This window comes from Rhinoderma darwinii, chromosome 6, assembly GCF_050947455.1.
Source record: "Rhinoderma darwinii isolate aRhiDar2 chromosome 6, aRhiDar2.hap1, whole genome shotgun sequence".
Classification (NCBI taxonomy): domain Eukaryota; kingdom Metazoa; phylum Chordata; class Amphibia; order Anura; family Rhinodermatidae; genus Rhinoderma; species Rhinoderma darwinii.
This window is the reverse complement of record NC_134692.1, coordinates 50,093,636-50,154,583: the sequence shown is the minus strand read 5'-3', so window position 1 is coordinate 50,154,583 and position 60,948 is coordinate 50,093,636. Positions and strand designations below refer to the sequence as shown.

The window sequence follows — 60,948 nt, the reverse complement described above, 5'->3', positions numbered from 1 at the left end:
TCCCTGTATATAACCACCCATCATCCCTGTATATAACCGCCCGTCATCTCTGTATATAACCCCCATCATCCGTGTATATACCAGCCATAATCCCTGTATATAACCGCCCATCATCTCTGTATATAACCCCCATCATCCCTGTATATAACCTCCATCATCCCTTAATATACCAACCAGGCTGGTATATACAGGGATGATAGGGGTTATATACAGGGATGATGGCTGGTATATACAGGGCTGCTAACTGGTATATACAGGGATGATGGGGGTTATATATTCTTTCATTTACTTTCAGAGAGTTCTGCAACACTTTCTAATGCAAACTCCTCGGTCAGAGAAAAGATTAAACTTCAGTAAGAGTGGAAAATATAGCAGCATATACAGCACTCTTGCTCATTCAGAATGATAACTACTAAAATTAGAATGCGCCTCTGCAGTTGTAAACATGTGTAAATCAGGTGTTTTGCCCCCTCTGTGCTAAACCCCTAGCTACGCCTCTGAACTGAAGGATTATACGGTTGCATTTACCTGCTAGAACTGGTCTTATAGAGTGGGTATCCCCAAAAAGAACTTGAACTAGGATCTGTGTGTAGGCCACTGCCTAGCCAGGTGCCGTACTCAGCGTAATTGACATAGTCCGTTTTGGTGGGAACTCCTGTTTAATAAAGTAGCAATTTGTTTAACTGTGACTTCCTTGTCATCTTCTGGAAGACTCTGTTACAAAGTGTATAGAGGAGTGCGGATTTATTTAATTTTCGTCTCATCTAAGGTCTGATTTAAAGGGAAATTGTCATATTCAATATGCAGTTTAATCTGCAGGCAGCATGTTAAAGGGCAGGAGGAGATGAGCAGTATGATATATAGTTTTGTGGGAAAAGATTCAGTATAACTTGTATTTTTATTTTTTTTAAATCGCTGCTTGTTCTTGGATTAGGAGTCCAGTGGGCGGTCCTACTTAGTGATTGACAGTTATCTCTCTATTCCCAATCATACAGGAAAGGCTGTCAATCACTGAGTAGGACTGTTGGGACTTCTAAGCCCAGAATGAGCAAGGCTTTTAATGAATAAAATACAGGTTATACTGAATCTTTTCCCACAAAACTATATATCAATCTGCTCAATTACTCCTGTCCTGTAATATGCTGCCTGTAGATTGGATAGCATATTCAACGTGACAGGTTCCCTTTAAGTTAGGTATCTGGGTTCTGATTTAATTTAGGGGTCTGAATTAATTTAGGTGTCTAGTCTCTTATTTAGGGTCTGGTCTGGGGTCCAATTTTATTTTGAGGTTTGGTCTGGGGTCTAGTTTTTTTTTTAGAGGGTCTGGTTTGGGCTCTGAATAAATTTAGTGGGTCTGTCCCGTTGGGTATGTGAACCCACTGGGCCGTACCGCTTGACGGTATGGCAGCTGACCAACAGGACACAGGTCACAGTCTATAGTTTTTATAGTGTACCTGTGGTAGCTCAGACAGTAGCAAGACAGGCTCGGCTGGGACTAGGCAGCAGGCAGGCGCCAGGCGTGGTGTAGCAGGACAGGTGTGGAACACAGCACAGCACAACATCAGCTCAACACAGCACTTGACCAGGATAGCACGGGATACAGGTAGCAGTAACGGGGAACGCTGGGAACTAGAAAACACTAAGGCCCCATGCACATGAACGTGCTTTTGCGGCCGCAATTCCCCCGAAAATCTACAGGAGAATTGCGGCCCCTTTCATTCCTATGGGCCCATGCACACGACCGTGGTTTCCACTGTCTGTGCATGGCCCAGGAGCCTGGACCGCAGGAAGAACGGACATGTCTTATTACGGCCGTGTTCTGCGGTCCAGGCTCATAGGAAATAATGGACGCGACCATTTGCATGGCCCGCGATTTGCAGGCGGCTCGCGGGTGACACTCCGCGGCCGTCCGACCTGAAAATCACAGCTGTGCACATGGCTACGGTCATCTGCATGAGGCCTTAGGAGACCATTTACATAGATATACTAGGATAACGACAACAAGGCTCAGGCAAGCCAGGAAGGGGCAGAGCCTTTCTTATAGTCCAGGGTGCTCTGGGAGCAATCAGCTCAATATCACACCTTTGTGCGCTCTGACTCCAAGGCTGGACTGAGCTCGCGAGCGCACCCTGGTGGTCACTGTGGAACAGAATGGCCGCATGTGCAGACATCTCTGGAGAGAAGGGCGTCGACCAGATGGAAGGAGTTCGTGGTCAGCGACAGGGTCTAGTCTAAGGTCTGAAAGGTGCGGGGTACTATTTATGGCACACCTTTAAATGTGGCACTATACATAGCACAATTTTATAGGGGGCACTTAGGGAGAACTGTTTATATGGTACAAGTTTATATGGTGCACTATCTGTATTATGGCACTATTTACTATGGGGTATTATCTATATGGCGCTATTTACTGTAGGGCACTTTATTTGGGGAACTATCTGTATGTCGCTACTAATTATGGAGAACTATCTGTTTGGTGCTAATTAGGGCTCATTCAGACAAGCGTGTATCATGTCCGTGTGACGGCCGTTAAAACAATGGCCATCACATGGACTCATGTATTTCAATGGGGCCGTTCACATGACCGTTGTTTCAACAGAGCATGTGAAGGGTTCGTGAAAAAAATAGGACATGTCCTATTATACTGCGTGTCACGCATCCCTCCTTAGACTTGGTGGATCCGTGACAACGCGTCCCGCACGGTTGCACTTCGGACATGAAAAACTTCCGTTGTTTACTTCCGAGGTTGCCGACGCTCGTCTGAATGTAGCCTTAATGTGGGGCACAATGTGTATGCCATTATTTACTGTAAGGCACTGTCTTTTTTACGGAACTACAGTGGTCCCTCAGGTTACAATGGCCTCAGGTTATATTTTCAACATACAATGGTCTTTCCTGGGCCATTGTAACTTGAAACCACATTCATCGTACAATGCCACAAAATGTCTGGATCTCAGGTGTGTGTAATTGGCTGTCTAGTAGCGCCTCTACAGTACTACTGCATGTCCTGTTCTGCACTTTACCTGCGCCAGGATAAGTTGCTCCTTTGAACACCAGGTAAGGGCGGCTCCATGTTATATTTCTTGTACACTGTGTACTGTACAGACTCCAGAAGAAGCTCCTGTCCTCATTGTAGAAAGTGATTTACAGCTTCCAGCAGCTGCAGTATTTCTGACTTTTATATGTGAGAACTTGCTTTATCTGTTATCTGCTTAATCATCTTTTTTTTTCTCATCTGTGGTTGACATTTTGGGGGCTTTGGAACCAATTCCTAGTTTTCCATAGAGTTATGGTTTCAAGTTACAATATTTTAAACATAGAATAGTCGCCCCGAAACCAAATAATATTGTAACTTGAGGGACCACTGTATAGTATTCTCACAATCTAGGGGTATGTGGACACACTAGGCTGCTCCGCCGTAGAGTCAGCTGACCAACTCACAGTCTATGCAAAAATCTATGGAAGGAGTGTAGCACAAGGGTACTTGGGATAGTCCAGACAGCGGCAAGGGCTCTGGCACCGATGGGGCTAGACGTGGCGGGTTGCGCCAGACGTGGCGGATGGTATCCAGTATGGCAGATGACACCAGACGTGGTGTATTCCAAATACACGAGAAGAAGGAGTCGGAACTATTCAAGTATGAAACACAAAATATCAAAAAATACAAATTTTATTGAGACATACAGAAATACATGATTAAAAACAGACTACAAACCCAATAACTGTATATCTCCAAAATAGGAGACAGTATGGAGCCACAAAAAACTACTTAAATTAGTACAATTTGTGTATGTCACATTTAGTCACATTTAATCGGGAAAGTATCCCATAAGAAGTTACCAAAAAGGATATAATATACTTAAAAAACAAATCCCTAGAACCATATAATAGCGGAACATTTGTGTCCAAACATAATTGCAGCAAATTCCCAGTATACTATGTCTCTATGGACAATAATCGGGAGTACAGAGGTAGTGATTTAATTATAGTAGCAAGTAATTTAGACACACTCAGTGTCAATATCGTAACTAATTCAGAACAGGGACCAACAGTAAAGATGACCTATTTCAGACAAATGTCAAAAGTATACAGATGATCTGGTAACAACGTGACAAAAAATATTAGTCCTTAGTAAAACAAGACCAGCAAGTACTAACCCATGTGGCTCCTCAGATTGTAACAGCTCCCAAGTGTGGAGAGAAACCCCAACGCGCGTTTCGCGTAGATTGCTTTTTCAAGGGGTGTTCTGAGTTGTACAAATTAAGCCTCTTACATACGATAGGTCGAGAAGTCAGCTGATTTATCAGGCCAATGGGCTCCCATTGGCCTGATAAATCAGCTGACTTCTCGACCTATCGTATGTAAGAGGCTTAATTTGTACAACTCAGAACACCCCTTGAAAAAGCAATCTACGCGAAACGCGCGTTGGGGTTTCTCTCCACACTTGGGAGCTGTTACAATCTGAGGAGCCACATGGGTTAGTACTTGCTGGTCTTGTTTTACTAAGGACTAATATTTTTTGTCACGTTGTTACCAGATCATCTGTATACTTTTGACATTTGTCTGAAATAGGTCATCTTTACTGTTGGTCCCTGTTCTGAATTAGTTACGATATTGACACTGAGTGTGTCTAAATTACTTGCTACTATAATTAAATCACTACCTCTGTACTCCCGATTATTGTCCATAGAGACATAGTATACTGGGAATTTGCTGCAATTATGTTTGGACACAAATGTTCCGCTATTATATGGTTCTAGGGATTTGTTTTTTAAGTATATTATATCCTTTTTGGTAACTTCTTATGGGATACTTTCCCGATTAAATGTGACTAAATGTGACATACACAAATTGTACTAATTTAAGTAGTTTTTTGTGGCTCCATACTGTCTCCTATTTTGGAGATATACAGTTATTGGGTTTGTAGTCTGTTTTTAATCATGTATTTCTGTATGTCTCAATAAAATTTGTATTTTTTGATATTTTGTGTTTCATACTTGAATAGTTCCGACTCCTTCTTCTCGTGTATTTAGTATATGATGTTTGGAGTTTCTATTTTTACTATTGGGGAGCTGGGAATTGCTGCACTTGCTGGTAGCTCAACCCATATGACATTATAGTCCCATGAGACATTTGTGTATAATAAGTGGTGTATTCCAGCAGACATGGCAGGTTGCGCCAGACGTGGCGGATGGTATCCGAAATGGCAGTGGACACCAGACGTGGTGTATTCCAGCAGGCGAGGCAAGGCACGGCTCAGATACTAAACAGGCTAGGGAACAAGACACAACACGGGATACAGGAGATCGGAGGCAGGGCACGGGAAAACTGGGAGCAGGAAAACCCTAAAGGACCATTTGCAATACAAACATGGGAAAACTACAACAACGCTCAGGCAGGGAGTTGAAGGGCGGAGCCCATCTTATAGTCCATGATGATCATGGGTTAATTAGGGAACTTTAACGCGCACCTTAACAGACAGAGCCTGGTCGGACAGCCGCGAGTGCTGGCGTCTCCTAGGAGGGAGACGCTGGCGGGATGCTAACGGTCTGTGGCCGGGGCCGTTGCAATGTAAGGAACAGCGGCCATCCGCAACCACGGTAGTGACAAGTATTTGGGGGCACTGAGTATCACCGCAGACACATGATTAGGTGTGACAGCAGGATGGCACTATTAAAGGGGGCACAAGAGGAGGGGTTTGTGAAGAAGGTGGGAAAGTGCTCGGAAAGAAGTTAAAGATGTCTGAGTGAGCCCTAGCTGGAAGATCATGACGATAATTGGCGAGCGTAAATGGGCCTTTAATGGGGGTGAATATAGGCTTAGTACCTAGGGCAGCATGAACTGTAAATACGGCTCTGTTAATTTTATATACCCATCTCTTCTATTGTTCTTTAAACTCAAATTCATTTTTTTTGGTCCATGTTCCATCTTACATACATTGTACCAAAAACAGGATAAGATCCCATAACAGAAAGGTAGGAAGGATTCTCCTTTGAGGAAAGTTTTCTCTAAAGTAAACTATATCTATTTTTGGCTGTAAAATATGCAGAAGAAGCACAGACCCAATTTAGAACCATGCGAACGTGCCCCAGGCTGGTCTACAAGGACATGTCTGAAATCCTATTTGGGGTGCAGTCACATGTGGCAGATTTTGTTGCGGACATTTCTGCAACTGAAAATCAGTTCTATTCATCTGAATAAAACTTGCAGAAATCCATGCACCTGCTGCAGAAACAACCAAATTCAGATGAATGAAACTGATTTTCAGTCATAGAAATTTCTGCAACAAAATCTGCCACGTGTGACTGCACCCATAGGGTATATTCACACAGGGAGGATACGTTGGGTAAAAGCACACAACGTATCCGCCCTGGAACCCACAGGGAATTCCGGACGAAAAACCGCACCAAATTGTATATTATATCCGCTGCAGAAAATGTCAATGTCATAGCAACGCTTTCTTCTGTTCTTGTCCAGTTCAGCCTCCTGGGATGACGCTACAGCCCATGTGACCGCTACAGCCCATGTGACCGCTGCAGCACTCACTTGGGATGAAACGCATCCCAGGAGGCTGACCTGACGGAGAACAGGAGAAAGTGTCACTATGACAATAGCTGGACTGTAAGTATTAACTTTTTTTTATTATTTTAAACGATTTTTGATGCGGAATTGCTTCTTTTCCGCTGCAAAAAAATGTCAATATTTGCTATTTGTTGCGGGTTTTACCTCCGCATAGAATTCAATGGAGAAAACCCACAACAGAAAAGCAGCAATTCCAAAACATAAATTGACATGCGGTGGATTTTTGAAAAAACACACCGTAGGTCAAATTATGAATGTTTTTTTGGCTGATTTTTTACATAGCGTGTGGATGAGATTTGTTCAAATCTCATCCACTGTGCTGCTACTGTAATATGCTGCGGATTTTCCACAATAAAATCCGATGTGGAAAATCTGCTTACGCTACGTGTGAACATACCCTAAGGCATACCTCCCAACTTTTGGATTCGGAAAAGAGGGACATTTTAAGCCACGCCCAATATCCCGCATAAACACATCAATTCACGGCCAGATCCTTCTGCAGATAACAAGCGCACATTCTCACTGCGGATCTCTGGACTGTCTGGATATCACCAATATTATGGATCCGTTTATGTCGTCTTTATGTTACTTTTCCTATCTTGGGTATAACATTTGCTCATCACGGCGGCAGCAGCTGCAGGACAAACCAAAAGGCTGAGAACAATGAAAGTCAAGAGGGAGACCCCGTGGTTGATGACTTTTTAATTGACAGCACTGGCGTAGCTATAGGGGTCGCAGCGGTCGCAATTGCGACCGGGCCCCGAAGCCAGGGGGGCCCACGGCCCCCCGCACCACATCAATAAAAAGTTACTATAGTAACTCGGGCCGCGGGCCCCTGTTACTATAGTAACATACTTTACTTACCTTCCTGGTTCCGGATCGCAGCGGAGGTGCTGACGTCAAGCGCTGTGCGCAGCGCATGACGTCACAGCGCTATGCCGCCGCGCACAGCATCGAGACGACAGAACTCCCGCCGCGGCCGAAGAGAAAGGTAAGGTTATCCCTGACTGGCGGGGTCTGACTCCCGGGACCCGCCAATCAGCTGTTTTGAAGGGGCCGCAGCACTCGTACGAGAGCTGCTCCCCTTCATTCCTGTCACTTCATTCCGGTCACACTGTGAATCGGTGTCGGCGATTCACAGTGTGAGCGAGTAGTGAAATGAAGGGGAAGCAGCTCTCGTACGAGTGCTGCGGCCCCTTCAAAACAGCTGATTGGCGGGTCCCGGGCGACACATCAGCTATTGATGGCCTATCCTGTGGATAGGCCATCAATGTTTAGGGACTGCAGAACCCCTAAGCATACGATGTAGCAGGCTTAGGGGGCCCATGAGACAGGATCACAGATTGTGTGATCCTGTCTGCTGGGCCCTGTATCTAAGCCAATCACATGGTAGGCTTAGATACATGGCCCATGCGTGATCCTGTCTGCTGGGCCCTGTATCTAAGCCTACCACACTGTAGGTTTAGATACAGGGCCCCAGCACACAGTAATCTTATACTGTATAAGATTACTGTCTGCTGGACCCTGTATCTAAGCCTACCTTGTGGTAGGCTTAGATACAGGGTCCCACAGACAGTATCACACATGGGCCCTGTATCTAAGCCTTAGGGTATGTTCACACGGCCTATTTACGGACGTAAATCGGACGTTTTTGCCCCGAATTACGCCCGAAAATAGCGCCTCAATAGCGCTGACAAACATCTGCCCATTGAAAGCAATGGGCAGACGTTTGTCTGTTCACACGAGGCGTATATTTACGCGCCGCTGTCAAATGACGGCGCGTAAATAGACGCCCGCGTAGAAGGAGTGACCTGTCACTTCTTTGGCCGTAATTGGAGCCGCTATTCATTGACTCCAATGAATAGCAGCGCTAATTACGGCCGTAATTGACGCGGCGTTCAAGCGCCTGCACATGCCGGTACGGCTGAAATTACGGGGATGTTTTCAGGCTGAAACATCCCCGTAATTTCAGCCGTTACGGACCCCCGCCGTGTGAACATACCCTTAGGGTATGTGCACAGACACTAATTACGTCCGTAATTGACGGACGTATTTCGGCCGCAAGTACCGGACCGAACACAGTGCAGGGAGCCGGGCTCCTAGCATCATAGTTATGTACGATGCTAGGAGTCCCTGCCTCTCTGCAGGACAACTGTCCCGTACTGTAAACATGTTTTCAGTACGGGACAGTTGTCCGGCAGGGACTCCTAGCATCGTACATAAGTATGATGCTAGGAGCCCGGCTCCCTGCACTGTGTTTGGTCCGGTACTTGCGGCCGAAATACGTCCGTCAATTACGGACGTAATTAGTGTGTGTGCACATACCCTAACACATGTGTTACTAATCATTTTTTGTGTGTTTTCTTACAGGTTCGGTCGTTGGACTACATTGGATTCCAGGACTACTTCGATGACAGCTTTTTTTTTTTATTAATAAAATGGTTAATGAGGGCTGTGTGGGTTTTTTTTTTATTTCAATAAAATATTTTTTCTATGTCTTTGTGTTTTTTTTTTTAAACTATATTACTACCGCCTTAGTAATGGCCGCCGGCTGAGTGACAGCATCCATTGCTAAGGCAGGGCATAGTGTTAGCGGATGCAGAGGCTAACACTAACCCCCTTTATTACCCCGGTACCCACCGCCACCAGGGGTGCTGGGAAGAGCCGGGTACGATCCAGTACCTGACCATCTGTAGTGATGGTCGGCCACTGGGGTGGCCGCAGGCTGGTATTATCAGGAGGGGAAAGGCCAAAAACAGTGGCCCTTCCCATCCTGGTAATGCTGCCTGCTGCTGCTTTATTGTATCTGGCTGGTTATGAAAATGGGGGGGACCCCACGTCATTAAAAAAAAAAAAAAAAAAAAATTATTGGAAAGAACGATGTCGGGTCCCCCCCAATTTTCATAACCAGCCAGATGCAACACAGCAGCAGCAGGCAGCATTACAAGGGTGGGAAGGGCCACTGTTTTTGGCCTTCCCCAGCCTAATACTACCAGCCTGCGGCCACCCCGGTGCCTGCCCGTCACTACAGATGGTCGGGTACTGGTTTGTACCCGGCTCTTCCCAGTACCCCTGGTGGTGGTGGGTACCGGGGTAATAATGGGGGTTAGTGTAGCCTCTGCACCGGCTAACATTAAGCCTCGCCTTAGTAATGGAGATTGTCAATCAGCCAGCGGCCATTACTAAGGCGGTGATAATAAAGTTTAAAAAGATACAAGCACATAGAAAAAATATTTTATTGAAATAAAAAAACACAACCCTCATTAACCATTTTATTGAGAATAAAAAAAACGCTGTCATTGAAGTCCTCGTATCCGAAGTCCAACAACCGAACCTGTAAAAAAACACAAACACACAAAAATAATCAGTAACACATAAAGAAGCAAAATTATTATTCTTACCTATCCTGGGTCCAGCGCTGGAGACGCAATGTCAGCGAGCTGGGCCCTGTATCTAATCCAATCATGTGTGATACTGTCTGCTGAGCTGTGTATCTAATCCAATCATGTGTGATACTGTCTGCTGGGCCCTATATCTAATCCGATCATGTGTGATACTGTCTGCTGAGCCACTGTATCTAATCCTATCATGTGTGATACTGTGCTGAGCTGTGTATCTAATCCTATGTGTGATACTGTCTGCTGAGCCACTGTATCTAATCCCATCATGTGTGATACTGTCTGCTGAGCCACTGTATCTAATCCTATCATGTGTGGTACTGTCTGCTGAGCCACTGTATCTAATCCTATCATGTGTGATACTGTCTGCTGAGCCACTGTATCTAATCCTATCATGTGTGGTACTGTCTGCTGAGCCACTGTATCTAATCCTATCATGTGTGATACTGTCTGCTGAGCCACTGTATCTAATCCTATCATGTGTGGTACTGTCTGCTGAGCCACTGTATCTAATCCTATCATGTGTGATACTGTCTGCTGAGCCACTGTATCTAATCCTATCATGTGTGGTACTGTCTGCTGAGCCACTGTATCTAATCCTATCATGTGTGGTACTGTCTGCTGAGCCACTGTATCTAATCCTATCATGTGTGATACTGTCTGCTGGGCCACTGTATCTAATCCTATCATGTGTGATACTGTCTGCTGAGCTGTGTATCTAATCCTATCATGTGTGATACTGCCTTCTGAGCCACTGTATCTAATCCTATCATGTGTGATACTGTCTGCTCAGCCACTGTATCTAATCCTATCCATAGTTTATAGGGTCGTAGTGCTATAGATATGCTATGCTGTCTCATATACACACTTTTTTTGGGGGCGGACACATATGTATTGGGGCTATTTCCTGGACATTTTAAGCCCTGAGGGTATGTTCACACGGCAGCGTCTGTTACGGCTGAGATTACGGTGCTGTTTTCAGGAGAAAACAGCACCGTAATTTCAGCCGTAATGGCATGTGCAGGCGTCTTTTGCTGCGTCCATTACGGAAGTAACTGAAGCTGGTTTTCCATGGAGTCCATGGAAAACGGCTCCATTTACGTCTGAAGAAGTGACAGGCACTTTTTTACGCGCCGCCTTTTGACAGCGACGCGTAAAAAAAAATGACCGTCGGCACAGAACATCGTAAGACCCATTCAAATGAATGGGCAGATGTTTGCCGACGCTTTTGAGCCGCATTTTCGGACGTAATTCAATGCTAAAACGCCCGAATTACGTCCGTAAATAGTGTGTGTGAACCCAGCCTTAGTGACGCCCCGGCTGCTAGTGCTGCATTGTTGGGTCACTTAGGAGACCCAGCGATGCAGCTGAAAGCGGACCGTCGGCCATGAGAAGTTTGCGGGGGGGGGGGGCCCAGTAAGAATTTTTGCATCGGGGCCCATGAGCCTCTAGCTACGCCCCTGATTGACAGGTAGCAGTTACATGATGGGGATTTTTTTTTTCCAGTTGTGTAACTCTGCTACCAGTCAATGGAAAAATAATCTACCAGAGCTCCCCCGTAGATAGCTCCACACACAGCCCCCCTGTACATAGCACCAGACACAGCTCCCCTGTACATAGCTCCACACACAGCCCCCCTGTACATAGCGCCAGACACAGCCCCCCTGTGCATAGCACCAGACACATCCCCCCTGTAGATAGCTCCAGATACAGCCCCCCTATAGATAGCTCCACACACAGCCCCCCTGTACATAGCACCAGACACAGCCCCCCTGTACATAGCTCCACACATAGCCCCCTGTAGATCGCTCCACACACAGCCCCCCTGTACATAGCGCCAGACACAGCCCCCCTGTACATAGCACCAGACACAGCCCCCCTGTACATAGCTCCAGATACAGCCCCCCTGTAGATAGCTCCACACACAGCCTCCCTGTACATAGCGCCAGACACAGCCCCCTGTAGATAGCGCCACACACAGCCCCCTGTAGATAGCTCCACACACAGCCCCCTGTAGATAGCTCCACACACAGCCCCCCTGTAGATAGCGCCGGACACAGCCCCCCTGTAAATAGCGCCACACACAGCCCCCCTGTAGATAGCTCCAGATACAGCCCCCCAGTAGATTGCCCACACAGCCCCCCCTGTACATAGCGCCAGACACAGCCCCCCTGTAGATAGCTCCACACACAGCCCCCCCCTGTAGATAGCTCCACACACAGCCCCCCCTGTAGGTAGGTCCACACACAGCCCCCACTGTAGATTGCTCCACACAGCCCCCTGTACATAGCGCCAGACACAGCCCCTCAGTAGATAGCGCCAGATACAGCCCCCTGTAGATAGCTCCACACATAGCCCCCTGTAGATAGCTCCAGATACAGCCCCCCTGTAGATAGCTCCACACATAGCCCCCTGTAGATAGCTCCACACACAGCCCCCTGTAAATAGCGCCACACACAGCCCCCCTGTAGATAGCTCCAGATACAGCCCCCCTGTAGATTGCCCACACAGCCCCCCTGTACATAGCGCCAGACACAGCCCCCCTGTAGATAGCTCCACACACAGCCCCCCCCTGTAGATAGCTCCACACACAGCCCCCCCCTGTAGATAGCTCCACACACAGCCCCCCCCCTGTAGATATCTCCACACACAGCCCCCACTGTAGATTGCTCCACACAGCCCCCTGTACATAGCGCCAGACACAGCCCCTCAGTAGATAGCGCCAGATACAGCCCCCTGTAGATAGCTCCACACATAACCCCCCTGTAGATAGTTCCAGATACAGCCCCCTGTAGATAGCTCCACACATAGCCCCCCTGTATATAGCTCCAGATACAGCCCCCTGTAGATTGCTCCACACAGCCCCCCTGTACATAGCGCCAGACACAGCCCCCCTGTAGATAGCGCCAGACACAGCCCACCTGTACATAGCGCCAGATACAAACCCCCTGTAGATAGCTCCCTGTAGGTAGCGCAACACAACCCCCTTATAAGTGGTAGCCGGCCCTACTGCTGCCACTCTCCGCTCTGCTTTCACTCACCGGCAGGAGTCTTGCGGCGGCGTTCTCACTGGTGTCGATGCCGGCCCGGGAGTGGACCAGTCCAGTCACCTGACCTGTCACCTGAGCAGTGAGGTCAGATGACAGGTCAGGTGACTGGACTGGTCCACTCCCGTGCCGGCATCGATCCCAGTGAGAACACCGCCGCAAGATTCCTGCCTTCTTTTGATCATTTTGCAGACCGCCCGGGACGGTGGGACAGCGGTGAGAAACCGGGACTGTCCCGCCGGATCCGGGACGGTTGGGAGTTATGCCTAAGGGTAGGAACACACACAAGCGTGTTCGGGCGGATACGCTGCGTCAAGCAGCACAGTGTATCCGCCATGATCCCCGCAGGGAATGCCGTTTCGGCTGGAATTTCCGCTGCGGAAAGCAGCGCTGAAAAAAAAATAGTTTATACTTCCCTTCTACCTCTCTTCTGTGCGTAGTCCGGCCTCTTAAGATGACGTTGCAGGCCATGTGACCGCAGCAGCAGGAGTTTGGACTGAAGAAGAAGCCGGGATATTCTGGATAAATATAACTTTTTTTTTTTCTTTCTTACTTGTGATTTTTGTAGCGGAATCGCTGCGATCTTGCCGCAAATGTCGCACCACACACCACCTTGTTGGGGGTTTAAGTACCCCATTGAATTCAATAGGGAGAAACCGCAACATAAATTGACATGCTTTGGCTGAAAAAAACGCACCGCAGGTCATTTTATGAGCGTTTTTTTCGGCTGCATGGGGATGAGATTTGTTCAAATCTGACCCACACTGCTGCTACTGTATTACGCTGTCGATTTTCCACAATGAAATCTGTTGTGGAAAATCCGTAGTGCTTCCGCTATGTGTGTTCCTAGCCTTAATCTTCACATGATGAATGCTAATGAGATGTGAAGTGCTTTTCTGCTGTAAACCCTCCCCAACACCTCCCCTTTGCTCTTGAGTGACGGATCTAGCGGTCTGCTGCGTCACAGAGCGGTATCCGTCGCAGAGGAGAAACCGGACATTTCACATCTCATCAGCATACAACACATGAAGTTTAAGGGCTCGTCCACACGTAGCGAAATTGCTGCATTTTTTCCGTCCGGAATTGCAGACGGAAAAAATGCAGCAGCAAAGTGGATGAGATTGAAAAAATTTCATCCACACGCTGCGTAAATACTGCGTGGAAAAAACGCTCAGAAATTGACCTGCGGTGCGGAAATTTATTCCGCAGCATGACAATTGTATTTGCGTAAACGCTGCTTATTTGTTGCGGGAATTCCCCATAGAGGGGAAAAAAACATATATTTTTTTAAATTCCTACAGCCAGGATCCTTTGTCATTTATTTACAGAAACATAGCAAACGTAAAATACACCTCAGATACAGCATGTGGCCAGTCTTCAGAGAGTAGAAAGAGGAGGACAATTAAGGCCAGGATCACACACACAGTTTTGATGCAGTTTTTGACTCCGTTTGAAGCCAGAGCCAGAAATGGATCCAAAAGGAAGGAGAGGTAAAAAGAAATGACACACATCTCCTTTCTTTTGTGTCCATTTCTATGTTTGGCTAAGGCCTCATTTACACGAGCGTGTGCGTTTTGCGCGCGCAAAAAACGCTGCGTTTTGCGCGCGTTTGTATGGCGTATGCACTGCGTATACGCAGCCTTGTTGCGTTTTAAACGCGCGCACGACAAGCGTTTGCATCGCGCGTAAAAAACGCAGAGGGGATTAGTGGGACGGCCGCCTACAAATAGGCCAGCTGGCCCAACCCCTGCTTGCTGGTAGAAATCTATTTGCAAGGTTAATTCCGCCTCTGCAGAAACCACAGTGTTTGTTTTTCCCTTCAAATTGGAATCGCTTTGACACCCAACTATTATGGCTTCGCCAGCACTGGCGCGTGTGCTTCTTCTATGGATGATCTCACGTCGGTTTGGCCAGCGCCGACACATGCTGCAGCACCACACGCCTGGAAGAAGTCGCATTTGGGTTCACCCACTTGTGGCCCAACGTACAATAAAAGGGCATTTCCATACCCTGTTTGAGGACTTACGCCGGCATCCCGACAAATTTCGAGCCTTCTGCCGCATGTCTGTGGCCACATTTGACCTTCTGCTTGAGCAAACTCGCTCTGGTCTCACCTTCCAGAATACGAACATGAGACGCTGCATTTCGCCCGAGGAACGTCTGCTTGTGACCTTGAGGTATGTATGAAGCTGCTATAACTTAGTCCATGCCGCTGTCTGCTTTACCAGCCCCCCACTAACATGTGTTCTTCCTTTCTTTTTATTTCTCTTTATTTTCTAGATTTCTGGCCACAGGTAATAGTTATCATTCGTTGCATTTTGAATTTCTTTTGGGAGTGACCACCATTTCGTTCATTGTCACATCCACCTGTGTCGTGTTGTGGCAGAGTTTAAAGAGCACGGTCATGCCTCAGCCCACGACAGAACAGTGGCTAAGTATATCAGAGGGATTTCTTAGAGCTACTGAATTTCCTAATTGCATTGGTGCCCTTGACGGCAAACACATTCGTGTGAGAAAGCCCCCACGCAGTGGCTCGCAATACTATAACTACAAGCAGTATTTTTCCATGGTATTGTTAGCCTTGGCGGACACTAATTATTGTTTCACTATTGTTGACATTGGCTCGTATGGAAGCTCGGCAGATGCCCGCATATTCCGTACATCAAGAATGGGGAAGCGACTCGTGAATAGGCGACTGGGGTTGCCGGAACCCTCCATCCTCCCAGGCTCCAGCGGGCCCCCAATCCCGTATGTAATCGTGGCAGATGAGGGGTTCGCACTCACAAGGCAAGTCATGCGTCCCTTTCCAAGAAGGGGCTTGGATGACCGTAGGCGCATGTTCAATCTCCGCCTGGGCAGAGCTCGGCGATGTGTCGAATGTGCCTTTGGCATTATGTCGAACAGGTGGCGTGTCTTTCTGTCAACAATGCAGTTGTCCATGCATAATGTCACACGTGTTATCCAAGCGGGTGTAGTTCTGCATAACTTCTGCCGCATTAATGATGCAAACTTTGATGCTGACTATATCATAACACACGCAGACACCACTGACAATGTCCCGGTGATTCCTCTAGGGCGATCTGTCTCCTCCGGCCTTCGAGTTCGTGATACTTTGGCGGCATATTTTGAGTGCCCATCTGGACCAGCACCGTGGGGGGCTGATGACCTGTGAAGGGGTGAATGTTCTTTTGACGCTTCACTACCGACCTGAGATGTGGGCATTTTTTGTTTTGTTTCTTTTGTGTGTTGGGGTTGGGGTAGGGACTCGCAAAACATGAGGACCCTTGACGCGGGTTGCGAGCTTATATCTCTCGGGGTTTGAGCAGGACTTTACACAGTTGGCGACTTACTTTGCCCATATATCCTGTTGTGCGGACTGCAGTTAGGGAACTCCAATTGCAAGTGTACTTATTTTGCTTCAGGGCCCATGGCAGGACCTAAACTTTGGAATCCCTTACAAGCCATGTCAAACCACGAGAGATTAACTAAAACCTCATATCACATGTCCATGCATTGGTCCAAAAGGCCAGAAGTGTGTGAGAGTGTAGGCTAAGGAAATGTGTGCCAAACCTTCTGTTGGGTGGTCGAAAAGAATAATAAAACGAAACAAAACCATGATTTTTTTTTTTTTTATTAAGGGATTCGGACCAATCCCAAATTTTGGGCTTAAAAAATAACACACCAACATGGTGTAACGAAATCCAAACGAAAAACAGGATCACACAATATACGTGGCCAGGCCTGCACCACACACAACAGTGCCGTCCAGAATTATTGGCACCAACACACTCAGAGGTGTTGGTATAGTTGGGCTGGGGAGGCATATGCCTGCATTTCAGCACCACTATGCTGGACCTGGAGCTGGGTAGGTTGTTCCTGGCCAGCATAGTGGTGCTGATGTGGTGGCTGGAATGTGGGCCCCGCAAAGTGGGGAGCCATAGGGCGCATGTATGGATGCGGACGGGCCATATGGGGAACAGGGTGAAATTGGCCAGGCACCTGGGCCGTGGGTGGCGGCATGTAAGTATTTCGCCACTGCTCGATTGCCGTGAAACACGGATGGGGATTGTGTGGCGGTCTGCAAGCGTCGATCAATGTGACGATCGACGCCTGCAGACGGCCCATAAGGTCCATCGGCACCAGGCGTAGGAGGGGCACAATGCTGCGGCCAAAGGCATCATTGCCATCCTCCTCTGCGGCTCGCCTCAAATACTCGAGTACCCGCGTATCCACCTGGGCAGATGTGGAGGGCTGTGGGGCACGAAGACGCCGACTGCGGGCTCGCACGGGCCGCTCCTGGGCTGGAGAGCCAACCGGCCGTTCTGACTGGCCTGGTGCGGGCTCCTGGGGTGTCGGCTCGGGGCTGGGTGGCAGGATATTGGGAGCAGGGGCTTCGGCCACAGACTCCCCCACGTCAGTCTCCTCTGCTGTATCCTCCAAATTGTCGGTGGTTCTACAAGGAGGCAAAAAATTATGAGTACAAAATCTAACAATGCCCACAACAACACGTTGACAGACAGGACCTGGACAAACACACAGTACACTCATGCAACGACATAAATGCTTACGTGCGCATATCCATGATGTCCTTCAGGAACATCAGCTGTTTCGTATACATGTAGGGCCGTTTGCGAGATGCCCCATCTCCGCTGCGTCCCTTGTCACCCATCTCTCGCCTGAATTGATCACGGCAGCTCCGCCACCGTGTCTTGATATCTTGGACTGGTGTATGTAACAAAAACAAAACACGCCATCAGAACTATCACCTCTCACTACAAAATGAAGGGCCCTGCAATGGCAATGCGGTGGGACGTGCGAAGCACCTGCTCCACCAAAGTTTCTCGTGCTCATGTGCGCAATACACATACAGGGCCCATGTTTTCTATAGGCATGACAGCCATTGACAGAAAATGCAAGGTACTCACCCAACCGAGTGCGGTCACGGGTTCGGCCTGTCTCCCACTCTTGCCCAAAGAGGTTTTGGGCCACCAACTCCCATGCGTCCTCCTTCACCGTCCTGTTGTGATACTCCTCACATCTGTTATCCCATATTGCTGGATGCTCCTGGATAAAAAGAATGAGGCGCTCCACATCCATCCCGCGCGGCATGGCTGTAGTATGTGGCTGTGAAATACTCCAAAATATCCCCAGACAACTCTCCTGGCACTGGCTAGTCTTGCCCCCTCGCACTTGAAAGGCAGGCACTTCCTGGTTTGGAGAAGCTTTGTGTAGCTTTATAGACTAATTAGAATGGACATAACAGCTCTTGCGTGTTTTTCGCGCATGCAACGCAGGACCGTCCGTGTGGCATGCGTTGTTTTCACGCACCCATTGAAGTCAATGGGTGCGTGTTGCGTGAAAAACGCAAGATTATAGAACATGTCGTGAGTTTTACGCAACGCACTCACGCAGCGCAAAATACACGCATCGTCTAAACAGCCCCATAGGCTATTATAGGTGCGTACGACACGCGTGAAAAGCACGCGCGTCGCACGCGCGTATAATACGCTCGTGTAAACGAGGCCTAAAACACAGTCAAAAGCTGCAATAAAAACTGTATCAAAACTATGTGTGTGATCTGGTTATACATGCATGTATGTTTTTTTTTTGGGTAAAATACACAATAAAAGGGTTGTATAGTTTGGTGAAGCCCCTTTTATTTAAATTGTTCTCGGATATTAAGCGGATTGTGGTGCCCTGCTGCTGGTACCCCCTGTGATCTGCTGTTAGGGTAAGTTCACACGTATCATAAATACTGCGGATTTTCCGAAACGGATTCAGGCCGAATTCAGACGAGCGTACATCTCGTCCAAGTGATGCCCGTTAAAACAACAGCCGTCACACGGACGCATGTATTTCAATGGGGCCAGTCACACGATATAACATGTCCTATTTTTGCCCGTTTTGACGGATCTCTCGATAGACTCAAGTCTAAGGGGATCCGTGAAAACGGATCCCACACGGGTGCAACTCGGACATGAAAAACGGCTGTCCGAGTTTGCACGAGTTTCATGTCAGAGTTTGCACTCGGTCGTCTGAATTCGGCCTTAGTTGCGGATAATCTGCAGCATTATAGAGTAGCAGCAAAGTGGATGAGCTTTGAACAAATCTCTCACACGCTGCGTAAATGAGACGAAAAACCGCTCAGAAATTAACCTGCGGTGCAGTTTTTTTAATCCGCAGCGTGTCAATTGCATTTGCGTAATCGCTGCTTCTTTGTTTCAGGATTTACCCATTGAATTAAAAAAGTAGGTAAAACCCACAACAAATCGCAGATATTGCAATTTTTGCAGTGGAAAAGCTGCAAATCCGCCACAAAATCGCAACTGAGAATTTTTTTTATTTTTATATATACTTACCCAGAATTTTGTGCTTCTTCGTCCAGCCCGGCATCCTGGGATGATGTTCATTCCATGTAACGGCTGCAGCGGTGACATAGGGTGAAACATCATACCAGGAGGTGGGGCTTCAGTACGGCAGAGGGGGCATCGCCGTGGCTACATAAGTATAAAACATTTATTTTCCGTTTTCCGCAGCAGACATTCTGGCTGAAAAACTGCATAATTTGGTTCGGTTTTTCGGACAGAATTCCCTTCGGCGCCCAGGGCGGATACGCTGTGCGCTTTTACGCAGCATATCTGCTCTGTGTGAACATAGACTTATAGGGGATGGCCAGTGTTCATTATTGAAGTATTACTTGGTGTCCATTGAATTCAGTGGTCGGTCGATCTTACAGCGAAAGAGCCACTAGCTAATAGAGGGTAGTCCTGACTCCTGAACAGGCAAGTTATATTGTCAGAAGTTCTCATCAGTAGGGGATAAAGACCCCCATTATACCTGGTGGGATTGCTGCACTCTGCTGAGCACTGCGTCACTTCGGCTACTTTCAGGAGCAGAGAAGACGTTACAGCCCATGACCGTCTCCCCCTCTCCCGAAGACAAAAGGGAGCACCCTTGTAGTTCATGTCTGGGCTGGCCTTACTTATGGGACCTTCTGCCATGTTTCACGTTATCATAACTCAAAGTGCACTAAAACTTTACAGCCCCTACACAGAATCAAGAGCGAACGCGACAGTTTCTGCTGTAATATAAGACTGAACTGCAGGTGGCGCCATCTAGAGGTAACATTTACATGCAGTTTTTTGTTTGAGACAGAACTACAAGTCTCAGGAGGCCAGGGGATGTCAAGGATTTAAAATGTCAGTGAAATATATTTATTTCTCGTTATCTCATATTAATATGACATCATTTTAGAGGAAAGATTTTTTTTTCTGCCGTCCGTATTGCCTGCACACAGCATGACACACGCCGGGCCTCTTCTATTTAGGGGTGACCCTGCCTCTACCATTGTCTTAAAAATTCTCTCACCACGTGGTGAACCGCCCAGCCCTTCCCCCCACTACATACGCTATAGTTTTCCCTTCCCCCTACTTCATAAGCTTTTTTGCTTCCCTTCCCCCATCACTCCGTGCGCGCTCCCGTGCGATATGTGCATATAAGGGGACGAATTGGGTTTCCGCTGAACGCGCTCAAGGGGGAGGGGGAATATGACATGCACGCGCATCGTGCACGCGCTTTCGACACGTGATGCTTTCGCACCAATAGCGGGATGTTATAATGTGGGGGTGACGCGCGTGCCCGAGACAAGCGAGGTAGAAGTATAAACCCCGACGGAGAGAAAGAGCGGGAGAGCAGCCGCAGCCATGTCTGAGGAGAAGCCTAAGGTAAGGATGTAGTACACTGCGCGGCGCTAAGAGAGGACAAGCGACTGCGTCGTGTGACAAGAGTCTGGGGCGCAAAGTTAAACGGAGACGACGTTTGTAAGCGCTAGGCTCTGCCGGCTCGTAGGCCGCACTCCTCGCGAGGGATAGGAAAGGGTCGTACAGACGTAACGGCGGCGGCGCTGCTAATCTCAGTGTGATATAAGGCAGGTCGGGGAGGACCCGGGCTGAGGGGAGGGAGGGTCGGGCAAAGAGTGGGAGGAGGCCCGTGTATGTGATTCATAAGCCGGAGCTGTACTGTCCCGGGAGATTGCGCGCCAAACCCGGCTTCTCTGTACACGTGTGTGCCACAATAGCGCCCGCTCCTCTCCGGCGACATACAGGACCAGCGCCTCTCCCTCACTGAGGATTTACAGCCATGGTAATGTTATGAGCCTGTTCTGTACGTACACCTGGCCGGACCTATAATACTGAGGGGTCGCTGGCCGCTTCTTATTTCCCCTTTCTGCTATTGATGGCTGTGTACATAGTGAGCGCTTCATTCCCATCACACTTTATATCGTGATCTTATGTATGTGACTGTTGCTGCATCGTCCAGTGGTTAGTTCTGGGATTGTTGACTTTTGTTGGGCAAATTGTGTTCTCCTGATCAGATCATTGTGACCTGATTTTGTATTTCTAATTGCTGCAACAGTATCACATAAGAGGGGGCGGAATATTCCCTCCAACATGGGGAATAGCAGGGATACTTGTTCTGATGGAATAGTCCCGTCACTGCAAGGATCACTTGGTGATCAGGGAAGTGGGATTTGTGAGACCCCCCCCCATTTCTCTGATCAGTGATTACTCCGTCATGGAGGCTGTCCAGTCTGGGCAGCTATTGCCACCATAAGCAGGCATGCCTGGCTCAGCGTGCATGTTTATTTCACTAGACAGTGGGAAAAGCTGCTGTCCGGTACCGCAGTTCACTTTGAAATTAAATTTTGCATTTAATACAGTATACCGTTTGTCAAGATTCGTTTGCAGTCAGTGAATAGGAATGTCCAGCGGATACAAGTTTACAACTTGTTAGAAAGGAGCCTCAATACTTCAGGACGGGTTTTCAGCCTCTAAGTAAACAAGAATGTTTCTATTTAGTTGCAGCTAGCAGAGGTCTTGTAAAAGGGGAAAATTGTCTTCCTCCATATAATTCTACGATTCCCTTGGCTTCTCCTGGGTAAACTAGCTGTGTGCTAGGAGCCGGACCTGCAGCTCATGGCTACGGCCGCCATACCAGGCACGACGTCGATATAGGTGTGGGTCTCAGAGCTGGGACCCGCATCTCTTAAACATTAATGGCATATGCTATAAATGTAAGTTGGGAATACCCCTTTGATGGCCAATGACTTCTATATCCATCATGAGCGTGTGCTAGTTCCTGATTGATTGGATATATCGGTCATAAGGATCTCATAGGTGCTGCCACTGCTCAGCGGCACCAACATTGCGGTTATATAATCGCTGGTGCTGATGGTTTCCCATGGCGGCAGGGGGCCTAACAAAGGCCGGTAAGTCTTTCATCGGTATCTGCCTACTAGGCCAGAGGCATGGCTTTATGGGTTGCCTCTCAGTGTAAAGCTGGCCATACGCTTTTAGCTGTTCGGCTGACATCTATTCCTATTGACGGCCCCGTACACCTGCGCACAGCCAAGCGTGCGTGTGTTTTTAATAGGGAGAAGGAAAGCCGCTGCCAGGCCCTTCTGGCACAGGCTTATCTGCTAATGACCATAAGATGCCGCTATACACATTAGATGGATGGCTGGTCCCAGCAAAATCTATAGGTTCCACCGACAAACAACTAATGTGTATTGTTCGCTTAACACGGGCAGGCAATAATACATTATACAAGCCATGGAAGGATCACTGCTTCAAGTCTCCTATGGCCTTTTTTTTTTTTTCATGTACTAACATGTAGAATGGTGCCATTGAAAAATAGAACTTGTCCCGCAAAGAACAAGCCCTTAAACCGCTACATCGATGAAAGAATACGTTGTCTCTCTGAATGCGAGGATACAAAAATAGGTTTATTAAAGCCCACACAGGCCTGGTTGTTAAAGGGTTAGATACATCATTAGTGGAACAGAGGATTTCCCACAGTATTACAGGACACAGGTTTTGCTTTCATTTTAGCAGTGAGGTCAAAATCTGGTGATTCTGCTACTCCTACTGGGAGATACCAATTGCGTGGGGGAGCAGCTGATTCTACACAGCATCTGAATCGCAAAGTGAAGCGTTGAACTCTGATCGGGCCAAGATTAGGGGTGAGAGAAGTTTCCTTGATCGATTTGCTGGTCCATAGAATACAGTGGAAAAATAGATTCCCTTATTTCTATGCTTATCCTCCATAATACACAGGAATCCATATTGGGCTAGTTCACATCTAGATTTTCAGGCATGCCAGGGGTATGCGCCTGCGACATATGCCGTATTGCATGCGTCGTCTATTGACATTTGCACTGTAAAAAAAGTATACTGGGCGGTATAACTCTTTTTCACTGTGCCCACTGCATAGAAAAGTGACAGGTCAGACTTTTCTATATACAGTGATGAAAAGGTATTCCAACACAAATGCCAAAATAAAACAATTTGCTATATCCAGGGTGCATGTGGGGCTATGGGCACTATAGTTTGTCAGGAACTACTCCCTGTATATACCTCGAAATTGGATGAAAAACGAAGCCTTAGGCAGCATTCACACGAGCATGTTTGATTTGCGTGCGCAATAAAACTGACCGTATTTCATGTCTTCGTGCTTTGCGTGTGGCATCTCTCTCGTTCACATCCGTCAATATCCTCTGCTAGCGCTTCCCCCTCTTTTTTTTTTTTCCTCTTTAGCTACTGATGCGCGAAACACTGTCAGTACACAGATGTTGTCAGCGGTTTTCCACGCACCCATAGACGTCAATGGGCAACAACGTGCCCAAAAACTGACCAATACAGGACGTGCTGTGAGTTTCACGCAACGGACACTCGCTGTGTGAAAAATCACGCGTGTCTGAATGAGCCTTTAGGCCTTGTTCAGGCGGCTGTGTTCGGTTTGTAATATATGGACAGTGTCGGTCCTATTTTCCGGATCAACCACAGTTCTGGGAGCCGGGCTTCTAACATCATAGTTATCTAAAATGCTATTAGTCCCTACCTCTACGCAGGAATACTGTCACGTTGTTCCTTTGTACATCCTTTCCACCATTCATATAGTGCTGCTGAAGAGATATTTTCTGCCTTGTCAGCGGATGGGTGTACAGCTGTTAATGACGGTTACGTTACGTCAAACACGGGCCACACACGGATGGCTTCACAAACCAAATTCAGTGAAAAGGCCGGGACTGTTCCATCAAACAGGCAGGAGTAGGACCTGCACTACTTTTGACTGAACGGCCACACGGTTCCGTTAAAACAACGGAAATGTGCATGGCCCCATTGAAATGAATGTGTCCAGGTGCTATCCGTTGAAAAAACGGATAGCACCCTGACGAAAAAACTGAAGTGGGCATGAGGCCTTAGGGACCAGGAGTGCAGCGATATAATAGGTGAGTCCATACAACTATTAGCTGCAGAGTTGACTGCCTATAAAGAGCCAGAGGCATCATGGGAAATGTAGACTGCAGGGCTGCACATGAGACTGTGCTGGGGAAGTAGTCAAAGATGGCCCATACATGGCACATCAACTTTAAGGCTGGAATCAGGCTTGAAGTTGTTGGTGCTGTTTTTGAGCCAAGGGAGTGTATTCAAAAAAGAATAGGAAATATAAAAGAACACGTGTTGTCAGGCTACAGGTGGCCATACACATTCAACAAATGTCAGCTGATTGGTACACTGTCTAAAGTCTCCTGGAGCATGCATGTTAACACTGGGTTTGTACAACGCAGTCAAAATGTTTTTTGCTGTGAACTACAGCGAAACAGCGGCTTTTTGCAGCAAAATGACATGGTTTTACAGCGAATCAAGCTTTAAAAAAACAAAACAAACCTGCTTTGCATGAAAACACAGCCTTTTGGGGAAGTTTGGAGAATTAACGGATGGCCGAATGCTCGTTGGCTATCTTTAATTAGGTCAACCTTTTAAGGTACTTCATAAATGAGTAAAGATGACTTTATACAAATGATCTTCTCAAAGGAAAACAAAGTTTCAAATGACAATCTATTTCCAGGAAACCGTGAAGACCGAGAATGACCACATCAATCTTAAAGTGGCAGGACAGGATGGATCTGTGGTCCAGTTCAAAATCAAACGACACACTCCTCTCAGCAAGTTAATGAAGGCATACTGTGACAGACAGGTATGAAAATCAAACCAGTCCTCCATTCACTTTTTTTATTTTCATGGAAAGTGACTAAAGACTTAGACTGTCACCACATTATAAGTGCCCTATCTCCTACATAATCTGATCAAATGTAGATAACTGGTTTTTATTTTGAAAAACGATAATTTTTGAGCAAGCTATGAGCAATTTTAGATTTATGCTAATTAGTTTCTTAGACAGCTGGGCATTCTTTACCTTTTTACTGAGTGGACGTTGTAAAGAGAAGTGTATGATGCTGACCAATCAGCGTCATGCACTTCTCTCCACTCATGTCCATCTGTATTCACTGCACAGCTTGATCTCGCGAGATCACGCTGTGCAGTCACTTACTCACACACTAACTTTACTGAAGTGTCTTGAGTGAATAGACATCGCCTCCAGCCAGTACGTGATATCTATTCACACTCCCGACACTTTTTGCTAAAGTTTGTGTGGTACTTAATCACGGTGTGATCTCGTGAGATGACCCTGTGAGTTTTTAAACAACTTTTAAGTTTGTAGAAATCACAAATGTTGGGGTTGCACAACAAAAAAAATTGCTGTTTGTCTGAAACTTGTCACAACTAATTTGGTGTGTAAGTTGCATTCTATTTAAAGATTGAGACATCCAAAATTGACCCCCCCCCCCCCAATTGTACCCCTAGACTAAAATTGACACTTTAACATGTACTTAACTTTACAGAAAAAGCTGTGTGTACATGAGGAATAACACGATTGCTGGCCATTATGGCTTGCATATGTCGTCTTATCAGCTTTCCCTTCTGCTGGCTCTATCTTTATTCTCCGTTTTCTCTGAGCCAGTGGTTAGAGAACTGCGGTCTTCTTTACATTGCATGCAGAAGAGGAGAATCCTGCGCTCATATCTCTAATATATATATATATATATATCAGCAGCAACTCCAATAGTTAAGGTGCAAAAAGTGGGTACTTTATTGCCCGTGCCCACTTTTTGCACCTTAATTATTGGAGTTGCTGCTCATTTTTTGATTCCTGTCTCTCAGAGCTTGCACCCACACACCGCCGGCGCTGCTAGGATCTGTATATTTTGTGTGTGTGTGTATATATATATATATATGTATATATATATATATAATCTATCTCATATATCCAGCAACATTAGTGTAGCTGAGAATCCGGCCCTGGGGTGAGATATTAATCTTACCGGAGGTTGCTCCATGTCTTTCTTTCTCTCTCTGCTCTCCTCAGACTTATATGGGCACGTGTCGTTCTCTTTTTCCCTGCTCCCCACCCCCTTCCTCTCCATGGACTTGAATTGGTAGGCAGTGATGAGACATTCCGCCCCACTTCCTGCAGTCTGTTTAATCTGCTTTGTAATTGGGGACGGATATTTTTATTTTTTGCTTAACCGCAAATTACCAGTAGGCAGGCAGTTAGTGGCATCAACTTCACACAAAATTAGCATGGATAAAAACTGAAGCTTTAATAGTAAGTAACAAAGAGAATATATGTATACTATTAAAAGTTAGTGTCCATCTAAATGCATTGCACCACTTCAAAGATCCCGAGTAAGGGTATTTTCACACGGTGCTGTCAAATTGCAATTTAGCCACGATTTTTAAATTTGACCGCACTGTGTGGATAAACCGTTTTATGCTAGCCATACACCTAAAATAGTTGTCAGCTGACTTCTATTTTGGATATAGTCAGCTTTACATTTCACAGCTTCATTTAGTATTCTTGTTGTTGAAATCCCAGCCTCCTTCACACGGCAGTATTTTGCATAATTATTTGGAAGTCAAAACTAGGAGTAGATCCAAACACTGAAGAAATATAAATGTTTCCATTATAGTTTTCCTCTTTGTTCCTCTCCTGGTTTTTGGCTTCCAAAATACTGGCATGTGAAAAAGACCTTTTAGTTGAGCTGCTGTTACTGGGAGCCCCATATGAATGGAGTGGTACTACACATGCTCTGCCACAGCTCCATTCATTTCTATGGGGCTGCTGAAGATGGCACTCGGAAGTGTGAATAGACATCGCGTCCTGGCTGGAGGCAATGTCTATTCATTTTCAAGACATTCATATGGGGCTCCCAGGAACAGCAAAGTAAGCTCGTGATTGCTGGGGGTCCCAGTGGCCAGACTCAATCGATAAGATATCAACCACCTATTCTGTCGATAGGTGATATATAATCATGGGGAATATCACGGGCATGTTCACGAGCCCTAATTTTGTATGTACACTTTTCTTAACATTGCTGTATCTACACTTGGCTACAGCAATGTAAACAGAGGGAGCTGGAACGGCTGAGGATTTAAAATAAGTATGACTTTTTGTTATTTTAGGCCATGAGCCGCCTTTAACCCCCTTAACGACATGTCAAGTACAGTTAAGTTGTTACAGCTAATGACAGCGCAACATCACATAACTGTATGTCACAGTGGTGAAGTGGGCTCATAAGCAGAGCCTGCGGCATCACCAGTGGGCGTCAGCAGTGTATTACAGCTAACACTGCTGTAACAGCAGGGACCAGAACTAGGTCTGGTTCCCGCCATTAACACCTTAGATGTTGCGGCATCAAGGTGGTTTGTAGCCGATCAGCACCCCTGCCACGTGGGGGTGACTATGGTTGAAATGGCAACCGGAGGCCTATCAATGGCCTTCTGGTCTGCCAAATATGTGGCCTATTAGCCTTTCTGTCAGCGTCATAGAAGATTGTGTGAGCTAAGAAGCTGTGCTGAAACCCTTCTGAAACTGCAGGGTCCGTAGATATCTCTAATCCCCCGCCATCAACCCCTTAGGTGCTGCGTTCAAAAGCAAACCCTAGTATCTAGGTGGTTTGTAGACAATCGGCATCCCTCTGAAGCGATCAGTATGCACGCTATAAATTACATTAATTTTGTTCTACCGTTCTATATGATTACGGCGATACCATATTGCCAGGTTCACATGTAGCGTAAGTTCAATGGGTTTTCTGCAATGGATTTTTCCATTGTGGAAAATCTGCAGCGTAATACAGTAGCAGCAGAGTGGATGATACTTGAACAAATCATCCACATGCAGTTTTTTAATCCGAATAATGTAAATTGTATTTTTGTAATCGTTCGTTTTGGTTTTTTTTGCCAGTTTTCTCCATTGAATTAAATGGGGAGGTAAAACGTGCAACAAATAGCAGATGTTGCTGTTTGTTTTTTTGCAGCTCAAAAGTTGCGATTCCGCCGCAAAAAACGCAACAGAAAATATTTTTTTTATACTTACCCAGAATTCTGTACTTCTTAATCCAGGCCATCCGCCTGTGGTGGAGTTTCATCCCATGTGATGGCTGCAGCGGTCACATAAGATCAGAGGGACACTATGTGGTGTTTTTTTTTTTTTTGTATATGCTGTTTTTCCGCAGTGGACAAAAAAACGCACTACAATTGTGGGCCAATGCTGTGAAAATCACCAAAATAGGCCTCACATTTTGCATTGTACTCTATCACCCCTTAGCCCTGTCATGTGTCCAGGCAAATGATAAATGATAGGAAAAAGACAAAGGATTGGATCCAGCGATGAGACTGTTTGATTCTGTTAAAATATAGGAATCTTCCAAGTTTTATTAGGCGAAGGATAAAACAAGTGCGGTGAAATATAGGTAAATCCCAAATACACAATAGAGGGATAGTACAGCAATTGAAGCGGTGCCTACGCGTTTCTGACGCTGACTGCGTCCTTAGTCATGGCAGAATCAAACAGTCTCATCGCTGGATCCAATCCTTTGTCTTTTTCCTATGCTTACACGTGTGTCGACACGGGGATCCGTGCGTGAGTGACTCTGCATATCTGCAAGAAAGGTGAGCTGAAGGAACCCTCCTATTTTTTTTATATCCAAATGATAAATTATTTGAGGGGTGTAGTTTCCAAAATGGGGTCACTTCTCAGGTCTTCCACTCTACTCTGGAACCTAAAGGGGTTAGCTAATGCAACATGGTGCCAGAACACCAATCCAACAAAATCTGCGTTTCAAACGTCAATTTGTTCTTCTTCCCTTCTGAGCCCTGCCATGTGCCCAAACATCCGTTTAGGGTCACATATGGGGTATTGCCATACTCAAAAGTTTGATTTAGGCAAAAAAAAAACTGGGTCAAAATACCTTCTATACCCCTAGATAACTTCCTTGGGGTCACTTTTGGGGGTTCCACTGTTTTGGTCTCTGAGGGGCTTTGCAAATGCAACATGGCACCCAAAAACCATTCCAGCAAAATTTGACATCCAAAAGCCAAATAGCGCTCCTTCCCTTCTGAGCCCTGTCTCTTGTCCAAACAGCAGTTTATTACGACATATAGCAGGTTGTTTCATGACTAGATAGTTCCTATTAGGTTTGAAATTGAATAAATGTCTATACTCCGTGGTTTTATCCACAAAATACAAACATTTTTTCACCTTCACATCCTATCCGAGACACATACTCTGCATAAAAATAAATGTCTTAGATTGTGCACTATGCTCTTATTCATAGCTTGTTAATTACGGACTTTAATCGGTTCTTTAAAGGGTTTTATCGTAATCATTCTTTATCACCTATCCACAAGATAGGTGATAAATATCTGATCCGTGGGGGTAGGACCGCTGAGACCCCGACCGATCACTAGAACGGGCTTCCTGGGAGCCCGATAGGAATGGAGCCGTAGTGCAAATGCTCGACCACCGCTCCAGTCATTTCTATGGGGCTCCCCTATCTTTGGCAGCTATCAATGCTATTTACTTCAGCGGTGCAGAGGGGAGTCTTGCATCTAAGGATATCTATCTGGACTGGAGTTGGAAAACCTGGAGACTAAGTGAGCTGAACGTTTCTTGCCTTTTCTGTAAGTTCCTATTAGGCAATGACCTAATACATTCCGCAATGCTGAACCTACCATTTAAATACGTTCAGCAGAAAGTACAATTGTGACAGTCATAACAATGTATATTATATAATGATTGAATATTGTGCATACTGTAGATTGTAACTTCTTTTATTTACATTAAGGGTTTGTCAATGAGACACATACGGTTCAGGTTCGATGGTCAGCCTATTAATGAAACGGACACCCCAGCACAGGTATATTATGCATTCTACATTAGAGTATGATTTTTTGTTTTGTTTGTTTTACATGCATGTGTAGCAGTAACTTCAGTTTGACTGGTTTGTAATAGTGTTGCCTTAACCCCTTTCCGCCGCAGCCTTTTTTTTAAAAAATTTCACTATATAGTTTTTTCCTCCACACCTGCCATAATTTTTTTTATTTTTCAATCAATATTGCTGTAGGAGGGTTTGTGTTTTGCGGGACGAGTGTTAGATTTTCACAGCACCATTTATTGTACCATATAATGTAGTGGGGAAAATGGGAAGAAATATTTGTGGGGTAGAATAGCAGAAAAACAGCGATTGGTGGTTTTGTTTTTACGGCGTTCACCATTGGTAAAAATGACATGTTAAATTTATTATGCGGGTCAATACGATTACAACGATAACAAATTTATATATATTTTTTTGCTACTTTTACAATAAAAAAAACTGATTGTTAAAAATAAATTTGAGTTTTGTCGCCATATTCTAAGTGCTATAACTTTTTTTTTTTCCTTCATTTTTCCGTCTATTTTTAGCGGTATGAGGGAACACTTTAAATTTCATTCTTTTGTCGGAGACTAAGTGACCACAAAACAACAATTCTGACTGTTTACATTTTTTACGTCATTCACCGTGCGGACTAAATTATATTTTGTAATAGTTCAAACGGATGCGTCGATACCAGTTTTGTTAATTTTTAGTTTTTTTTTTACCTTATGCTTGAGGGAAAATGGAAAGAGGTGTTTTTTTTTAACTTGTCCCCCTAGGGGACTTGAACCAGCAAACGCTGGATCGCTTGCACGTTCTACTGAAATACAAATTTATTGCAGTATATCGTAATACTGACCGTTCCCTATGAAGCCCCGCCGGAGGCAATACTTCATAGGAATACAAAGAGCACCCCCTGATCTCGTCACAGCGGGGCCGTTGGAACGTTATAAGGGAGTCACCCCCTGTCTTTAGTCATTTAATGGGTTAAACCAGCGGGATCGCACTCGTTACCTGGAAGTGTCGGCTGTATCACACAGCCGACACTGACGTTCTATGGAGCGGGCTCAGCCCGTGAGCCCACTCCGCACACTCCCACCCGACGTGCGCTATATCTTGCTGGTATATTTATATATTTTTTTAATAAGTGTACTTTCAGTAAGTAAATTAATGACTCCCCTGCTGGGTTCAGGCATCCCCCACAGCAGAATCCAAGACCAGCATGTGAGATCTTGCTGGTTTTTGCAAGATTTGTTGTTCAGTCTCAAATGTCACGAACTGCTGTAAATTTAGCATTTATCAATTTGGAACTGCATTAATGCTTACCGACTGGTAAGTGCTATATTAATACAGCAATTAACACTCTTGAGACAGACCATGGGATCTAGCGAGATCTCGCATTCTGAGCGTGGGGGTTGCTGGGATATCCCTACCCTCGGGACTCCTGTTGTGCGTAGGGTTATTTACATAGTGAAAGTACATTTATCTTGGAGGTATATCTTTCTTTTTATTTATTTTAAAGACTAGAATAACACCGCTTCATGGTTCTATTCCACACAAAATTTTGAAAACCTTCCATAAACCATTAGTCAATGTGACCTATCTGCTACAAAATGGTTTGTAATAAATCTTTCATATTTGTCATGGATCCTATAAAAGTAACTAGTAAACATTCTAACTATTTTAGATGCCAGATTATGCATGATGGAAATTTCTACGTTTGATGCCCAGTTCTATATGCACATAGATGAATATTGGCACACTGTACCTGCTGCCCGAAATTGCTAAAAGCCAAACCTCCAATAACTGTATTTAACTCCTGTGATTAAAAGGTTTTCCTGGGACTTTGATATTGATGACCTATTCTTAGGTTAGGCCATCAATATCGAATCAGTGGCAATATCGATCAGCAGTTTGACTAGTACCACATCCCCTTCATTGTTTACCAGGCCCATCGCCGTGTGTAGTGTAGGGATGTCACCATACCAGAATTTGGACTTCGATACCGATGCTTCGTTTAGTATTGCGATTTCGATACCAAAACGATACTTTGCCAACAGTAATAAAAAAAAAAGTTCTTCCATTTTCTAATGTGAGGCGCGTGGTGTGAATTTTGAATGCGCCTCACATTAATGGTAATTAACACCATGTTTCTCAGTCATAATGGGTTAATGTGTAAGTTACATGATGGGGTTAATTACTATTAATGTGAGGCACATGGAGGTTAAATTCATCACACCTCGTGCCTCACGTTAATAAGTGAAAAGTTTTTTGTTTTTTTTACAGTGTACACATCGTAAATGAGGCAAAAAAATTGTGCAGGTTATTACGGCCGCGTCAATACCGAATGTGTGTGTTTTATGTATTGAGACTTATTTTAATGTTTATTGTGTAAAAATTGTATGTTTTTTTTATTTAATATTACTTTGTTTTTACTTTATTTTTAAACTTTAATGTACTGGCATATATCTAAATGCCAGTACATTAGCCTGTGTACGGATAGTACACAGTCAGTTGTAGGGATACCCAAGTATGCCCTAACAAAAATATGGTAGGACAGCCCTGGGGTCCTTCAATGGACCCTGGGCTGTCTGGCCATATATGGTATGTCCCTCTATCGTGTCACAGGCATTCCTGTGACTCGATCCAATGGGCATCCCCGCTTCTCATTTTCCTCTTGAATGCTGTGGTGGCAGTCAGCTGTGATCGCAGCATTCAGGAGAATAGCGGGAGAGGTTTCTCTGATCTCCCCTGTTATAGAGCAGGGCTGCGGCTGTGTAATACAGACATTGCCCCGCTCCTGACATTAAGTGCGTGCGGTCAGCATGAGGTGATGCGGCCGGCGCTGTACTAATGAGCGGCGGTTCAGGCACTGAAGACAGAACATGGGGGTGTTTTGCAGTACGACCGACATGCTGGGTTTTCAGTGCCGCCGCTCATTAGTGCGGCGCTCACTTGTCAGGACTCGGGAGCGGGGCACTGGCTGTATTACGCAGCCCCGCTCTCATACATTCAAGTGTTACACTGCTAAGCTGTGCAGCGGCACAGCTTAGTATTGAAATGCATGAAATATCGGTATCGAACAGTTTGAGGGTGCACTATATCGAAACAGTATCGAAGTTTCGATGCATAGTGGATCCCTAGTGTGGTAGTGGCTGTGCCGGATATCACAGTTCAATCATATTCACTTAAATGGGACTGAGCTGAAATACTAGGCATAGCTGCTGTTAAATGTCTTGTAAACAATTAATAGGATTCGAGACTGACTGGATCACTGTGGGTCCTTCACTTCCTTACCAGACTATACATAGGCCATTTTGAAAGTGGATGATTTTTCAGATTGCACTTAAATCTTGCATATTTATGTATAGTAAGACAACAATACACAGTATTCTTACCTTATTATAACAGTTTATCAAATTTTATGGGGGTGTCAGCATTGTGAACAGTGGTTTTTGGATCAAGGGCTACTGGAAGAACACTAATGAATTTTGTAAGTGATACGATATTAAAATACTTTAAAATTGTTTTTCTCTTTGTACTGTAGCTTGAGATGGAAGATGAGGATACCATTGATGTGTTTCAACAACAGACAGGTGGCATGTGCTAAGCCAGTTCATTCAAAGTGGAAGGTACCCAGTGAGCCTTCATGCACCTAACTACCCACATCTGCCCTTCATTACAAAGAACATGCTGATCACACAACATTCTGGAAACTTTAGCAGACTCTGGAAACCTTTGATTTAACAATTTTTATTTTGCCCTATATACAAGTGGTGGAAATTGTTAAGAGGGCCAATATCAACAATTACTTTCCTAAAGTGGTTTTGTTTTCTTGTATTTTATCATATTTTGTGTGGCACTGTTAATTAATTTCTTTTTTTTTTTTTTTTTTTTACAGCAATCTTCAGTTTGGTGTGTTTTTTTTTTTGTTCTTTTTTCCCCCTTTTGTCATGTAAATAGTTGGACAAGTTCCCGCTTGAGTTTACTGACATTTTATGCCAGGATACTCTTGATTTTTGTTTGGTTCTAAACTGATTACTCTGCCCACAAAGCCACATGAATATTAGTTTGAAGGGAGGGAGCCATTATGGGGATGGTGGGAGGAGGGATGTTTTATTTACTACTATGCTACAAACCTCTACATTATCTGAGGATCACATTTCATAGAATGAATGAAATGTAAGTCCTTCATGCTGATGCTGTTTTACAAATAGTTGAGATTTTGGGTGCTGTGTAAGAAATGTCTGGTGAAATTCACTTTTGCTGATTACCTGCAGATTCTCATACAGTCATTGATTGTGTCAAGGCTGTATGATACCAGGGCCGTTCTTTGTTGATGTTGTAATTAAATTGGCCTGGTCCTATCTAGACTGTCCCTGGTTCTTTTAATGCAGCAAGTAAGCTAAACATTCACCAAGATATCCATTCCTTTTAAAATGAACGTGCTGCTAAATGAAACCAGTATGCCAGCAAATGTTGCCTTTTTTTTTTTTTAACATAAGGGCAAGAAATTTCTTAACAGTTGGTGATCATTTCCTAAACCAGTTATGATGAAGATTGTTCTTGGTCAATTTGTATCATCTGGTTTAAGGATCTAATCGCCCACTTTTAAACCTGTTCTTAATGCTTCATTTTGCTTCGTTTAAATACGGATGCCATTTTCTTAGCTAAAGTGGCACATTGCAATGAAAACTTACGCCAAAAAGTTAAATATTCCTCCCATATTTCAGATATACTAGTAGACCAGTACAACGAACGATGCCAGCTGAGTAATAAACTGTTCCACACAAAGTTCTTGTTTGGTAACTCCTTAATCTCCTAGAATGTTGCCTCTGGTTTCTTTTAAACCTAATCTACTGGATCAATGTATTTCAACTACAAAATAAAGAAAACTTAAATCTTTTTTGTAATGTACTGTATTGCTAATATGAATCTGACTGCTAGGTTGAGTGTCTGATGCCCAATTTTAGCCTATAGGCCGGAAAAAAATCTCACAACCTATACTTGCCCATAGATTTAAATTGCCAAGTGTACTTGGTGCCCATTTAAAGGAACTGAAATATACTGGAATAATGTACACCAAGTGTCAATTTATCTTAATCTAATAGTGTACCTAATATAGATAAATTTTGTAATTTAATGGCTGTTAAAATGTAGTAGCTGTATCCATGCAAACTCTATGAGAAGTTACTGCAAACTAGGTGTTAACCTTACTGTAATCTGCTGTCCATCCCATGTCCAATGGCTGTCCCTGGTGACAGAGCAGATTGACTGTTGTAGATGGCTCATCACTGCCTGCTCAAGACAAACCTATGCAGAGGGGAGGAGGGAGCAGAGAGAGCAAACACCCATGCTACATGTAAGTCTATGCAGGGGAGGAAGCTGGAACAGACACACTGCTGGAAAGATTTCTGTTACACCCCAGTGCTGAGAAGAATTCTCCTCTTCTGTGTGTGGTGTATAGAAGACATGATTGTAGTTAGGCTCTGCCCACTAGCATTGAGACAACTGAAAATTAAGGCCCATTTACACCGGCCGGTGCCGAGAGCCGATCAATGAGACATCGTTGATCGGCGCTCGTTTACTCTTGTCACACGGAGCTATGCATGGTGATGAGCCGTCGTTACGCCAATCGCTCGTCCACATACATTATCATGTCGGCAGCACATCTCCCTATTTACACAGGTAGATTTGCTCCCGACACTGATAATCTTACTTTTTTAAAGCGTTATGCCCAGCTGATGATCAAGCGTTTGCTCGTTCCTCTGCTGATCGCTGCCCTGTTTACACTGGGCAACTTTCGGCAATGGGCGTTATACGAACGCTAGTCTGCACGATAATTTCCCAGTGTAAAACTCCCTTTAGAGAACCTGCAGAGGGGAAAAACTGCTAAAAATGACACACACCAGTCCTATACAGATCTTTCTCAGTGAAATAGAATATCATCAAAAAGTTAACTTTATTTTAGTAATTCAATTCAAAAAGTGAAATGTGTATATAGATTCATTAGACAGTGGGTTATTTCCAGCTAATTTTTTTATTTTATTTTTTTTTTAATGTTAATGTTGATGATTATGGCTAACCGATAATGAAAGCCCAAAATTTAGTCTCTGAAAATTAGAATATCTGGTGAAAGGTCAAGATTGTACACTCAGTGTCAGACCCTAAACACCTGCAAAGGTTTCGTAAGCCTTTAAATGGTCCAACAGTCAGCTTCAGAAGGCTACGGGAAGGCTGCTAACTTTTCACAGTTGTCCAGAGGACAGTCTGACACACTCCACAAGGAGGGTAGGCCACGAAAGGACATTGCTAAAGAAGCTGACTGTGCTGTATCTGAGAATATTAGTGGAAAGTTAGACGAAAAATGGTACACAAGCAAGAGAGGCATAAATCCAAGTTGCTTGCGGTCCAGTGAGAAGTTTCCACAGTCAGTGATGGTTTGGGGAGGCATGTCATCTGCTGGTGTTGGTCCACTGTGTTATATCAAGTCCAGAGTCAACGCAGCGTCTACCAGGAAATTTTAGAGAACTTCATGCTTCCCTCTGCTGACAAGCTTTATGGAAATGCGGATTTCATTTTCCAGCAGGACTTGGCAATTGCCCACACTGCCAAAAGTACCAATACCTGGTGTAATAACCACAGTATCACTGCGCCTGATTGGTCAGCAAACTTGCCTGACCGAAACCCCATAGAGAACCTATGGGGTATTGTCAAGGGAAAGATGACACACCAGACCCAACAATGCAGACGAGCTGAAGGCCACTATCGAACAACCTGGGCTTCCAGAACACCGCAGCAGTGCCACAGGCTAATCGCCTCCATGCCACGCAGCATTGATGCAGTAATTCAATCAAAAGGAGCCCCGACCAAGTATTGAGTGCATATACTGTACATACTTTTCAGTAGGCCAACATTTTGGTATTAAAAATCATTTTTGAAATTTGGCTTATATAATATAATATTCTGAGACAAAATTTTGGGTTTTCATTAACAGTTAGCCATAATCATCAACATAAAAAGAAAGAAATGCTGGAAATAGATCACTGTGTGTAATGAATCTGTATAATATATGAGTTTCACTTTTTGAATTGAATTACTGAAATAAATTAACTTTTTGATGATATTCTAATTCATTAAGGTGTGTGTGTGTGTGTGTGTGTTTTTATTTTACGATCTTTGTTGGACATTTCTAGCCGTGTGACACGTCGCATTGTCTTGCTGGAAGATTCCATCTGCCCCAGGGAAGACAAACCGCATGTATGGGTGGATGTGTTCTACAACGGTGGATTCATACCAAAATCTGTTCAGAGTTCCTTCCACATGGATGAGTGCACCCAGAGAATGCCATGAAAAAATTGCCCAGACCATAACTCTGCCACCACCAGCTTATGTTCTTCCAGCAATGGTTGCAGGGTGTTTGTTCTCTGATGATCTCGCCTGACACACCAACATCCATCCGTTCGATGAAGCAGAAAACGTGACTCATCGGAGAAGGCAACCCTTTGCCAATCATCGGTGGTCAAAATCCGATACTGCTGTACAAATTGAAGCCTTTTTGTTTTCCTGATGCACCTTTGTTAACATAGGAGCAGTGACCATCCGTCTGCTTCGGAGCCCCATACACAGTTGGGTTCGCTGAACTGTTGTTTTAGACACATGTCTGGTATCCCTCTAGTTGATTTTCACTGTGAGCTGCTCCACTGTAGCGTGTCGTTCGACCCTCACACACCTTTGTAGCTGACGTTCACCTCTCACATCAATTGCACGTGGTGCTCCGTGCGTCGGTTATTCCCACTCTTTCACCACAGCAGCACGCGAACAGTTCACAAACTGCGCTGTTTGAGAAATACTGCCGGAAAGCGAATAATCATTTATTTTTGCAACTCTGCTAAATCGCCCCTTTTACCCGTGGCAACGAGTGATATGTGTTCAGACAGTATATTGCACGCCTTATATACACAACAAGCCAGCCCATGACATCATTTCCTTCATGGGCTACGCACTGCTGATGTAGGAGGTAGGGATGGAGGTTGTTGCAGGGGTATTTCAAGTAAATGCCGGACCATCCTCAATTGAGCCCGAGCCTTTCGAAGAGTCGGTATGTTACAAAAGTGCACCCTTGTTTTTCCCTCTTGTCACGGACAAAAATGGTGAGGAACATCGAGCAGCGTTTAGCAATCAAATTTTGCGTTAAACTTGGAAAAACAACTTCAGAAACCTTAGAGATGTTGAAGACAGCGTATGGGGAAGATGCTTTGTCGTCAGCCTAAGTTTTTAAATGGCACAAGGTCTTCAAGGATGGAAGGGAAGCAGTTGAGGATGAACAGCACCCAGGACGACCTTCAACGTAAAGAATCGATGAAAATGTGGTCGTTCTCAAGGCTGCTCTGTATCGGGACAAACGTTTAAATGTCAGACTAAGGGCAGATACAGACGGACGCAGCGTTTTGCGCGCACAAAAACCATTTGACAGCTGCGTGTGTCATCCGTGTATGATGCGCGGCTGTGTGATTTTCGCGCAGCCGCCATCATAGAGATGAGGCTAGTCGACGCCCGTCACTGTCCAAGGTGCTGAAAGAGCTAACTGATCGGCAGTAACTCTTTCAGCACCCTCGACAGTGAATGGCGAACACAATATACAGCAACCTGTTAAAAGAAAAAGTTCGTACTTACCGAGAACTTCCCGGCCGTTGCCTTGGTGACGCGCCTCTCTTGACATCGGGCCCCACCTCCCTGGATGACGCGGCAGACAATGTGACCGCTGCAGCCTGTGCTTGGCCTGTGATTGGCTGGAGCTGTCACTTGGACTGAATTGTCATCCCGGGAGGTCAGACTGGAGGAAGAAGCCGGGAGTTATCGGTAAGTCAGAACTTCGTTTTTTTTTTACAGGTTCATGTTTATTGGGATCGGTAGTTACTGTCCATGGTGCTGAAACTGTTTAACTCCTTTAGCACCCTGGACAGTGACTATCTCCGGACGTCGCGTACCGGAAATTTTTTTGCCGGGTTCGGCCAAAACGAGTTCGGCCAAAACGAGTTCGGCCGAACCCGGTGAAGTTCGGTTCGATTGTCCGGGTTCGCTCATCTCAAAGACACTCCATTTGGATTTTTGGAAACAGAAAAGCACGTGGTGCTTTTCTGGTTACATTCATCCTTTTGACAGCTGGTGCGCTGTTTCAGTCAGTTCGCACGGAAGTGCTTCCGTGCGACCTGCGTGGCTTTCACGCACCCATTGACTTCAATCGGTGCGTGATGCGCGAAATACGCGGAGATATTGAACCTGTCGCGCTTTTTGCGCAGCTGACAAACGCTGCGCAAAAAGCACGGACTGTCTGTACTGCCCCATAGACTTGTATTGGTCTGTGCGTGGCGCGTGAAAACCACGCGGCCCGCACGGACCGAATACACGCTCGTGTGAATCCCCCCTAAAGGTGGTTCATCAAATCATTACTGAAACTCTCAACATAAGGAAAATTTGTAAAAACTCGTCCCAAAAAACTGGCCTGTCTTGGCACGATGTGAGTTTCATTTGTTCCCCAAAATCAAAACACATTTGAAAGGACACTATTTAGGTACGGTTAAAAAAGTCCAGTCAGCCACAACGAGGGCTCTGAACAACCTCTCACAAGAAGACTTCCAGCACTGCTACAAAGAATGGCAGTATTGCTGGAACTGTTGTGTTCAGTCCCAGGGCACTTAAGGGCCTTTTACACTGGGCGATTATCGGGCAATCAAGTGTTCATAGAATACTCGTTCCCGATAATTGCCCTGTGTAAACGGCAGCGATCAGCAGATGAACGGGCAAACGCTCAAATCATCTGCTGATCGTATCGTTTTAAAAAAGTGAAATATCGTCGGCAACACATCTCACTGTGTAAACAGGTTATACGCGCTGCTGACATGATAATAATGTAGGGACGAGCGATCGTAGTAACGACCGCTTGTCCCCATACATAGCTCCTTGTGACAGGAGCAAACGAGCGCCGATCAATGATGTCAGATTGATCGGCGCTCGCTGCATCGGCCGAATATCGGCAGGTGTAAAAGACCCTTTACTTTGAAGGTGATCGGGCCTAATTGTATGTTTTTTTAAATAAAAGGATTTTTGGGGAAATCATTCTCATTACTTTTGGGACACACCTTGTGTATATAATCACTCATGCCTACATGCACGCACCTTAACATTATCACCAGAACATAACAGACGAATCTCATATCCAAATACGGTAAACATTTTGAGTCATAGTTGACAAATATTCTGATTAGGCGCAGGGGGTGGTTAAATATGCAACTGCTCCTCTTCTCACCTCTGTAGTAGTGGAAAGAAAATACACCACCCACCAAAAGCCACCTACACACTTTGCTGATTTGCATGCGGAGGACTGTTGCAGGCAAGTGGATGAGATTTAAAAAAAAATCATCCACATGATGATGAATGTTTTTTACATGGAAATCAGAGCATGCTCATTCTGTTTTGGATGTTCACTGCTCATTTAACCCTTGTAGAAGTAAAATTTGCACATAAGTGCAGATTTTGCTGTGGATAATCCACAACACATGCGCTAGGTTTGTGGTTATCCTAAAGCCAGCCATACACTAGAGATTTTGGTCGGCCAAAAGGACAATTTACCAGGCCACAGGTTAAAGAAGTACTCCAGAAAAATTTCCCTGCCCCGTTTAAAAACGTGATTAAAGAAGCAATCCATCGTTTTATCTATTCCCTCTTGACAGCGCTGCACACCAACACAGCGTTATGTTAATTTTTTGTTTTGTCGGCCATCTTGGGCACAGCTTCCTTCTCTCCGAGGAAGCGCTCCCTCTTACGTTCCCACGCTGCACGGCCCATAGGGGTGGAGGGAGGAGCCGTTCATTGGAGAGTGCAGTGTCAACGGACTGATGCAAACTTGGAGGCAGCCTACAATGGGTCACGTCAGGAGATGGTGACCCCTTCCGAATACAGGAACTCCCAAGGTACATGAAGAAAACTTAAAATTTATACTAAGAAATAAAAAAAATAGGTAGGTAATGCAAAAATAGGTATGTATACACACACATACACACGTACGTGTATTGGAACACCTACATATTACACCTGCAGGACTTTTCATGACATCCCGTTTTCAATCCATAGCCAGTATTATGGAGTTGATCCCCTCTTTGCAGTTAAAAAAAAGCTTCCACTCTTCTGGGAAGGCTTTCTACAAGGTTTTGGAGTCTGTCTGTGGGAATTTTTGCCCATTCATCCAGAAAAGCATTTGTGAGGTCAAATGCCGATGTTGGACAGAAGGGCCAGGCTCGCAATCCACAGTCTAGTTCATCCTAAAGATGTTTGATTGGGTTAAGGTCAGGGCTTTGTGCGAGCCAGTCAAGTTCTTCCATAGCAAACTCACCCAACCATGCCTTTATAGACCTTTCTTCGTGCATCTAACTTAGATGTGATCGTTATTAGCTGGATCCTGTGTGTCAGAGAGACGCAGGACTCGCCCTCAGCCGAGCTGTCAGTTCATCTGAACTAATGGAATCGACTGAGAGAACGATGCAGCTTCTACATATACAGGATACATAGAAGCTTTATCAAAGCGCATGTATCCTCTCTCATTAGCAGAGGGGTGATAACATGAAGAAAAGATCCTGTATCACCCCCCTGAGGTCACTGGTAGGCTGTACAGGGGGAGAGGTGACAGCAACAGACAGCTCTTCCCTCCTGCTGTCACTTGGTTCTAGGCTTTACTCTGATCTAGCCCCTATATTCTATCTTGGGCAAGCATTAAAAGGGTCATAACTGTTAATTACGTATGCACCAAACGTATCCAAAAATAATGTAAGGGTGACTGATGCCACTGTTAGGAATCAGTCACAGCCTACATTTAATGTATACATCAAATCTTTTACTGCCGTATACATTAAATGTAAGCCAAAAAACTATGTGAATGGGGCCTAACAAATCAATATGCCATTAATATATTTGTTGGGGAAAAACCCTCCAAACGTATTTTTTTGTATTAGGGAAATGTATCAGACTTGACCAGGAGAGCTTTAGGTTGCCTTATACACACAGTGGTGTGTTTAAACTGAACCCAGCTCACCATTCTTTGGTGTGATCTATTTTAAGTCTGCTTGAATCATTTGCTAAAACCACAATACCTTTTTATTCACAGTAAAATTTAAAAGTGCAAGACCAACTTCTGTATTACACCATAACTATATTAACATTAATGTACAAGGTAAATAAAAAGTCAGGAATCACGTATATATCTGTAAGACCCTTTATATTTTACTTTATATTTTAACAGGTGTATCTGTGATATATATTATGCTATCCCTTCCACATCCTCAATAGACCTCTTATCTTTTAGAGAAATAAGCCATGGGGTGCCACTAAATGACTACCAAGCACTCACACCTTCAATGTTTCTATGTAAAAAATGCCATGTCAACATCATTTCTAGCTCGCCTGTCCCATTAATGACATCATTGCTGATGGAACTGTTGCATTATGATGTCTGTGTAAAGACAGAACCCTGCTGCAGTAAAGCCATAGTCCAGTCTACATCCCATCAGATGTGCCGGTTGATCCCTGACAAGACTAATATTTTACCATCCTATATTTGGAGGCTTTAAAAGTGAGTTATTCCTAAAATTGCTAATTCTTAAGCACTCCAGCAATTATGTTTTTTTGTTTGTTTTGCCTATACAGTGTAGCATAGGCTATTATTGAGTATAATTAAGTATAGTATTATTTAGTATAATGTAGAGGCTCTTGTATATATACCTTGTATATATATATATATATACCTGTTATAGATGATGGGCCATTTATGGGTTGTCTGCCATCTTCATTCTTCCCACTCTGATATAGTTCCTCTAATGCAACCTATATTTCCCATGATGCTTTTGTCTTTTCAGAGGGGGCGGAGTCTTATCACATTGCACTTGCTCTGGGTCCTATCGCAGCAAGTGATAGATCAGTGACAGAACTTATGTACTCACATTGCAGAGTTTCAGTGTATTCTATGTGATGCAGCTTCAGCCTCCTGCTAGTGATAGATTTCTTAATGTCATCCCTAAGCCCTAAATCACACAGCCATGTTTCTCATCTGTGTGCTGTCCGTTTTAACAATGCAACTCAATTAGTCTGTTCACACATCCGCGTTATTTCCCGGAGCGCGTGTCCGTTGCGTGAAACTCACTGCATGTCCTATTCTGGTCCGTTTTTGCAGACCTGACTCGCCAATTAAAGTCTATGGGTGCATGAAAAAAACGGACAGCACACGGACGACATTACGGATCAGTTGCTATAGAAGTGCAGAGACAAAAAATGTGAAACCAAGAAGTACATGCAGAGGACAAACAGACGAGAAAAGCAGATGACATATAAACCACACAGATTCAACACGGACAGTCATATACATGAAATATGACCTGTTTTTGCGGATGCAAATCGGACATGCTCCTGTGAATAAGGCCTTACAAGCAGGATGCAGGGTAGAGCATTTAGAAGCAGCATCTCGTAGACATACACTGAACTCTGTACACGACACAGAAATAGTATAGACAGTGATGTGAGTCAGGACTCTGCAGTTTATCATTGTATGGACTCACCTATTATATCACCGGCCTCCTGCTCCCTTAGATAGGGAAGAAATCATCTCTTCAGCAGCATTATATGCATTGGGGGGGGGGGGGGGGGGCATACAGAGGAACAAGGAGGGTGGAGCTGGGTGGGTAGGGAGAGTGACCTCCTGTCTATACTTGAGAACACGACCTATTTTTGTGGTCAGACTGATATCACATGACACAGCTGACTGTAATGAAAGGGTTCATAATGTATAGAGGCAACTGAGCTAGGACAGAAATGCTACAATATTGCTGGTGAGTTATCATATGTGCAAAACAAAAAAAATTGCTGGAGTGCTTCTTTAAGTTTGCTCTGTCTAATGTTACTAAATTGTGCAATGATCAAGGTGCATCATCGGAATTCCACATACCAATTTATTTCACTGCTGTCATTTCATGTCAAATACTTGTTTACTAAACTAATATATTGTTGTAGGGATAGAAGCTCTGATTTTCTCATTTGGAGCTCCAAATCCCCTGCACACAATTTCTTTTATGTCAAAATTCTGGTGGCCACCATTAGATGGAGCACACTGAAAATGGATTCAATTGGCTCCTGTTGAACTCAACAAGCAGCAGTTAAAGAGGCTCTGTCACTACATTATAAGTGCCCTATCTTCTACATAAGGAGATGGGCGCTATAATGTAGGTGACAGCAGTGTTTTTTTATTTAAAAAAACCGATCTATGTTCACCACTTTATTAGCGATTTTAGATTTATGCTAATGGGTTTCTCAATGGACAACTGGGCGTGTTTTGACCAAGTGGGCATTGTACAGAGGAGTGTATGACGCTGACCAATCAGTGACCAATCAGCGCCATACACTTCTCTCCATTCATTTAGTCAGCGCATAGGGATCCTTTTAGATCAGTATGTGCTGTTTTATACTAACACATTAACGATACTGAAGTGATTAGACAGTGAATAGACATTCCACGGGATGTCTATTCACAACCTCTGCACTTCGTTACTCTTTTTGTGGTAGTTACAGCAGAGCAAGCGTAAACCCGCGAGATTACGCTGTAAATGACAGGTTACAACGAGATTACGCTTGCTCTGCTGTAACTACCATAGAAACAGTAACGAAGTGCAGAGATTGTGAATAGACATCCCGTGGAATGTCTATTCACTGTCTAAACACTTCAGTATCGTTAATGTGTTAGTATAAGACAGCACATACTGATCTAACAGGATCCCTATGCGCTGCCTAAATGACTGGAGAGAAGTGTATGACGCTGATTGGTCAGCGTCACACACTCCTTGGTCAATAGTAAAACACGCCCAGTTGTCCATTGAGAAACTCATTAGCATAAATCTAAAATCGCTAATAAAGTGGTGAAAATAGATAGTTTTTTTTTAAAATAAAAAGCACCTCTGTCACCTACATTACAGCGCCGATCTCCTTATATAGGAGATATGACACTTATATGGTGACAGAGTCTCTTTAAGCTGAGTGTGGGGCTCTTCGTGAGCAAAACAGAACTCTAATGCTGGTTTTGGCTCTGTTTTTTAGCCAAAGTCAGAAGTGGACCCAAATGGAAGGAAAGGTATAAAGAAAAAACGTCTTTATTTTGTGTCCACTGCTGCGTTTCATAAAAAAAAAAAAATCTGTTCCGAAAGCTGCATTAAAACTGCATGTGTGATCCTGGCCTATACCCTGTCAGCTATAACATTAAACCCACTGACAGGTTAAGTGAATAATAATGATTGTCTCGTTACAATGACGTCTTTTATGAGGTGGTAAATATTAGGCAGCAAGTGAACAGTCAGTCCTTGGCAAGCATAAGGATCTCCACAACTTTGACTAGGTCCAAATTGTGATGGCTACATGACTGGGTCACGGTATCTCCACATTGGCAGGTTTTGTAGGGTATTCTCGGTACGCAGTGGTAAGTACCTACCAAAAGTGGTCCTAGGAAGGACAACCGGTGAAGCAGCGACAGGGCCATGGGTGTACAAGGTTCATCGATGCACGCGGGGAGCGAAGATTAGCCCATCTGGTCCTATCACACAGAAGAGCTAATGCAACACAAACTGCTGAAAAAGTTAATGCTGGCTATGATAAAAAAAAGTTTCAGAACACATATTGCATCGCCGCTTTCTGTGTTTGGGGCTGTGTAGCCGCAAACTGGTCCGAGTGCCCATGCTGACCCCTGTCCATTGCTGAAAGCACCTACAATGGGCATGTTAGCATCAGAACTGCGCAATGGAGCATTGGAAGAAGGTGGCCTGGTCTGATGAATTACTTTAGTTTTTACAGCATGTGGACGAGATGGCACCAGGATGCACTATGGGAAGAATGCAGTGGGTGGCATTGTGATGCTCTGGGCAATCTTCTGCTGGGAAACCTTCGGTCCTGACATTCATGTGGATGTTACTTTAACGTGTCCCACCTACCTAAACGTTATTGCAGACCAAGTACAAACCTTCATGACACTTTATTAGAATACCGTCCCTAATGGCAGTGGCCTCTTTCAGCAGCATAATACGCCCTGACATACTGCAAAAATTGTTCAGGAATTGTTTGAGGAACATGACCGTGTCACAATCTGCGTTTTTGTTCATCTCTTCCTCCCTGGCACAATATTTTTTTGACCCCGTGGGGATTAAATGTTCACTTCAAAGTCAGCTCTGCTACATTACCTGTTTTGTCTCAGCTATATTCGGATGCATTATACGACCACACCCTGCAGCAGCCAGTCATTAGCCCCATTAGCTGCTTCTGATGAACTCTGCTATTCAAACCTCGTCTGTCCCATCAGCCTTTATTTGAGCATTGTGTATTGTTCACAGTGTTCCTGCTGGACCTGGACCTGTCTAGTCTTGTGGATTCTGCCTCTCGTCTCAGTTTCTAGTCTGATTCTGTTCTATGTTCCTGGTACCTGAGCTTCTGGTTTTGACTCCTGGCTTTGTTTGACTTGTTCCTGTGCTTGCTATGTTTGGATTCTATATTGCTCTCCTGGTATTGACCCCTGGCTACTGTATTTGGTCTCCTGCTCTACCGCTGTGATCGTGCTCCAGTCCTTCAGCTGTCCCTGTGTACCAGTTCTGCTACATGGGACCTAGTTCCAGTCCAGGGACATCTACATCATTCTGGACCTGCTACTGGTCAGCCGGTGTCCTGTAATTTTACTACCAGTCTGTATCCTGGTTTCTTCTACCAGTATGTATCCTGCTACGAGCCTGTGGCCTACTACCTTTTGACAACCTGTGTCCTGCTACAAGGCTGTGAACTAACTACCTGCTAAGAACCTGTGATCTGAAACCTGTTTGTTAAGATATCACCTGCCTGTGCCAAGACCTCCACCCTGTGATGTGACACCACCTGCTCCTGGTATCTCCTGGTTCCAAGTCTAGTGTCTATGCCTGGTAGTTGCTTCGGCTGTCTTCTTGTTCCGTCCAAGGTCTGGTTCTGTCTGAGGTCAGCCTTGTACCACATGTTCCTGGCATATCCTGGTTCCAAGTCTAGTGCCTTTGCCTGGTCGCTGCTCTGGGGGTCTCCTGGTTCCGTCTGAGATCAGCTTGACACCACCTGCTCCTGGTTTTACCTCCGACTACTCCTGTACCCTGTACCTGGCTTGTACTGGTTCCAAGCCTAGTGGCTATGCCGGGTCGCTGCTCTGGTTGTCTCCTGGTTTCGTCCAAAGTCTGCTCCTGGTTCCTTCTGAGGTCCGCTTTGTCTCTGCCAGTCTGGTGTTTGCCACATCTGGGCCTATTGGCCCTTCTGTTTGTTTATAGACCATCTGGTTAGCCCACTACCTGTTTCTGAATCCCTGTCTTTGTGTTGTTGTCATTTCTGCTTAGTTACATAGTTGCCACATAGTTGATAAGGTTGAAAATAGACACAGGTCCATCAAGTCCAACCTATAATGCTACCGTGTTAATCCAAAGGAAGGCAAAACCCCCAACTGCCAACTGGTTGCTGGCCAAGGATCCACTACACAAGTTAATAAATTACATTGCTCTATCCTGAAATCTGCTTACCCATTCCTGTATCCTATCTGTTGTCAATAAAGAAACGTTACAGACAAAGAGTTCAAGGTCTTGACTAGGCTTCCAAATTTTCCAGATCTCAGCTCAATCAATCAATCAATCAATTCAATCATCTGTGGGATGTCCTGGAAAAACAAGTGCAATCCATGGAAGCCCCACCATGTAAGTTACAAGACTACTAACACATTGGTGCCAGATACCACAGGACACCATCAGAGGTCTTATGGAGTCCATGCTCTGACAGGTCAGAGCTGTTTTAGTGGCACGTGTGTGTATGTCTCTCTGTCTGTCCGTCCCTTTCAGTCGGAACAGGACCCTGACTGACACAAAAGGATAAGAATTCAATCCGTAATTCAAAAAAGCTCTCCTGCTGCTATTTCTATCACAGGAAACTGGATCAGGCAAAGGCCACACAGCTACTTTAGAATTAGATGCAGGGCCGTGGTTGACACGCCCTTTTGTAAGCCACACCCCTTAAAAGACACAAAAGTCGCAGATTACGACTTTTCTATGCCAGAAAACTGGCGTAGAAAGGTTGATAAATTCCCCCCGCTGTCTTCCGTAAAACACCGGAATTATAAATTCTATCCCTGATATTAGGGAAAATCCTGAGATATGACCTGTAGTTCATTTAGAAGCAGATATTTCATTGACTGACTCCAGACGGCACCAAAAGATAGAGATCTGATCTTTAGATCGGTTTCAGAGGATCATATTAGGCTGGATTCACACGAGCCGGTCTCCTAGCATCATAGTTATGTACGACGCTAGGAGTCCCTGCCTCGCTGCGGGACAACTGTCCCGTACTGTAATCATGTTTTCAGTGCGGGACAGTAGTTCCACGGAGAGGCAGGGACTCCTAGCGTCGTACATAACTATGATGCTAGGAGCCCGGCTCCCTGCAGTGTTTTCGGTCCGGGACTTGCGGCCGAAATACGTTCCGTCCTTTACGTACTGAACATCCTCATGTGAATCCAGCCTAATTATGCATGCTTCAACTAATTCACAGTGACGTCAAGAGTATTTACAAAAATAACACTTTACTATAGGAGAGGCTATGCACATGATTACTAGCAAGCTTAGGCTTCTTTCACATCTGTGCTAGGGTCCCGTTCCCGACGTTCTGTTGTGCAAGGGTTCCGTCGTTTTGACGGAATCAAAAGCGTAGTCGTCAAAACCCTTGGAGAACTGAGACAAACGGAAACCATTGGCACCGGATCTGTCACCATTGAAACCAATGGTGATGGAAACGGAAACCTTTGGTTTCCCTTTGTGTAAGTCAGGGTCCCGTTGCGACGGAAAGCTCCGACGGAACGGGGCCCTAACGCAGATGTAAACAAAGCCTTATAAAGACTTTTTTATATTTACAGGATTTTAAAAAGCATTTGCACTCTGTATGGACAGACCCATTTACTGATTTGAGTGAAACCAACTGCTCAACACCCTTCGTGCTTCACAAACCTCATCCAATGAGATCAGTAAATATTAAATAGGATCTGTCAAAAGATTTTACAATACAAATTGCATACATTATTAAAAAGATCTCTTAGTCCTGGTGAGACTGATGTACTTAATTTGAAAAGGGATTATACAGCCATTCTGGCATGGATTTTCAAATTTTCCTGCCGGATAATAAAACGATAATTTTCCTCCCAACTAGAGCTGACAAGCTCCTATCAGTGTCCCTGCTCCCCTGCGCCATGCTGAAATTGTGCCCATGTTCAGTACAAGCTGCAGTTTTCCTGGCACTGCAGTGTAAGCCTGGGATCCAGCAGGAGTCTAGTGTGGAAATAGAGCATCTAACTGCTGCTTTCTTTTACTGCAATGCAAAACTGCAGCTTTTTGGAGCCGTTTTTCATAGACTTTATTGAAAACATCTCCAAAAACGGCAGTGAAAAACGCAAGTGGCTTAAAAAACGTCTGAAAATCAAGAGCTGTTTTCCCTTGAAAACAGCTCCGTATTTTCAGACGTTTTTGAGTTTGCATGTGAACATACCCTTAGGGTATGTTCACACGGCCGTTTTTCGGGCCGTAAACGCCTGAAAAACCGGCTGAAAAATCAGAAGCAGAACGCCTCCAAACATCTCCAACTTGATTTCTGTTCCGACGGGCTGTTATTTTACGCGCCCGTTTTTCAAAACGGCCGAGTAAAAAAACGGCTGTGAAAAAGAAGTGCATGTCACTTCTTCAGCCGCTTTTGGAGCCGTTTTTCATAGACTCTATAGAAAAACAGCTCCAAAAATGCAGCAAAATCGCGGGTGGATTAAAAAACGTCTGAAAATAAGGAGCTGTTTTCCCTTGAAAACAGCTCCATATTTTCAGACGTTTTTGAGTTTGCGTGTGAACATATACCCTTAGAGGTGTTAAACACATTCAGGAGCCATAAAAAAAATAAACTTAGAGATGCACAGTAGTGCAGTTGCTGTTTAGTTGATGATGTCACAATGGTAATGAGATCATCTTACACGAACGGTACTCCATTATTGCATCCAGTGTATCATTCCACTCAGGGACAGCTGGAAGATAGCTTGGAGAGAACCCAGATGAAATTGCACAGCTCCTTTTTTTTAAGTACCTTATTTCTATTATATTTTTTGCTGTATTTTTTTTTTTCTTCCACATGGTGGAAAGTATTAAAAATGTAACAATAATTTGACATGTTTTCCTATGTTGGCCATCAGAGGGAGCACTTCCCAGAATTACAGCAAGGTGAATAAGGCAAAGCAACCTGACTCACAGCTGCCGTAAATGTGGGAGGGAATCTCACCCCCCTCCCTATTTTTGGCTACAAACCAGGAAAAGGTGTCTTCAAATTGCTAAGCAGTGTCCGGCTGCCATTTTGGGAGTGGTTGTACAAATGGCAGCTGGCAGAAGCTATAGGACACACCAAAAGGCTAAGGACACGCTTACTAAAAAAAAACATCTGAAAATACAGTCGTTTTTTAACCAAACTTGCGTTTTTCAAGCTGTTTTTAATATAGAGTGAATGAAATACGGCTCCAAAAATGTCCCAAGAAGTGGCATGCACTTCTTTTTCGCGGGCGTCTTTTTATGTGCCGTTTTGTGAACATGGTGTAAAAAACGCCCTATCGGAACAGAATTCCGTATTTCCTATTGAAATCAATGGGCAGATTTTTGTAGACGGTCTGCTTCCGATTTTTCATCCGTTTTCCGGGATGTTTATGGCCCGAAAACACTACGTGTGAACATACCCTAACAGTATGTTCACACGGCTTATTTTCAGGCCTTAAAAATCAGAAGCAGAACGCCTCTAAACATCTGCCCATTGATTTCAATGGGAAATACGGTGTTCTGTTCCAACGTGGAGTTGCTAAAAAAAACGTCTGAAAATCAGGAGCAGTTTTCCCTTGAAAACAGCTCCGTATTTTCAGAAGTTTTTGATTTTGTGTGTGCACATACCCTAAGAATGATGAAAGTGAAGTGAATGACTTTTCAGTTGACAGGTTCACACGGAATGTATTAGACACACTTTTTTTGCGCCAAAAAAACGCATGATTAAGCTTTTCATTTACATAATTGGTAAAGTGATGTTCCCATCGTCAATGTGAGTCCTAATTATGCGTCAAAAAGCACACACAAAATGCGTTAAAAAAACACGTGAAAAAAGCGTCAAACGCTTGATTAAGCGTCCCATTTACATCAATGGGAAAGCGAGTCGTTAGTTTTTTACGCAAGTATTTTAAAAAACGTGTTGCGTAAAAAAGAACAGTAGGGATGTGTGTGGTGCAGGTGCATGTTTGGGGGGATTTGTGTGTGTGTGTGTGTGGGGGGGGGGGTTCTCGCTGCTGATTCTTCAAAACAGCTAATAAGCGACTATGAAGGATCATACTCTGCTGCACACACACACACCGCCGCTACACACTGACACACACAGTTACAGCTGGTGTGCGGGGGGGGGGGGGGGGGTGAGAGGGGTCGCGAGAGGGGGGCTTTGAGAGAAAGAGACAGACCCACACACCTTACCTGCAGTGCGACCGGTCTTCATAATGGCGCCTTCTATCTCCCTAGAAACCAGCTTCTCTGCTGGGTCGCTGTGAACTGCGCTTGCGCAGTACAGAGGCAGATGCAATGAACGGGAGACGTTCATTGTGTCCTATGCCCTGTTCTGCCGTATTCCATCTGTGTATGTGTTGTTAAGAGACACATACACAGACGAAATAAAACATGGCAGCTCACAGTACAGTAAGAAAGTGTTCATTAAAAAAAAAAAAACAAAGTCAATATAATATGTTATTAAATAAAACCACATAAATTATTTTAAAAAATCGTGACACTGTCCCTTTAACTCTGGGATGCCTGAAGGATAGCATGGTGAGGTCCCAGATGAGATTTCACAGCTCCCGTAGTACTGATGCTGTTAAGTCGATATTAGCAGCACCAGCTTGAGAAAGACGCTTCATATAACACAAGTCGAAATGTTGCTTTTGCTATGCTGATGCATTGACAATGAAGGTCAGCTTTTTGCTGCTACTTCTGGAGACGTGTGCTGCTGCTGTCCATACTTGTCAATATTGTCACAATGGTATTAAGGTCATCTTAAAGGGATGGTACTTCATTATAGAATCCAATTCCACTTGAGGATGCCTGAAAGATAGCATGGTGACGCCCGAAATGAGATTGCGCTGCTGCTATAGTAGTACAAGTGCTACTTATTTGATGATGTCACAATGCTGATGAGTAAATCATAAAGGGACGGTACTCCGTTACTGCGTCCAACGTGTCATTCCAATCGGGGACGCCTTGAAAATAGAATGGCGTGGTTGTTTAACGCTAGTCACTGTACAGGATGCTGAAAGAGTTAATGGGCTGCACTGATCGACGGTAACTCTTTCCGCACCCTGGACAGTGACTAGCGCTGAAGAATGACCATGCTCGGCGCTCGCAAAATACAATTTATGAAATACAAAAAAAAGTTCATACTTACCCAGAACTCCCTGCATTTTCCTCCTGTCCGGCCTCCTGGGATCATGTCACCGCTGCAGCCAATCACAGGCTGTAGTGACGGTAACGCAAGTCTGGATGACGTCAGAAGGCTGGCCTCCAGGTATGACGCTTCATCCCACGTGACTGCCTCTGCAGCCAATCACAGGCTGCAGCAGCCACCTGGACTGCCACGTCATACAGAAAGGTCAGACTGGAGGAAGAAGAGGGACTAGTCACCAAGACAACGACCGGGTACGTATGAACGGCTTTTTATTTTATTTTTATCAGCAGCCTCTTCTCTATCAGAGATTGATAGAGACAAGTGGCTGCCGATTAGTGTAATATATCTGTAATTTACTTCTGCGTGCCCGGCCGTTGCTAGGCAACGGCTCCGTCACACACAGACGGCACACAGATGCCTTCCGTGTGCCTTCAGTTTTTTGACGGCCCCATTGACTTGCATGGGCCTCACGGTCATGGAATCTCGGACCAAAGTAGGACATGCTCTACTTTTGTCAGAATGGAGCAACGGGACCGTCAAAAAAAACTGAAGTGTGCATGGCCCCAATGAAATGAATGGGTCAGGGTGTTAGACGTCAGAAAAACGGCTAGCATCCTGAAGAAAACGACTGAAGTGTGCACTAGGCCTAACACCACTACAATTACATCATAGAGATGTGATTGTAATGGCACAAAGATGTTCTTACTGCTGGAGAAGGAATGAATACTGAGAAAGAGAGAGAGACAGACAGAGAGAGAGACAGAGAGTACTCTTTTAGTGCAGGTGCTGCTTAATTGATGTCACAACTGTACTTTGTTGTCGCGTTTTTTGGGGTTTTTTTTTAGGGACGCCTGGCGTATAGCATGGCAAAGTCCCAGATGAGATAGCACAGCTCCCGTAATGCAAGTGCTGCTTAGTTTATGATGTCACAATGGCGATGAGGGAACGTTACCTATTTATTGTATCTGTGTCATTCTGCTTGGGGATAGTATGGAGAGGCCCCAGATGTAATGAATGTAGTCACCTACTTAGTGCAGGTGTTGCTTAGTCCATGATGTCACAATGTTGATGAGGTCATCTTAAAGGGAGGGTACTCCTTTATTAAATCCCACATCATTTCAATCGGTGACTCCTTGAGGATAGAATGGCGAGGCCTTAAATGCAATGTTGCCAGTACCTTAGTGCAGATGCTGCTTATTCAATGTCACATGGTGAAGTCAACCTGAAGGTAAAAGACTATCATGGAATCCAATGTGTCATTTCACTCGGGGTCCCAGAGGATAGCATGGCGAGTCTCCAGAATACTTTTTGCATGATTTAAAAAAACAAAACAGTACATACCGTAGTATGAGTTTAAATAGGAAAACTAGATAATGAGCCCCATTGGGGAGAGAAACTGATGACAATGTGTATTATACAACCCAGAGGTTGTACGAGGGCCCTAATAAACTCATGTGCATATAAGCGGTTAAGGAGGGGGTCATAATAATGGGGGGGTTGACAAACAGAAAACCCCTGTAATGAATATCAGTAATTGTGCCAACTTTTCTTCCTGATCCAATATGGATTAGTGTTGCAGCTAAGGATAGACAATTGTAGACACTACGCTATTCAGCACTTTGGACTCCTATCCTGCGAGCCACGGTTGCCTATTGCTGATACTTCATGTTTTCACTTTATGAAACCAGTGCTTCTCACGTGACGTTTTTGACTCTCTGCGTCTAACACGTTGAACATGCTGCTCTATAACTTCAGACGTCATGTTCTCGTGCAGGAAGAGATGCGCAAATTGATATAGTTTTGGGAAAAGATTCAGTATAACCATTTCACTGCCAAAGACAGATGTAATACTTCATGACCTGAAGCTTGCCATGACTAGAATAGAAGGGCTCAGATCTTGGTATCAGATTAAACCTCAGAATCTTAACTTTAAAATTTATACCACGAGCAGGTGGAAGAAGTCGGTAACCGAATGAAAAGTTTTACCTCCTATTTCTGTGTCTGTAGGGAAGGGGTGGGAGAAGCTGCAGGACAACACGAAGAAAGATCCCCTGCCTGTTACGTTATCTCTTCCCCTGTACAACATCCAGTGTCCCCAGAGGGGGTGCTACATTAACCTTTATTCACGTTGTCATCCCTCTCACCAATGAGAATGCGTCACATTTAATGAAGGGGTAGAAGTTTTTCTCTTCTAGGATTTGGATTTTTCTTCTCTTCAGCGACAATGTGAAGATATCTGCATGTAGGCAAGGATAAGTGGCATGTATGAACTCTGTACATCTGGACTTTTTTTTTTTAGGAGACATTGAGTTTTAAGACTTCGTCAAATTTTTATGCATTGTGTATGTGAAAATTGTCACAGCAGTGAGAAAGCTCCGCTTTCTCAATAATTTACAGCCAAGTGTAGGAGTGTACATAAGAAATGTAAGAATTTCATTATTTGCTGTGTAGAAACCCTACCTCATCACAAACAGAGAATTTGCACTTGCAGACTGACCGCTCTAATCATTGACTAGAACTCAGTATTAATCCTAGAAAATATGAAAAGATGATACATGAGGCATCGCAGTCCGGGATACATACAACAAATAGTTTTATTAGATTAAAAAAAATAAAAAATCTATTAACCAGTACAATAACATCTGTAAAAGAAATCAAATTATCTACTCCTAGGAGTGCTAGGCCTTACACACACACACGACCGTGCTTTTGCGGCCGCAATTTATCTGTATTTTTGCCGATAAACTGCGGACCTATTCATTTCTATGGCTCCATGCACACGACCGTGGTTTACATGGATCTGTGTGGGGACCGCAAATCCCGTAAGAAAAAACTCAGGACAAGTCATTTTACAGTTCGGATTTGTGGATTCACCAATACTGGTGAATTGTTGTGGATCTGAGTCCTGATGCCACATGGATGCACGAAAGTTTACTGCAGTCCGTTGGACCATAACGGACCCAAGGTTTTGTGGACGGCAAAACCAATGCGGTTGTGTGCATGAGGCCTTAGTATTGTATTAATTGTTGAGCAGCTCTTTGATCAAGCTTATTTATGACAGTTACTAATCTTTGTTACATTTAATATTCAGAATGTATATAAATTAACCACATCTACAGGTAAAACAAACCTATTAATGTAACGTCAAAGAGTAAAAAGTGGCAAGGGCAAAATCTCGCACTATAGACCTTTTCATAAATAAGTCTACATATGGCACTTCTATAAAGGCACTAGAGGCTGCGCACAGCTGTAAGGATCCATGTACCTACTATGAGTATCTAGGGGGGGGGGGGGGTGCGAGCCATTTAACAGTTATAAAACTATTTGGTCTTTAGCTAGAGTTGTCCTCTACATCGCTGAACGTTGTGTTGCTGGGAGAGAGCATTCATCACAATTACAATAAAGCCCTAATAGTCAGCCTAAGGGCATATATACATGGCTGTATCTGGGGTTGCGTATAGATTTTTGGCCAGAAAACAGGAATAGATCCCAGCAAAGAGAAAGATAAAAATGTAAGGCACTATTTAGAATTTGTGTGGCATTATTACATTACAAATAGCGCAACAGCCAGATGTTACAATTCAGCTCATAAATTCACAGAATGAAAACCTGTTTTAGGGCCACTTCAGAATACTTTATGTAGTGCATTTACTGCTGATCACGAGGGTACTTTTTTTTTCTTTTACTCCTGAAACTCTCAAAAGGAAACACTCGACACCCACATGAGCCCTGCCAAACTGCTCCGTTTTTTTAAAGAGGCATTTGACACCAGCCCGCACTTTTTAAAGAATGAATTGCCTTTGCATGAAGAGTGAGTCACTTAGTTCTTCCAGACATTTAAGGGATTTGTCCACTTTGGGGGAATCTCGCTTACTTAGAATGGTCCCCTGACAATAAGCTAATCACAGGATGTCCTAAATCAAGGACCCCCAGGGATCAGCTGTAATCTGTGGGGGAACCCAGAAGAAAAGTGTTAAATTCCCCTGAAACACCACTGCTGGTCAAATAAGGCATTACACATTTCTCGTTGAAATAAATGTTTTTCCCATGTGATGCACGGATGTGTTGGGTGCACTAGTATGAGAGATGCTCTTTTATAGCCACTATCGACTGAATTAATAGAGGGGGGGGGGGGGGGTTCTTGTTCAAACCCCTTATGTATTAACCCGACATCCCTAATAGGGTCTTTAAAGGGGTCGCCTGGCTTAGAAATCCATTTTCAAAGACCCATTTGGTTCAAGATAAAGGTGGAGCCTCACTGACTGAGGTTTAGTTATGTGGTTTTATAGAAAACATAACAGGAGGCGGAGGGCTGATCTCTTTCAATGCAAATTTCTTATATCATTGCCGTAAACAAAAATATCAAAAGAGCACTATAAAGAACGTGCAGTGTGATTGGATATAAATGAAACCCTCAGGTGAATGGAGTGTGAAGTATAAAAGTAACAAAAAAAAAAAAAAAAAAACCTGAAATACATATAAAGCACCCAGTAAAGAGACTCCAGCAGCTGAAATTCACTAGGAGTCATACTAGACGTCAGTAATGTCGCTGGCAAGACCAACCTGATATCTCAGAACATATAAGGTGCTTCTGGGGCAGTCAACAGATCTTTGTGCCATGTATTTCTGCAGTCCGTAACCTGAACATTCACCAATGATTATGTCCCTGGGTCTGACAAGATGACAGCCAAAAACACTCCCTGACAATCAGTTGGTCCTAGAATTGTTCCTACTGAAGAGAACGGTCACAGGAGGACTGGTCACTGCTGGAGAAGGACGAGGGTTTACACAGTATGGAGAAACTCTTGCAAGGTGTAGACGTCAAATCCTTAAAGACCGAGAAAATCCAGAACTTTAATTGTCAAACTTTGAATAAGGATTATCTTCTTTAAACAGACCTACAAGTGGAAAAAAAAAAAGGGGAGGGGGGGGGGGGGTGGAGTTAAATATTAGTTTATTTTCTACAGAACGATGCAATGAGAATTTTTGCATTATCGGGTAATAAGTCCTCATCACTTTCAATTTTAACACGTTTCTTATCTTTCAGAAAACTGTTCTCCCAGACACATTATATAGAGTGTTTAAGGAACAAGAGGAAAACAGAATGTTGTAGATTCTGCTCATTTAAAGGAACAGTGTCATCACCCAAAAAAAATTTCATATGTTCAAGATGTTAGTGCTTTATTAAAAACGTTTATATTTGTGTGTTTGTGTTTTACTTTTTCTTATTTTTACACTTTTTCTTCCCTATGGGGGCTGCCATTTTTTGTTCCATTTCTGTGTGTGTCGATTAACGACACATACAGACATGGAATACGGCAGCCACAGTCCCATAGGGACTGCGAACGGCTCCCGTCCCATTGACTGCAGTGTACGGCGTCTGTGTGGGAACTGCGCATGCGCCGCTCCCACACAGTCCTATTCGAAATTGGCGCCGTCCGGCGCCATTTTCCTGTGGACCGGAAGTCGCGGCCGGACAGTAATATTACTACTTCCGGTCGCGGCTTCCGGATTTGTGCACTTGCACCAGCGGCAGCAAACTGAGCGGACGGGCCGGAGGGAGCCGCGGCGGCAGGAGCAGGTAAGAGATTTCAATGTATGTTCGTGTTTGTGTGTGTTTACTACTGTATGTAAACCTACTACACTGTGGGTTAGCTCAAAAAATGGCGACACACAGTGTAGGAGGTTACATCGTTCAAACCCCTCGTTTATCCCGGCACTAGCCAGGATAAAGGAGGGGGGAATGCTGAGAGCTCACTAGAGCGAGGGCTTTTAACCCAATGCTGCAATTTTGGGAACAGCTCCATCTAGTGACCAAAAATGGGTAGTATTATAAATTAGAAATAATTTATAATATTTCCTGGACTCGTGCAAAAAAATAAAAAAAATTTGAACAATGTTTAATCACCCACACACTAAATGTTTAATTTTTTTAAAAAAAACATGTTTTTCTGGCAACACATTCCCTTTAAAGTGGTTGTCCAGGCACAGGGCAGTTTTTCATACTGACCTATCCACAGGATAGGTCATTAGTATATGATCAGTGGGTGTCAGACATCTGGACCCCGCACCGATCAGCTGTTCGGGCTGCCACTGGGCACCGGATGTACGTGCCGGAAGCAGATCGCTCCGGTCACAGTATAGTGTCACTGGATAGGCCATCAGTATGAAAAACCGCCGTGTGCCCAGACAACCACTTCAAATATAAAGTGTTCAATAATAATCATACATCAGATTATTTTGCGCGTTATCTTCTAATTCATTGGAGATAACCCACGGAGACTCCGCATTAATAGTTAACATTTTGCAGATTTTAAAAGCTTCAGCGTGTGCATTATTCCGGATCTTTTCCTCAGCATGGTAAATATAAAAAAACATATATATGCATTGCCGCTAGAATGTTAGCAGATATGGTCACTATACTATTGAGGAATGGAATTGCACCTAAACACCTGACAGAACCCAGAACGTGTGAACATGGCCTAATTGACAATCTTGCAAAAACTTATTGAATTAAAAATGAAAAGCTTAAACCAAAAAGCAGTACACAGCAGTTACCACAGGGTGGCACACTTCACTATGAATATTTGTTATACAAGATTTAAAGATGGCAGTATTGACTTCTATACACATGAAAGCTGCTGCTCCATCTCCAGCTACGAGACATCTAATAAAGGCTGTGTTCAGACTATGCATTTTGCTGCATATTTTTTTTACTCAGTTTTTGCACAGCTTGAAAACCGCAGCGTCTGAATGTTAGATAAGATTTAAATTTTTTGACTGCTATTTTCACGTTCTGTGTTAAATTACCATATTTCTTCCTGATATCATCATGTCGCGACTTCATCTGAACCCTCCTGAAAATACAAAAAGGAATATTAAACGACAAAATTACTGGAGCCTATTAGTACCCTGTGCTATTAGCAAAGTGGGCCCCACCCTATTCATATCAGTCTATGGTTGCTTGCGGACATTATTTCCCCACATGACAGATTACATCATGTCCTGCCCTCACATGTATGGTCACGATACTGGAAAGACCACTACCTCTCACATCTTAAGGGTATGTTCATACGCTGTGTTTTGAGGCGTATTTTGGGGCGTGAACACCTACAAACATATGCCCATTGAATTCAATAGAAAAACTGTGTTTTGCTCAGACGGGGCGGTTTTTTACACTGCCAGTTTAAAAAAACAACGAATAAAAAAACGCCCAGTAAAAAGTAGCAGCATGTCACTTCTTGAGCCGTTTTTCATTGTGTCAATAGAAAAACGGCTCAGAAAAACGCCTGAAAGAAATACTTTCAGCTTCAAAAACGGCTGAAAATCAGAGGCTATTTTCTCTGAAAACAGCTCTATAATTTTCAGCAGTTTCTGACTGCGTGTGAACATACCCTAACTGACATGAAAAGGACAAAGCTTAAGGCCCCATGCACAGGACCGTAAAAAATTGTCTGTAATGGTGGACCGTAATACGGTCCGCAATAACGGACCCATTCAGTTCTTTTGGCTGCGGACGCCTTTCCGTATCGCTACGGATGGGTGTCCTTGCCGTATTAATTTTCCGAAGATTATGGAACATGTCCGTTCTTTTGTATTTTGCGGGCCGTGCTCCCATACTTTGTATGGAAGCACGGCCCAAAAATCGGGTGGCAGTCGGCGGCCGGCCGCACCCGCAATCGCAGGCCGTGATTACGGGTACGCCCGTGTGCATGGGGCCCAACACGTCTATCCACTCTGGACAATCCCTTTCGGTCATCAGGGTGTCTGATAAGCTGATCACAGGATGTCCAGCTGCTGGGACCATCTGCAATCAGTGATCAATTTTGGTGGAATCTGGCAGCAAATGTTCAATTTCCCTGAAGTGCCATTACAGGAGAAATGAAGCATTACACAGTTTCCATTGAAATCAATGAGGTGTCTGTGTCCCATAAAGAGAGCAAATACAGTAAAATTCAGTCAAAATCTTAATATGTAAACGACTGAATTTGTATTCAGTAGTAGAGTAGAAATATTTTAACTACTTACTGCCATTGTGTGTGGCAGGTTCCAGCCCTTCAAGAATGCACCGCCTGCATATCCAGGAGAGGTTTTTGTACTATATAAACATGCATACCTAAAAAGCTTAGATTACTTGATAAAGTAATGACACCTACACCCAAATAGGGACAGCCAATTCTTCATTGTTTAGAACTGCTCTTAACCCCTTGACGACAGCTACACGGCTATATACGTTTCAACTGCCGATGCCTCTTGCAGTTGTCAC

The 60,948-nt window shown here is 44.4% G+C and overlaps 3 protein-coding genes across 4 annotated transcripts in view; 1 reads left to right on the top strand and 2 right to left on the bottom strand.

The window, feature by feature from the left end:
* Positions 1-16,740: 16,740 nt before the first annotated feature.
* Positions 16,741-20,930, bottom strand: LOC142655479 (uncharacterized). Its single transcript, XM_075829704.1, has 3 exons — positions 17,953-20,930; positions 17,596-17,749; positions 16,741-17,480 (listed from the first exon to the last, which is right to left on the bottom strand). The coding sequence occupies exons 1-3, from the start codon at positions 18,134-18,136 to the stop codon at positions 16,817-16,819; spliced, it is 1,002 nt and encodes a 333-aa protein (XP_075685819.1). The 5' UTR covers positions 18,137-20,930; the 3' UTR covers positions 16,741-16,816.
* On the top strand, positions 20,575-35,031 carry SUMO3 (small ubiquitin like modifier 3). Of its 2 annotated transcripts, XM_075829705.1 has the most exons (5): positions 20,575-20,751; positions 24,938-25,066; positions 30,057-30,128; positions 33,673-33,757; positions 34,027-35,031. In XM_075829705.1, exons 1-4 carry the CDS (start codon positions 20,731-20,733, stop codon positions 33,733-33,735), a joined length of 285 nt encoding a protein of 94 aa, XP_075685820.1. In that variant the 5' UTR covers positions 20,575-20,730; the 3' UTR covers positions 33,736-33,757; positions 34,027-35,031. The 2 variants fall into 2 exon arrangements, with proteins under 2 accessions (XP_075685820.1, XP_075685821.1); XM_075829706.1 differs by lacking the exons at positions 20,575-20,751; positions 34,027-35,031 and adding an exon at positions 21,063-21,169 and having other exon boundaries at positions 33,673-34,020.
* Positions 35,032-55,258: 20,227 nt separating this feature from the next.
* Positions 55,259-60,948, bottom strand: part of PTTG1IP (PTTG1 interacting protein) — an 18,953-nt gene continuing 13,263 nt past the window's right edge. Inside the window, exons 6-7 of the mRNA XM_075829703.1 lie at positions 59,493-59,539; positions 55,259-57,580 (exon numbers count right to left, since the gene is read on the bottom strand). Of these exons, the coding sequence (XP_075685818.1) occupies positions 57,537-57,580; positions 59,493-59,539 (91 nt within the window). The 3' untranslated portion in view covers positions 55,259-57,536. The remainder of the gene's footprint in view (positions 57,581-59,492; positions 59,540-60,948) is intronic.

What these genes read in the sequence shown, in the direction of transcription:
- SUMO3 (XM_075829705.1), top strand. Translation starts at nt 20,731, where the DNA reads ATGTCTGAGGAGAAGCCTAAG. An exon ending in TGTCTGAGGAGAAGCCTAAG is followed by an intron (nt 20,752 to 24,937) that starts GTAAGGATGTAG and finishes ATCTATTTCCAG; the next exon opens with GAAACCGTGAAGACCGAGAA. An exon ending in AAACGGACACCCCAGCACAG is followed by an intron (nt 30,129 to 33,672) that starts GTATATTATGCA and finishes TTTGTACTGTAG; the next exon opens with CTTGAGATGGAAGATGAGGA.
- LOC142655479 (XM_075829704.1), bottom strand. Translation starts at nt 18,136, where the DNA reads ATGCCGCGCGGGATGGATGTGGAGCGCCTCATTCTTTTTATCCAGGAG. An exon ending in CCGTGACCGCACTCGGTTGG is followed by an intron (nt 17,750 to 17,952) that starts GTGAGTACCTTG and finishes TACATACACCAG; the next exon opens with TCCAAGATATCAAGACACGG. An exon ending in GACATCATGGATATGCGCAC is followed by an intron (nt 17,481 to 17,595) that starts GTAAGCATTTAT and finishes GCCTCCTTGTAG; the next exon opens with AACCACCGACAATTTGGAGG.